Here is a 72,089-nt window from a genome sequence, read left to right as displayed (position 1 = left end):
GGAGGGGGGAGAGAGAGCAAAAGAGAGGGGGAGAGAGAGAGCAAAAGGGAGGGGGGAGAGAGAGAGAGAGAGCAAGGGGTGGGACCACTGTACTGCAAAAAATGGCCCGTGTACAAAGGCTTTAGGACTAGTATATAAATATTTAATTAACTTATATCTGAATATTTGATTGTTACATACGTTTTGAGTCTTTAGATTTGAAATTTGAATGTTAAAATTAAAAGAGGGGGGAGAGCAAAAGATGGGGAGAGAGAGCAAAAGAGGGGGGGAGGGAGAGAGAAAAAGAGGGAGAGAGAGCAAAAGAGGGCGGTTAGCAAAGAGGGGGGGAGAGCAAAAGAGGGGGGAAGAGAGCAAAAGGGGGAGAGAGTAAAAGAGGGGGGAGAGAGAGAAAAAGAGGGGAAGAACAAAATAGGTGGGGAGAGCAAAAGGGGAGAGAGAGAAAAAGAGGGGGAAGAGAGCAAAAGAGAGGGTGGGAGAGAGAGAGAGAGAGAGAGAGAGAGAGAGAGAGAGAGAGAGAGAGAGAGAGAGAGAGAGAGCAAAAGAGAGGGTGGGAGAGAGAGAGCAAGCAAAAGAAAGGGTGGGAGAGAGAGAGCAAAAGTAAGGGTGGGAAAGAGAGCAGAAGAGGGGGCAGAGATAGAGCAAAAGAGAGGGGAGAGAGAGAATGAGCAAATGAGAGGGGGAGAGAGAGAAAGAGAGGTGGGGAGAGAGCAAAAGAGAGGGGAAGAGAGAGAGCAAAAGAGGGAGGAGAGAGAAAGCAAAAGAGGGGGGAGAGAGAACAAAAGAGAGGGAAGAGAGAGAGCAAAAGAGGGAGAAGAGAGACAGCAAAAGAGGGGGGAGGGAGAACAAAAGAGAGGGAAGGGAGAGAGCAAAAGAGAGGGGGAGAGAGCAATAGAGAGGGGGAGAGAGCCAAAGAGAGAGGGGAGAGAGAGCAAAAGAGGCGGGAGAGAGAGCAAAAGATGGGGGATAGAGAGCAAAAGAGAGGGGGGAGAGCAAAAGAGAGGGTTGGAGAGAGGGAGAGCAAAATAATGGGGGAGAGATATAGCAAAATAGAGGGGGAGAGAGAGTAAAAGAGGGGGGAGAGAGAGCAAAAAAGAGGAGGGAGAGAGAGAACAAAGAGAGGAGGGATAGAGAGAGCAAAAGTGAGGGGGAGAGAGAGCAACTGAGAGGGGGAGAGAGGGGGGAGAGAGGGATAAAAAGAGAGGGGGAGAGAGAGAGAACAAAAGAGAGGGGGGAGAAAGAGCAAAGAGAGGGGGGAGAGAGAGAGCAAAAGAGAGGGTATAGAGAGAGAGAGCAAAAGACATGGGGGAGAGATAGCGCACAAAAGAGAGGGGGAAGAGAGAGAACAAGAGAGGGGGAGAGAGAGAGAGCAAAAAGGGAGGGGGGAGAGAGAGAGCAGGAGAGGGGAGAGAAAGAGAGAGCGAGCAAAAGAGAGGGGAGAGAGAGAAAGCAAAAGAGAGCTGGAGAGAGAGCACAAAAGAGAGGGGGGAGAGAGAGAGCAAAAGAGAAGGGGGGGAGAGAGAGCAAGGGGCGGGTCCGCTGTACTGCAAAAAATGGCCCGTGTACACAGGCTTTAGGAATAGTGTATAAAAAATTTTAATTAACTTACAGTGGGGCAAAAAAGTATTTAGTTAGCCACCAATTGTGCAAGTTCTGCCACTTAAGAAGATGAGAGAGGCCTGTAATTTTCATCATAGGTATACCTCAACCATGAGACACAAAATGTGGAAACATATCCAGACAATCACATTGTCTGATTTGGAAAGAATTTATTTGCAATTTATGGTGGAAAATAAGTATTTGGTCAATATCAAAAGTTCATCTCAATACTTTGTTATATATCCTTTGTTGGCAATGATATAGGTCAAACGTTTTCTGTAAGTCTTCACAAGGTTGTCACACACTGTTGCTGGTATGTTGGCCCATTCCTGTATGCAGATCTCCTGTAGAGCAGTGATGTTTTGGGGCTGTCGCTGGGCAACACGGACTTTCAACTCCCTCCAAAGGTTTTCTATGGGGTTGAGATCTGGAGACTGGCTAGGCCACTCCAGGACCTTGAAATGCTTCTTACGAAGCCACTCCTTCATTGCCTGGGCGGTGTGTGTTTGGGATCATTGTCATGCTGAAAGACCCAGCCATGTTTCATCTTCAATGTCCTTGCTGATGGAAGGAGGTTTGCACTCAAAATCTCACAATACATGGCCCCATTCATTCTTTCATGTACACGGATCAGTCGTCCTGTTCCCTTTGCAGAGAAACAGCCCCAACGCATGATGTTGCCACCCCCATACTTCACGGTAGGTATGGTGTTCTTTGGTTGCAACTCAGCATTCTCTCTCCTCCAAACATGACGAGTTGTGTTTTTACCAAACAGTTCTACTTTGGTTTCATCTGACCATATGACATTCTCCCAATCCGCTTCTGGATCATCCAAATGTTCTCTAGCATACTTCAGATGGGCACTGTCTTAAGCAGGGGGGCACGTCTGGCACTGCAGGATCTGAATCCCTGGCGGCGTAGTTTGTTACTGATGGTAGCCTTTGTTACGTTGGTCCCAGCTCTCTGCAGGTCATTCACTAGGTCCCCTGGTGTGGTTCTGGGATGTTTGCTCACCGTTCTTGTGATCATTTTGACCCCACGGGGTGAGATCTTGCGTGGAGCCCCAGATCGAGGGAGATTATCAGTGGCCTTGTATGTCTTCCATTTTCTAATTATTGCTCCAACAGTTGATTTCTTCAAACCAAGCTGCTTGCCTATTGCAGATTCAGTCTTCCCAGCCTGGTGCAGGTCTACAATTTTGTTTCTGGTGTCCGACAGTTCTTTGGTCTTCACCATAGTGGAGTTTGGAGTGTGACTGTTTGAGGTTGTGGACAGGTGTCTTTTATACTGATAACAAGTTCAAATAGGTGCCATTAATACAGCTAATGAGTGGAGGACAGAGGAGCCTCTTAAAGAAGAAGATACAGGTCTATGCGGCCAGAAATCTTGCTTGTTTGTAGGTGACCAAATACTTATTTTCCACCATAATATGCAAATAAATTCTTTCCAAATCAGACAATGTGATTGTCTGTCTGGATTTATTCTGCATTTGTTTCTCATAGTTGAAGTATACCTATGATAAAAATTACAGGCCTCTCTCATCTTCTTAAGTGGGAGAACTTGCACAATTGGTGGCTGACTAAATACTTTTTTGCCCCACTGTATATCTGAATATTTGATTGTTACATATGTTTTGAGCTCTCTTCCCCTCTTTGCTCTCTTTCCCCCTCTCTTGTTCTCTCTCTTCCCCCTCTCTATTGTGCTCTCTCTCTCCCCCCTCTCTTTTGCTCTCTCTCTCCCCCTCTCTTTTGCTCTCTCTCCCCCCCCTCCCTTTTGCTTTTTCTCCCCCCTCTCTTTTGCTCTCTCTCTCTCCCCCCCTCTCTTTTTCTCCCTCTCTCTCTCTCTCTCTCTCTCTCTCGCTCTCTCTCTTTCCCCTCTCTTTTGCTCTCTCTCTCCCCCTCTCTTTTGCTCTCTCTATCCCCCTCTCTTTGTTCTCTCTCTCCCCCAGTCTTCTCTCCCCCTCTCTCCCCTCTCTTTTGCTCTCTCTCCCCCTCTCTTTTGCTATATCTCTCCCCCACTCTTTTGCTCTCTCTATCTCCCACCCTCTCTCTTGCTCTCCCCCTCTCTTTTGCTCTCTCTCCCCCTCTTTTGCTCTTTCCCCCCTATTTTGCTCTGCCCTCAATCTTTTGCTCTCTCTCTCCCCCTCTCTTTTCCTCTCTCTCCCCCTCTCTTTTGCTCTCTCTCTTCCCCTCTCTCCCCCTCTCTTTTGCTCTCTCTCCAACCCTCTCTTTTGCTATCTCCCTCTCTCTCTCTCTCTCTCTCTCTCCCACCCTCTCTTTTGTTCTCTCTCTCTCTCTCTCTCCACCTCTCTTTTGCTCTCTCTCCCCCTATCTTTTGCTCTCCCCCTCTCTTTTGCTCTCTCTCCCCCATCTTTTTCTCTCTCCCCTCTTTTGCTCTATTTCACCCCTCTTTTGCTCTCTCTCTCTCTCTCACCCCTCTCTTTTTCTCTCTCCCCTCTCTTTTTCTCTCTTTCCCCTCTCTTTTGCTCTCTCCCCCTCTTTTGCTCTCTCCCCCTCTTTTGCTCTCTCTCCCCCCACTCTCTTTTGCTCTCTCTCTCCCCTCTCTTTTGCTCTCTCTCCCACTCTCTCTTTTGCTCGCTCCCACCCTCTCTTTTGCTCTCTCTCCCACCCTCTCTTTTGCTCTCTCTCCCACCATCTCTTGTGTTCTCTCTCTCTTCCCCTATCTTTTGATCTCCCACCCCCTCTTTTACTCTCTCTACCCCCTTCTTTTGCTCTCCCCCCCTATTTTGCTCTCCCCCTCTTTTCCTCTCTCCCCTCTTTTGCTCTTTCTCTTCCCCTCTTTTGCTCTCTCCCCCCTCTTTTGCTCTCTCTCTCCCCCTATTTTGCTCTCTCTCCCCCTCTTTTGCTCTCTCTCCCCCCACTCTCTTTTGCTCTCTCTCTTCTCTCTCTTTTGCTCTCTCTCCCACCCCCTCTTTTGCTCACTCCCACCCTATCTTTTGCTCTCTCTCCCAACTCTCTTTTGCTCTCTCTCCCACCATCTCTTTTGTTCTCTTTCTCCCCCCTCTTTTGATCTCTCTCCCTCCTCTTTTCTCTCTTCCCCCTCTTTTGCTCTCTCTCCCCACCTTCTTTTGCTCTCCCCCCTCTTTTGCTCTGCCCCCTCTTTTGCTCTCTCTCCCCTATTTTGCTCTTTCTCTTCCCTTCTTTTGCTCTCTCTCTCTCCCCCCTCTTTTGCCCTCTCCCTCTCTTTTGCTCTCTCCCCCCTCTTTTGCACTCTCTCCCCCCACTCTCTTTTGCTCTCTCTCCCCTCTCTCTTTTGCTTTCTCTCCCACACCCTCTTTTGCTTGTTCACACCCTCTCTTTTGCTCTCTCTCCCATCTCTCTTTTGCTCTCTCTCCCACCATCTCTTTTGTTCTCTCTCTCTCCCCCTCTCTTTTGATCTCTTTCCCCCCTATTTTCTCTCTTCCCCCTCTTTTGCTCCCTCTCCCCACCTTCTTTTGCTCTCCACCCTCTTTTGCTCTCTCCCCTCTTTTGCTCTTTCTCTTCCTCTCTTTTGCTCTCTCTCTCCCCCCTCTTTTTCTCTCTCCCCCCTTTTGGCCTCTCCCCCTCTTTTGCTCTCTCCCCCTTCTTTTGCTCTCTCTCTCTTCCTCTTTTGCTCTCTCCCCCCTCTTTTTTCTCTTCCTCTCCCTTCTTTTGGTCTCTCTCCCCCCTAATTTGCACTCTCTCCCCCTCTTTTGTTCTTTCTCCACCCTCTTTTGCTCTCACCCTCCCTCTCTTTTGCTCTATCCCCCCTCTCTTTTGCTCTATCCCCCCTCTCTTTTGCTCACTCTCCCCACTCTTTTGCTTTCCCCCTCTTTTGCTCTCCATACTCTCTTTTGCTCTCCCCACTCTCTTTTTCTCTCTTGCCCCCTCTTTTGCTCTCCCCCTTCTTTTGCTCTCTCCCCCTCTCTTGCTCATCCCCCCTCTTTTGCTCTTCCCCTTCTTTTGCTCTCTCTCCCCTCTCTTTTGCACTCTCTCTCTCTCATGGCCATGCCCACTCCATCCGGCCATGCCACCACTACTGCCATCCACCCAGCCATGCCCCCTCGCCACAGCAGTTCCACTTGGCCATGCCCCCTTATCATGTTCGCTCCCACCCATCCTCTCTGCAGCTGCTGTCTGATCCTAACGGTCAGGTATGTTTGTCCTTGCGCAGTCTCTACTGCGCATGACAGCTTCGGACAAACATATCTGGCCTTTTATATTATAGGATTGATTTCAGTAGACATTGATCTATTAAAATTGATAATAAAACATCATATTCAATAAAAGAACAAACATTTTTGCAAATAATATTGAATGTTAGTTCAAAAATCAACATTTGTTACATCAAACTTGTACAGTATTAGTTATTTTAAATAATATGTTCTCAAATTTGTCTATGCTTTAAATTCCCCCCACCAAAAAAAAAGGTTAAAAAAATGCAAAACTACTGCAAGCCAATTTCCATTACATGTGTTAGGGGGACAGAGCTCAGTAACCAGTAGTTCCTTTTTGAAAAGTAAGTTAAAACAATGTTTACTGATATGTGCCAAGATTTCAAGTGAAGGGTCCACTATCAATATCATGGGCCCACGCTAAAATTAGAGAGTAATCTGGTATTATAAGTATTACACACACACATATATATGTATTTTTGTATGTGTATGTATGTGTATAAACGTATGTGCACACATACATACATATACAGTGGGGCAAAAAAGTATTTAGTCAGCCACCAAATGTGCAAGTTATCCCACAGAAGATGAGAGAGGCCTGCAATTTTCATCATAGGTATACCTCAACTATGAGGGACAAAATGTGGAAACAAATCCAGACAATCACATTGTCTGATTTGGAAAGAATTTATTTGCAAATTATGGTGGAAAATAAGTATTTGGTCAATATCAAACGTTCATCTCAATACTTTGTTATATATCCTTTGTTGGCAATGACAGAGGTCAAACATTTTCTGTAAGTCTTCACAAGGTTGTCACACACTGTTGCTGGTATGTTGGCCCATTCCTGCATGCAGATCTCCTCTAGAGCAGTGATGTTTTGGGGCTGTCGCTGGGCAACACGGACTTTCAACTCCCTCCAAAGGTTTTCTATGGGGTTGAGATCTGGAGAATGGCTAGGCCACTCCAGGACCTTAAAATGCTTCTTACGAAGCCACTCCTTCGTTGCCTGGGCGGTGTGTTTGGGATCATTGTCATGCTTAAAGACCCAGCCACGTTTCATCTTCAATGCCCTTGCTGATGGAAGGAGGTTTGCACTCAAAATCTCACAATACATGGCCCCATTCATTCTTTCATGTACACGGATCAGTCATCCTGTTCCCTACGCAGAGAAACAGCCCCAAAGCATGATGTTGCCACCCCCATGCTTCACAGTAGGTATGGTGTTCTTTGGTTGCAACTGAGCATTCTCTCTCCTCCAAACACGACGAGTTGTGTTTCTACCAAACAGTTCTACTTTGGTTTCATCTGACCATATGGCATTCTCCAAATCCACTTCTGGATCATCCAAATGCTCTCTATCATACTTCAGATGGGCCCGGACATGTACTGGCTTAAGCAGGGAGACACGTCTGGTACTGCAGGCGTAGTGTGTTACTGAGGGTAGCCTTTGTTACCTTGGTCCTAGCTCTCTGCAGGTCATTCACTAGGTCCCCTTGTGTGGTTCTGGGATGTTTTCTCACCGTTCTTGTGATCATTTTGACCCCACGGGGTGAGATCTTGCGTGGAGCCCCAGATCAAGGGAGATTATCAGTGGTCTTGTATGTCTTCAATTTTCTAATTATTGCTCCCAAAGTTGATTTCTTCACACCAAGCTGCTTGCCTATTGCAGATTCAGTCTTCCCAGTCTGGTGCAGGTCTACAATTTTGTTTCTGGTGTCCTTCGACAGCTCTTTGGTCTTCACCATAGTGGAGTTTGGAGTGTGAATGTTTGAGGTGTTGGACAGGTGTCTTTTATACGAGAACAAGTTGAAACAGGTGCCAATAATACAGGTAATGAGTGGAGGACAGAGGAGCCTCTTAAAGAAGAAGATACAGGTCTGTGAGAGCCAGAAATCTTGCTTGTTTGTAGGTGACTAAATACTTATTATCATAATATGCAAATAAACCGCTAGATTTAGAGTTTTGCGGCCAAAGGGGTGCATTAGCTACGTGTGTTTTTTCCCCCTGCACCTTTTAAACAACGCTGGTATTTAGAGTTCTCTGAAGAGCTGCGTTAGGCTCCAAAAAGGGAGCGTAGAGCATAATTTACCGCCACTTCAACTCTAAATACCAGCGTTGCTTACGGACGCGGCCAGCTTCAAAAACGTGCTCGTGCACGATATCCCCATAGGAAACAATAGAGCAGTTTGAGCTGAAAAAAAACCTAACACCTGCAAAAAAGCAGCATTCAGCTCCTAACGCAGCCCCATTGTTTCCTATGGGGAAACACTTCCTAAGTCTGCACCTAAAACCCTAACATGTACCCCGAGTCTAAACACCCCTAACTTTACACTTATTAACCCCTAATCTGCCGCCCCCGCTATCGCTGACCCCTGCATTATATTATTAACCCCTAATCTGCCGCTCCGGACACTGCCGCAACCTACATTATCCCTATGTACCCCTAATCTGCTGCCTCTAACATCGCCGACACTTACATAATATTTATTAACCCCTAATCTGCCCCCCCCCAACGTAGCCGCTACCTAACTACACTTATTAACCCGTAATCTGCCGACCGGACCTGGCCGCTACTATTAAATGTATTAACCCCTAAAGCTAAGTCTAAACCTAACACTAACACCCCCTAAGTTAAATATAATTTAAATCTAGCGAAATAAAATAAATCTTATTAAATAAATTAATCCTATTTAAAGCTACATACTTACCTGTAAAATAAACCCTAATATAGCTACAATATAACGAATAATAATTACAAAATTACCTGTAAAATAAATCCTAACCTAAGTTACAATTCAACCTAACACTACACTATCAATAAATTAATTAACTAAACTATCTACAATTATCTACAATTAAATCAACTAAACTAAATTACAAAAAAAAACAAACACTAAATTACAAAAAATAAAAAAAGATTACAAGAATTTTAAATTAATTACACCTACTCTAAGCCCCCTAAAAAAATAACAAAGCCCCCCAAAATAAAAAAATGCCCTACCCTATTCTAAAATAAAAAGTTAACAGCTCTTTTACCTTACCAGCCCTTAAAAGGGCCTTTTGCGGGGCATGTCCCAAAGTAAACAGCTCTTTTGCATTTAAAAAAAACATACAATACCCCCCCAACATTACAACCCACCACCCACATACCCCTAATCTAACTCAAACCCCCCTTAAAAAACCTAACACTAAGCCCCTGAAGATCTCCCTACCTTATCTTCACCACGCTGGGTATAACCAATCCATCCAGAAGAGTGTCCGAAGTCTTCATCCTATCCGGCAAGAAGAGGACAGCCGGACCGGTAGACATGTTCATCCAGACGGCGTCTTCTATCTTCATCCATCCGGCGCGGAGCGGGACCAACTTGAAGCAGCCGACGTGGATCCATCCTCTTCTTCCCGCGACTCCCGAGGAATGAAGGTTCCTTTAAGTGATGTCATCCAAGATGGCGTCCCTTGAATTCCGATTGGCTGGTAGGATTCTATCAGCCAATCGGAATTAAGGTAGGAAAAATCTGATTGGCTGATTGAATCAGCCAATCAGATTCAAGTTCAATCCGATTGGCTGATTGGATCAGCCAATCAGATTGAGCTTGCATTCTATTGGCTGTTCCAATCAGCCAATAGAATGCAAGCTCAATATGATTGGCTGATCCAATCAGCCAATATGATTGGCTGATCCAATCAGCCAATTGGATTGAACTTGAATCTGATTGCCTGATTCAATCAGCCAATCAGATTTTTCCTACCTTAATTCCGATTGGCTGATAGAATCCTATCAGTCAATCGGAATTCGAGGGATGCCATCTTGGATGACGTCACTTAAAGGAACCTTCATTCGTCGGGAGTTGCCGGAAGAAGAGGATGGATCCGCGTCGGCTGCTTCAAGATGGTCCCGTTCTGCGCCGGATGGATGAAGATAGAAGACGCCGCCTGGATGAACATGTCTACCGGTCCGGATGTCTTCTTCTTGCAGGATAGGATGAAGACTTCAGACCCTCTTCTGGACCTCTTCTTGCCGGATAGGATGAAGACTTCGGACCCTCTTCTGGACGGATCGGTGATAGTGTAGTGTTAGGTTTAATTGTAACTTAGGTTAGGATTTATTTTACAGGTAATTTTGTAATTATTTTAACTAGGTAGCTATTAAATAGTTATTAACTATTTCATAGCTATTGTACCTAGTTAAAATAAATTAAAAAATGCCTGTAAAATAAATATAAATCCTAAAATAGCTACAATATAATTATTCGTTATATTGTAGCTATATTAGGGTTTATTTTACAGGTAAGTATTTAGCTTTAAATAGGATTAATTTATTTAATAAGATTTATTTTATTTCGTTAGATTTAAATTATATTTAACTTAGGGGGGTGTTAGTGTTAGGGTTAGACTTAGCTTTAGGGGTTAATACATTTATTAGAGTGGCGGCGAGGTATGGTCAGCAGATTAGGGGTTAATAAGTGTAGGTAAGGTAGCGGCGACGTTGGGGGGGCAGATTAGGGGTTAATAAATATTATGTAGGTGTCGGCGATGTTAGGGGCAGCAGATTAGGGGTACATAGGGATAATGTAGGTTGCGGCGGTGTGTGGTCGGCAGATTAGGGGTTAAAAAATTTTATTAGAGTGGCGGTGATGTGGGGGGACCTCGGTTTAGGGGTACATAGGTAGTTTATGGGTGTTAGTGTACTTTAGAGCACAGTAGTTAAGAGATTTATGAACCGGTGTGAGCCCATAAAGCTCTTAACTCCTGACTTTTTTCTGCGGCTGGAGTTTTGTCGTTAGAGTTCTAACGCTCACTTCAGCCAAGACTCTAAATACCGGCGCTAGAAAGATCCCATTGAAAAGATAGGATACGCAATTGACGTAAGGGGATCTGCGTTATGGAAAAGTCGTGGCTGGAAATTGAGAGTTAGACCCTTTCCTGACTGACTCTAAATACCAGCGGGCGGCCAAAACCAGCGTTAGGACCCCTTAACGCTTGTTTGGATGGCTAACGCAAAACTCTAAATCTAGGTGTAATTCTTTCCAAATCAGACAATGTGATTGTCTGTATTTGTTTCCACATTTTGTCTCTCATAGTTGAGGTATACCTATGATGAAAATTACAGGCCTCTCTCATCTTCATAAGTGGGAGAACTTGCACAATTGGTGGCTGACTAAATAATTTTTTGCCCCACTGTAAATAATAGTTGTTATTATAGTTTATAAAATTTGTTTTGTAAATTATCCGTACCTGCGGCCTTATTTAATGATAGATTTTAAACCGTTTCCTCTATCTCTTCCTTTTCAATTGGACGGTTAACCATTCCAATTGCTCTAAATTAACCTGTGGAACTCCCCCCCCCAAAAAAAGCCTTGTTTCTTAACCTGATCTAATCCTTGGGTCTTATATATTTGTGAATAATATTCCGTAAACTTTTTAAGAATTTCTTCTTGTGAAGATATAGTTATGTTTCTTATTTTTATGCTTTCAATGACTGTTTTCTTTTTATAAATCTTATTTAACCTTGCTAGATATTTACCTGCCTTATTACCATATCTTTGGAATCTGCATTTAAATCTTATATCTTCCTGAGTAGTTTTTTGAGGAATGAATGTATTCCTCTGATATTTGACCAATAAATATTCATTCTAATTTGTCATAAATGGGTTTCTTAAATATCTATTGTAAACATTGTTCAGAGTATTAGAAAGTTGTATTTCTCGTGCATTTTTTTTTTTTTTTTTTACCTTTGGGCTATATAAGATACCATTTCTGCTTTCAATACTGTTTTTGCAGATTCCCAAAATATTATTGGTTTCTGCAAATACTCATTATTAAATCTTCAAATTCCCTCCATTTACTTTTTAGAAACTCAAAAAATTATGTATTTGTTAAAAGGTATTTGGGAAAGTAGAAATTATTGCTCTTTTTAAAGTTGCATTCCGTATGTTATTCCTTTGGGAGCATGATCTGATATTACTTTTGGGTATATAATAGTTTCTTTAATTATTGGGGTCATTTTATCTAATATAAGAAACAGATCTATCCTAGAATGTGATTTATGGGCCCTAGAAATACTGTATATGTATAGCCTTTAATTGTGGGGTTTCTATACCTCCATATATTACGTATACCCAGGTTTGCACTAAGACTTTTAAACATCTTATAGTTTCTCTTTTAGAGTATCTAGCTTGTTGTTTTATTACCCATAATTTAAGTCTATCAATCGGCATCTTGGGCACCATATTGAAATCACTTCCTACAATTATTTTAGCATCCATATAGTCTAATAACCTAATCTGTTTTCCCCAAAAAAATTATTAAACTCATTGGCCTCTAGTTATAAACGTGTCTACTTACCTGCCATCGCCGGCCCCAATACACCCGCCTAAGCTCGCCTACCATCGCCGCCGCGGACCTGAATACGCTCTCCAAAGTTATCAATAAATCTGTCAAAAAGCCGTGCACCAAGTATGGGGCGATGAGCAGCGGACTGTGATAGTTATCACTCATCCGATCTTGCTGCTCTTCGGCTTTTTGACAACTATATTTACCAGCTGTCACTAAGCACCCACACTAAACTACACTGTTCTACCCCCTATACTGGCACCCCCGGAGCCTCCTGCAACTGAATAAAGTTATTAACCCCTAAACCGCCACTCCCGGACACCGCCGCAACTATAATAAATGTATTAACCCCTAAACCGCAGCTCCCGGAGCCCACCGCCACCTACATTGCAATAATTGCTGACGTATAAAGTGAAGATAACCACAAATATGGATACAATTAAAGTACCATTTGTTACAGATTACCACATTAACCATAATCTGATTAAAACAATTGTAAAAAAACATTGGCACATAATAAAAGAAGATGACATACTAGGACAAAAAATATCAGAGAATCCTAGCTTTGTATTTAAGAAAGCAGCTAACTTAAAATCATTACTTGCCCCAAGTGAAATGAAAAAACAAAATAAAACAAAAAATCTAATACAAAAAAATCTTCATGGACAAAAAATAGCTGGATTCTTTCCATGTTATTCTTGCAAAGCCTGTGGGCACAGTAAAAAACAAAGCACCATATAGATAGGGAGCACAGAAGAAAATATACAAATAAAAGAACCAATCAGATGTACCCATAAAGGTATAATTTACATTCTAAAATGCACTTGCAATATGTTCTATTTTGGGGAAACAAAAAGGGCAGTAAGAGATCGAATAAGGGAACACCTCTGTAGTATAGAGAATGGAAATGAAGATACATATCTTTACAAACACTTCAAAAATGTTCACAAAGGAAAAAACAAAGATATGTTATATTGGGGGGTATACAAAGTAAAAAATCATTGGAGAGGAGGAGACATCCAGAAAAAACTATTACTTAAAGAGGCAGAATTTATTTTTAAATACAATACCTTATTCCCAAATGGGTTAAACTCAGAACTCGATATATCACCATTCTTACTAGACTAATATAAACACTTTCTAGATAATTTCAAATATATACACTTTAAATTTAGTTCAGCTACAATATATGAACAATAAGCACCTTTAAAAATGCACTTTATATGGTATAAGAAAATTAGTCACCACTAGAATAAATTAACTCAAGAAAACAAACATCTAGAATATATTTTTTAAGACAAAGAATAATCACTAACTGGTTTACAGAGAGACAAGCACTAATATAGGCAATTCATATTTTGCACTAATCTTATATCTATTTAAAATTGTCACAAAAAACAGAATAAGGTACACAAATGCACTTAATATTATTTTATTTTATTTTCATTATTTATTCTCATTTTTATTTTTATTTTTTCCTATATCAACCCAGAATGGTTATGATAAAATGGAGTGAGTTGTAAAAAAAGCATAAAAAGCATTTTATATGTTATAAGAATAAATGTTGTAACTGATATAATAAAATCATTTATAAGCTGTTAGGTCCTATGAATATCACAGTACCAAAGCAGGGATCTAAAGAAAATTGTAACAATAAAGTGGATGAAGAAAGAACAATAACAAATAATTCCACCTAAAAAGGTGAAGAGACTGACATGGAATACAATGACTTAAAAGGTGTGGGAAGGGGAAATAGGACAAGAAGGGGTTTTGTAGTACTCATTCCCTATAAGTATGGTTTATAGTGTTGAAAACCATTCAACTACTGTATCTTTAAATCAGTTAAAAATTTAACTTTATTAATCACTATTTAAACCTAAATAAATAATACAAAAAGGCCCCTGACAAATCGCTTGTGAAAGATAGACTGCAACAACCAGAGATAGAATACAGCTCAAACCACCCCCCCTGTATTCCTGGCCGGTAACAGGATACGCCGGCTTCAGGTGACAGGGATGTCTGAGTGATCCTGTTAAATCTCGTGCAGTCTAAGTATAAGCGTAGGAGCGGTATACTATTCTATATTAAAAGCAAAGAGCCAAACTTGTAGCAGTTAAGCTAATATTTGCACACAAATTAGCACACAAACGCGTTTTGGCCGAGTAGCGGCCTTTTTCAATGTGTATTCTTAGAAATGACAAGCCGAGTGTGGAACTAAACACGCTTTAAATATCCCAGTTCTGTGTCTCTGTGGCCAATAGGAACGCGGTTATTGCGCACGCCCATCTTCAGGCCAATCACCAGTGCTGTACTGCTCAGGCCCATTATGTTGGTAGGTTATTCCGGATTGGCTGTGAATACGTTATCCATATCCAATCTGGATTTACCTATGTTACATATGTTGTTCTACGTTACACTGTACTTCAGAATAAACTGGTAATATTGTGATTTGCTTACATCACTCATCTATATCCACTATACTTGCGTGCACCTTTAAAGAAATGATCTACTTATACCGGTATCGAGTACAAAACGGCAGCAATTATATGAGACGGGCTCTGTTAACCCGTTCTACTCTCTGTCCATTCTACTCAACACCCTCTTATAATCCCTGTTAGTAAATTGCATTATGGAGATGTATTAAAAGATCGTTGTTGTGGATCAAACATAATATTACAAAATGTGATTCAGGGTATTATTTACATAGACTAAATGTGTACTATGACTTCTGCTATGTACATAAATCACGGGGCTAGATTTTTAATATACTGCTCGTGTTGGACAAGATTCAAATTATGGATTTCCATCGTTCAAACTGAAAACATGATGTTAATCAAAAAATGTTAGTATTGTCTTATGATTAAGAAACGCCACCTAAATACACATTGTGTGTTTGCTATAGTGTACATACACTATGTGTTTGCCACAGCGCATATACACAGTATTTTGAAACCATCTTAAATGTACTAGGGTCAATTCTTTTAAGACTTAAACCTATCTCGCATATATTCATGTTTTATGGTTAATTTAAAATTTGAAACTAAAACATGTCATAGTGCGTGTTGTACTAGTTAGTATGTAGTTCTTATCTCACAAATTTTCAACATATGCTAATGTGATCCAAAAAATTGCATTTACTTAGGAATTCTGTGTGCACGTCTGGATAGGGATAGTTTACTGAAACTCTTACACTTGTACACTACTATTTACAATATTTTTTACAGTTTCTGTTGAATTTCACAGGAAGACCCAAAAATTATTATTCTCATTCATGCCCTGTGGCATCACACAATTCAAATTAAATATCCATTTTGCTTCCTTTTGGAGCAAGACTTTTTCTATATCTCCTCCACGAATGCCTAAGCGTAGGCTTTCTAATCCCCAGCATCTGAATGTATTAGTTTTACCCTTATGATGGTATAGAAAATGTCTCGCAACACTTGTTATTTGTTTTCAATTTTCAATATCTTTGGCAGCATTTCGAATATTACTAAGATGTTCAGTCATCCTCTTTCCCATAGGTCTTGTGGTCATTCCTACTTATAGTAAATTACAGCTGCAGGTTAAACAGTATATGACATTATCAGTCTTACAAGTTATATGGCTCTGTATGATCCACTGTTTATTGAATCTATCCATCATTACTTTCTTTTTTACCATGTGTGTACATATTTTACAATTTCCACATGCTATAGAATCTTTATAAAGAGGGGGCTTTTTAGCATTTCTATCAAAATGGCTTTGGGTTAGCTGATCATTCAGGTTGCCTGCTCTTCTGTACGTGAATTGGGGTTTTGTAGGGATTATAGAATTTAACTGGTCATCAGATTGTAAAATATGCCAGTGTTTGAGTAGTATATTGGATACTTGATTGCTTTGACTGGAATATGTAGAGATAAATCTCAAGGAATTGAGATTATCCTCTGGCTTTTTAGGTTCTAATAGCTCCTGTCTATTCTTGTTCATTGCTCGCTGATAGGCTCTCTTTAAGGATTTCCTTGAATACCCTCGTTGTAGCAATCTATCTCTGAGTTCATTAGCTGCTTTCTGGAATGATTCAATGGATGAACTATTCCTACGAATCCTTAGGTATTCACCTATTGGCAGGCTTTTTATTGTGTTCGGATGTTGCAGTAGGTTTCCTAAAGGAATCTGTTTCTAAGTGGTCATTCACTTTCTTAATGACTAAATCCAGGAACTCCACCTTGTGGTCATCCTGTGTCATAGTTAGAAATAGACCAAAAGAATTATTGTTAAGGAGCAAAATGAACTCATTGAGTGTTTCTGTTGATCCCTCCCACACAAAGAAAATATCGTCTATATACCTGGACCAGTGGGTGATGTATTTGGTATACTGTTGAAAATTGCTGTTAAATACTACAGTTTCCTCCCACCAGCCCAGGTATATATTTGCGTAAGTGGGGGCACAAGAGGTCCCCATTGCTGTTCCACACAACTGCAAATAAAATCTCCCATCAAAAGCAAAGTAATTATGATCCAAAGTGAATTCTAGTAAATCCATAATGAATTGTTTGGATTCATTGGATAAAGCTTGATTCTTTGTTAAAAAGTGGGAAACAGCTCTACATCCCCATTGTTTATCAATGCTTGTATACAGTGACTCCACGTCACAAGTGACGAGAATCGATTGAGGGGTTATAGTCAGTGTGTTCATTTTATTGAGAATGTGCATCGTATCCTTCGTGTAGGAGGGAAATGAGTCTACAATGTACCTGAGTCTTGCGTCCACATATTTAGAGGCCTTCTCCGTTAAAGACCCAATGCCAGAGACAATGGGTCTCCCTGGGGGACATTTCTGATTTTTGTGGATTTTAGGTAATAGATAGAGTGTTGCTACGTTGGGGTTTTTTACATCTAAGTATTGAAATTCCTTTTTATCAATTATGCCTTCAGCTGTATGTATACTGTTTAAGAAAATCTTCTGTTGGATTCCCAAAGAGATTTTTGTAGTTTTTAGGATTATGTTTCTTGACCTCAGCTATATACATTTCGGTAGGCCATAAAACAATATTCCCACCCTTGTCACTCTGTTTGATTTGGACATCAGTCCATTGGTTTATTGATTTTAGTGCAAGTTTTTCTTGTTCAGATAGATTATTTAGTGATTTGTCAATATCTGAAGAAATAGCTAATATATCCTTGCATACTAAATCTAGGAATGTAATGGTATTGTGAGAGGTACTTGTTGGTGGTATAAAGCTAGATTAAGTCTTTAAAATTTCACGCCATTTATTATCCTTTTCTGTTATCTCATTTGGATTGGTTTCTGAATCCTCTAATAAAGAGATTAGGTTTGTGATAGCCGTAGCATCATCAGGGTTTAAACCTTCTATTTCTCTATTAGGTGCAAAGAATTTCTTGAGCAGTAATTTACGTGTAAAAAGTTGTACGTCTTTTATGGTTTCAAACTTGTCAAGTGTGGCTGTTGGAACAAATGACATGCCTTTTTTTAATACTGAAATTTGTGTTTCAGTTAAAACTTTGTCTGAAAGATTAATAATATTCAGTTCTTGTTGGTGTGTTTCTTTTTGGTGAATGATTTTTGGTGGAACTGGACTTGTTTTCTTGTTCTGGGTTTGTTTCCCCCTACCTCTGCGGATGCTCCGCCTAAAGGGATGTCTCCATTAATGTTATGTGGTGTGATTCTTCTCTTAAGGATTGGTTTAGGTCTCAACTCGTCTTCTGAGTTATCACCATCTGTAATATCACAATCCTTATCAGAGTAATCAGACTCTATATTAGTGGATTTGTTCGTATTCCACATATACACAGATTTATTTGCATAGTCTGTCAAGTCCCTTTCTATTTTCTTTTCTTTTTTATTAGCAATGTATTTTGCAAACCTGTCAACTTCTTCTTTAGTTTTTGTATAAGACTTTTGGAACTCCTCTTTTAATTCATACTGTTTTAATTCTGCACCAATTTTAGTTATTTCCTCATTTAATTAATTTAACTTATCTTTCTCATGCTCTATGAGATAGCCTATAAGTTTCAATGAGCATTCAGTCAATGCCTCTTCCCACTTAGATTTTAATGTGGGTTTTAGATCTTGAAATGCTGGAAATAATTTGAGTCTCAGACCCCTAGGTATTACTTGGTTATCATTGTAAAAATTGAACATTCCTATGTTCCATTGTCTTTTAATCTGACGTTTGCGAATACGTTTTAGATTTTTTAGAGATAATAACCATTCCCCCAAATTTACATTATCTATAGTGTTTTTACTTTGTAAATCAACTGTCAATTTTTTGATATCTTCAGACCACTGGAGCATTTCTGCCCCCAAATTAAAGGCTGCCATTGTATGGAATGTATAGTGATTACAATTAGTGGTCACGTGCACAATAATAGGAAGAGGTGGTTTACCCACCAGGCGTACAATGTGGAAAAGAGAATTAATTGGCACTGTGACTGTAATAATAGGGAAAAAGGAATATAAGAATCCTTGGTGCTAACCCTTAAATAATTACTTAAAAGGTGTGGGAAGGGGAAATGGGACAAGAAGGGGTTTTGTAGCACTCATTCCCTATAAGTATGGTTTATAGTGTTGAAAACCATTCAACTACTGTATGTTTAAATCAGTTAAAAATTTAACTTTATTAATCACTATTTAAACCTAAATAAATAATACAAAAAGGCCCCTGACAAATCGCTTGTGAAAGATAGACTGCAACAACCAGAGATAGAATATAGCTCAAACCAGCCCCCTGTATTCCTGGCCGGTAACTGGTGATTGGCCTGAAGATGGGCGTGCGCAATAACCATGTTCCTATTGGCCACAGAGACACAGAACTGGGATAATTAAAGCGTGTTTAGCTCCACACTCGGCTTGTCATTTCTAAGAATACACATTGAAAAAGGCCGCTACTCGGCCGAAACGCGTTTGTGTGCTAATTTGTGTGCAAATATTAGCTTAACTGCTACAAGTTTGGCTCTTTGCTTTTAATATAGAATAGTATACCGCTCCTACGCTTATACTTAGACTGCACGAGATTTAACAGGATGACTCAGCCATCCCTGTCACCTGAAGCCGGTGTATCCTGTTACCGGCCAGGAATACAGGGGGGTGGTTTGAGCTGTATTCTATCTCTGGTTGTTGCAGTCTATCTTTCACAAGCGATTTGTCAGGGGCCTTTTTGTATTATTTATTTAGGTTTAAATAGTGATTAATAAAGTTACATTTTTAACTGATTTAAAGATACAGTAGTTGAATGGTTTTCAACACTATAAGCCATACTTATAGGGAATGAGTGCTATAAAACCCCTTCTTGTCCCATTTCCCCTTCCCACACCTTTTAAGTAATTAGGTAGGGGGAAACAAACCCAGAACAAGAAAACAAGTCCAGTTCCACCAAAAATCATTCACCAAAAAGAAACACACCAACAAGAACTGAATATTATTAATCTTTCAGACAAAGTTCTAACTGAAACACAAATTTCAGTATTAAAAAAAGGCATGTCATTTGTTCCAACAGCCACACTTGACAAGTTTGAAACCATAAAAGACGTACACCTTTTTACACGTAAATTACTGCTCAAGAAATTCTTTGCACCTAATAGCGAAATAGAAGGTTTAAACCCTGATGATGCTACGGCTATCACAAACCTAATCTCTTTATTAGAGGATTCAGAAACCAATCCAAATGAGATAACAGAAAAGGATAATAAATGGCGTGAAATTTTAAAGACTAAATCTAGCTTTATACCACCAACAAGTACCTCTCACAATACCATTACATTCCTAGATTTAGTATGCAAGGATATATTAGCTATTTCTTCAGATATTGACAAATCACTAAATAATCTATCTGAACAAGAAAAACTTGCACTAAAATCAATAAACCAATGGACTGATGTCCAAATCAAACAGAGTGACAAGGGTGGGAATATTGTTTTATGGCCTACCGAAATGTATATAGCTGAGGTAAAGAAACAACTCCATAATCCTAAAAACTACAAAAATCTCTTTGGGAATCCAACAGAAGATTTTCTTAAACAGTATAATAGACTAATTAAACAGGCAGCAGCTGAAGGCATAATTGATAAAAAGGAATTTCAATACTTAGATGTAAAAAACCCCAACGTAGCAACACTCTATCTATTACCTAAAATCCACAAAAATCAGAAATGTCCCCCAGGGAGACCCATTGTCTCTGGCATTGGGTCTTTAACGGAGAAGGCCTCTAAATATGTGGACGCAAGACTCAGGTACATTGTAGACTCATTGCCCTCCTACACGAAGGATACGATGCACATTCTCAATAAAATGAACACACTGACTATAACCCCTCAATCGATTCTCGTCACTTGTGACGTTGAGTCACTGTATACAAGCATTGATAAACAATGGGGATGTAGAGCTGTTTCCCACTTTTTAACAAAGAATCAAGCTTTATCCAATGAATCCAAACAATTCATTATGGATTTACTAGAATTCACTTTGGATCATAATTACTTTGTTTTTGATGGGAGATTTTAATTGCAGTTGTGTGGACCTCTTGTGCCCCCACTTACGCGAATATATACCTGGGCTGGTGGGAGGAAACTGTAGTATTTAACATCAATTTTCAACAGTATACCAAATACATCACCCACTGGTCCAGGTATATAGACGATATTTTCTTTGTGTGGGAGGGATCAACAGAAACACTCAATGAGTTCATTTTGCTCCTTAACAATAATTCTTTTGGTCTATTTCTAACTATGACACAGGATGACCACAAGGTGGAGTTCCTGGATTTAGTCATTAAGAAAGTGAATGACCACTTAGAAACAGATTCCTTTAAGAAACCTACTGCAACAAATAATATTTTGCATGAGCAGATCTTTCACCATCCGAACACAATAAAAAGCCTGCCAATAGGTGAATACCTAAGGATTCGTAGGAATAGTTCATCCATTGAATCATTCCAGAAAGCAGCTAATGAACTCAGAGATAGATTGCTACAACGTGGGTATTCAAGGAAATCCTTAAAGAGAGCCTATCAGCGAGCAATGAACAAGAATAGACAGGAACTATTAGAACCTAAAAAGCCAGAGGATAATCTCAATTCCTTGAGATTTATCTCTACATATTCCAGTCAAAGCAATCAAGTATCCAATATACTACTCAAACACTGGCATATTTTACAATCTGATGACCAGTTAAATTCTATAATCCCTACAAAACCCCAATTCACGTACAGAAGAGCAGGCAACCTGAATGATCAGCTAACCCAAAGCCATTTTGATAGAAATGCTAAAAAGCCCCCTCTTTATAAAGGTTCGAAAGCATGTGGAAATTGTAAAATATGTACACACATGGTAAAAAAGAAAGTAATGATGGATAGATTCAATAAACAGTGGATCATACAGAGCCATATAACTTGTAAGACTGCTAATGTCATATACTGTTTAACCTGCAGCTGTAATTTACTATATGTAGGAATGACCACAAGACCTATGGGAAAGAGGATGACTGAACATCTTAGTAATATTCAAAATGCTGCCAAAGATATTGAAAATGGAAAACAAATAACAAGTGTTGCGAGACATTTTCTATACCATCATAAGGGTAAAACTAGTACATTCAGATGCTGGGAATTAGAAAGCCTACGCTTAGGCATTCGTGGAGGAGATATAGAAAAAGTCTTGCTCCAAAAGGAAGCAAAATGGATATTTAATTTGAATTGTGTGATGCCACAGGGCATGAATGAGAATAATAATTTTTGGGTCTTCCTGTGAAATTCAACAGAAACTGTAAATAATATTGTAAATAGTAGTGTACAAGTGTAAGAGTTTCAGTAAACTATCCCTATCCAGACGTGCACACAGAATTCCTAAGTAAATGCAATTTTTTGGATCACATTAGCATATGTTGAAAATTTGTGAGATAAGAACTACATACTAACTAGTACAACACGCACTATGACATGTTTTAGTTTCAAATTTTAAATTAACCATAAAACATGAATATATGCGAGATAGGTTTAAGTCTTAAAAGAATTGACCCTAGTACATTTAAGATGGTTTCAAAATACTGTGTATATGCGCTGTGGCAAACACATAGTGTATGTACACTATAGCAAACACACAATGTGCATTTAGGTGGCGTTTCTTAATCATAAGACAATACTAACATTTTTTGATTAACATCAAAATACTATTTGGTAAATCATGTTTTCTGTTTGAACGATGGAAATCCATAATTTGAATCTTGTCCAACACAAGCAGTATATTAAAAATCTAGCCCCGTGATTTATGTACATAGCAGAAGTCATAGTACACATTTAGTCTATGTAAATAATACTCTGAATCACATTTTGTAATATTATGTTTGATCCACAACAACGATCTTTTAATACATGGTCTCCATAATGCAATTTACTAACAGGGATTATAAGAGGGTGTTGAGTAGAACGGACAGAGAGTAGAACGGGTTAACAGAGCCCGTCTCATATAATTGCTGCCGTTTTGTACTCAATACCGGTATAAGTAGATAATGTCTTTAAAGGTGCACGCAAGTATATTGGATATAGATGAGTGATGTAAGCAAATCGCAATATTACCAGTTTATTCTGAAGTACAGTGCAACGTAGAACAACATATGTAACATAGGTAAATCCAGATTGGATATGGATAACGTATTCACAGCCAATCCGGAATAACCTACCAACATAATGGGCCTGAGCAGTACAGCACTGGTGATTGGCCTGAAGATGGGCGTGCGCAATAACCACGTTCCTATTGGCCACAGAGACACAGAACTGGGATATTTAAAGCGTGTTTAGCTCCACACTCGGCTTGTCATTTCTAAGAATACACATTGAAAAAGGCCGCTACTCAGCCGAAACGTGTTTGTGTGCTAATTTGTGTGCAAATATTAGCTTAAACAGGATCACTCAGCCATCCCTGTCACCTGAAGCCGGTGTATCCTGTTACCGGCCAGGAATACAGGGGGGTGGTTTGAGCTGTATTCTATCTCTGGTTGTTGCAGTCTATCTTTCACAAGCGATTTGTCAGGGGCCTTTTTGTATTATTTATTTAGGTTTAAATAGTGATTAATAAAGTTAAATTTTTAACTGATTTAAACATACAGTAGTTGAATGGTTTTCAACACTATAAACCATACTTATAGGGAATGAGTGCTACAAAACCCCTTCTTGTCCCATTTCCCCTTCCCACACCTTTTAAGTAATTATTTAAGGGTTAGCACCAGGGATTCTTATATTCCTTTTTCCCTATTATTACAGTCACAGTGCCAATTAATTCTCTTTTCCACATGGAATACAATGAACCACCTTAATTATAACACCTGAAAACTAGCCAATAAGGAGAGAAGTATCCCTTTAAAAGAAAGGTGCATAATGGTCTTAGGTCATTCTTGATAAAGCTCCATAACGGAGTGAAACGCGTTGAAATAAGAGGACCCTGCACCAGAATTATACCAAGACTTTACCAGAACCTATCAGGATTTGCCAACCCGGGTTGCTTTCGTCTAATATAAAATCTAAAGACCGCACTGGATGGAGATAAACCTGCGTGCCTAGCACTAAGGGCAGGTTGATACAATCTAAAGGACTCATTTAACAGAATACATAACATCTCCTATATCAGATAATTCCTTATTGAAGTATAAGGTGGTAACTACCTGAAAGATAATTGTGTTATATAATTTATACAGCAACGCTCCAATAACATAAAAAGCTACATTAATACTTATACAGCTGAAAAAACTTTCTGCTATATGAAGAGTTTCTGCATTATTTTTTATCTTTATTTTTTATGATTATTTTATTATTGTGAGAATTGTCACAAACTGCTATAGGATTGAAATACTATATTGGTTTTAACTTTTAGATAGTATCTGTTTAACATTAGTCAAGTGGTGGGATCCCCATTTTTAAAGAGAGACGTCTCTATTTTATATATGAAAATTAGCGGAATAAGAAATTGCTATTTGTACCTAATAAATACTATTTTATATAATCACATGTGTTTGTGTTAGTATTAGCATACACAACAAGATCTTCATTAATAAGATACCGACACTTTAACATTTAAATAGACAATCCTTAGATCTTTAGCTTTGAGCGCCCTTACTACCCTCTCCATATTACTCAAGTTATTAACCCCTAAACCGCCGCTCCCGGACACCGCCGCAACTATAATAAATGTATTAACCCCTAAACCGCAGCTTCCGGAGCCCACCGCCACCTACATTATACCTAGTAACCCCTATCCTGCCCCCCCTATACCGCCGCCACCTATAATAAATGTATTAACCCCTATCCTGCCCCCCCTACACTGCCGCCACCTATAATAAATGTATTAACTCATATCCTGCCAATCCCGGACCCTGCTGCAATTAAATAAATTGTTTAACCCCTAAACCGCCGCTCCCGGACCCCGCCGCCACCTATATTAAACTTATTAACCCCTAATCTGCCCCCCATACACCGTTGCCACCTATAATAAATTTATTAACCCCTATCCTGCCCCCCTACACCGTTGCCACCTATAATAAATGTATTAACCCCTATCCTGCCCCCCCATACCACCACGACTATAATAAAATTATTAACCCCTAAACCTAAGTCTAACCCTAACACCCCCTAACTTAAATATTAATTAAATGCATCTAAATATTATAACTCTTATTAACTAAATGAATCCTATTTAAAACTAAATACTTACCTTTAAAATAAACCCTAATATAGCTACAATATAAATAATAATTATATTGTAGCTATCTTAGGATTTATTTTTATTTTACAGGCAACTATTAACTATTTAATAGCTACCTAGTTAAAATAAAGAGAAATTTACCTGTAAAATAAAAACTAACCTAAGTTACAATTACACCTAACACTACACTATACTTAAATAAATTATTCCTATTTAAAACTAAATACTTACCTGTAAAATAAACCCTAAGATAGTTACAATGTAATTAATAATTACATTGTAGCTATTTTAGGATTTATATTTATTTTACAGGTAACTTTGTATTTATTTAATAACTACCTAGCTAAAATAAATACAAAATTACCTGTAAAATAAATCCTAACCTAAGTTACAATTAAACATAACACTACACTATCATTAAATTAATTAAATAAATTAGCTACAAATAACTACAATTAAATACAATTAAATAAACTAACTAAAGTACAAAAAATAAAAAACTAAGTTACAAAAAATAAGTTACAAACATTTAAAAAATATTACAACAATTTTAAGCTACTTACACCTAATCTAAGCCCCCTAATAAAATAACAAAGCACCCCAAAATAAAAAATGCCCTACCCTATTCTACATTAAAAAGTTAACAGCTCTATTACCTTACCAGCCCTTAAAAGGGCCTTTTGCGGGGCATGCCCCAAAGAAAACAGCTCTTTTGCCTGTAAAATAAAAATACAACCCCCCCAACATTAAAACCCACACACCCCTACTCTAACCCAAACCCCCCTTAAATAAACCTAACACTACCCCCCTGAAGATCATCCTACCTTTAGCTGTCTTCAGCCAGCCGACCACCGATGGAACAGAAGAGGACATCCACAGCGGCTGAAGTCTTCATCCAAGGGGCGCTGAAGAAGTCTTCCATCCGATTGAAGTCATCATCAAAGGGGCGCTGAAGAAGTCTTCCATCCGATTGAAGTCATCATCCAGGCGGCGTCTTCAATCTTCATCCATCCGGAGCGGAGCCATCTTCAGACGAGCCGACGCAGAGCCATCCTCTTCTACCAACGGACTAACGACGAATGACGGTTCCTTTAAGTGACGTCATCCAAGATGGCGTCCCTCGAATTCCGATTGGCTGATAGGATTCTATCAGCCAATCGGAATTAAGGTAGGAAAAATCTGATTGGCTGTTCCGATCAGCCAATAGAATGCAAGCTCAATCTGATTGGTTGATTGGATCAGCCAATCGGATTGAACTTCAATGTGATTAAATCAGCCAATCAGATTTTTCCTACCTTAATTCCGATTGGCTGATAGAATTCTATCAGCCAATCGGAATTCAAGGGATGCCATCTTGGATGACGTCACTTAAAGGAAGCGTCATTCGTCGTTAGTCCGTCGGTAGAAGAGGATGGCTCCGCATCGGCTCGTCTGAAGATGGCTCCGCTCCGGATGGATGAAGATTGAAGACGCTGCCTGGATGACGACTTCAATCGGATGGAAGACTTCTTCAGCGCCCCTTGGATGATGACTTCAATCGGATGGAAGACTTCTTCAGCGCCCCTTGGATGATGACTTCAATCGGATGGAAAACTTCTTCAGTGCCCCTTGGATGAAGACTTCGACCGCTGCGGATGTCCTCTTCTGTTCCATCGGTGGTCGGCTGGCTGAAGACGGCTAAAGGTAGGATGATCTTCAGGAGGGTAGTGTTAGGTTTATTTAAGGGGGGTTTGGGTTAGAGTAGGGGTGTGTGGGTGGTGAGTTTTAATGTTGGGGGGGTTGTATTTTTATTTTACAGGCAAAAGAGCTGTTTTTTTGGGGCATGCCCCACAAAAGGCCCTTTTAAGGGCTGGTAAGGTAATAGAGCTGTTAACTTTTTAATGTAGAATAGGGTAGGGCATTTTTTTATTTTGGGGGGCTTTGTTATTTTATTAGGGAGCTTAGATTAGGTGTAAGTAGCTTAAAATTGTAATATTTTTGAAATGTTTGTAACTTAGTTTTTTTATTTTTTGTAACTTAGTTTTTTTTTTGTACTTTAGTTAGTTTATTTAATTGTATTTAATTGTAGTTATTTGTAGCTAATTTATTTAATTAATTTAATGATATTGTAGTGTTAGGTTTAATTGTAACTTAGGTTAGGATTTATTTTACAGGTAATTTTGTATTTCTTTTAGCTAGGTAGTTATTAAATAGTTAATAACTATTTAATAACTATTCTAACTAGCTAAAATAAATACAAAGTTACCTGTAAAATAAATATAAATCCTAAAATAGCTATAATGTAATTATTAATTACATTGTAGCTATCTTAGGGTTTATTTTACAGGTAAGTATTTAGTTTTAAATAGGAATAATTTATTTAAGTATAGTGTATATTGTAGTGTTAGGTGTAATTGTAACTTAGGTTAGTTTTTATTTTACAGGTAAATTTCTCTGTATTTTAACTAGGTAGCTATTAAATAGTTAATAACTATTTAATAGCTATTGTACCCAGTTAAAATAAATTGAAAGTTGCCTGTAAAATAAAAATAAATCCTAAGATAGCTACAATTTAATTATTATTTATATTGTAGCTATATTAGGGTTTATTTTAAAGGTATTTAGTTTTAAATATGGCGGCGGATTGAAAACCAGGTACGCTGGGCCGGAAAAGTGCCGAGCGTACCTGCTAGTTTTTTGATAACTAGCAAAAATAGTGTCGGACTGATGCCGGAGGATCGAAGCTTACGTCACTAAATTCTACTTTTGCCGGTGTGTAGGGCTTGATAACTAAGGCTAATCAGACTCGCCACAAATACGCTGCGGAATTCCAGCGTATTTGAGGTTGATGGCTTGATAATTAGAGGCCATTGGGTCCATACACATTGCAAATTGTAAAAATTTCTGATCAAATACTAATTTTAATAATTATTATTCTTTCATTGAGATCAATCATTTTTTCTAAAATTTTAGTTTATTAGAATAGCTACCCTTTTCTTCCTAGCCGAGCACTCAGAAGCTATTACCTCTCCAACCCAGCCAATATTAAGTTTAATATTCTCTATTGAATTTAAATGGATCTCTTGTATTAAAGCTATGTCTGTGCCCAGTTTTTTAAGATGTTTTAATAAGGCTTTCCTTTTAATGGGAGATGTAAGTAAATCCACCAATGTTCCACGATACTAGCTTGAGACTAGGGATGGGCAAAAATGTTTGTATTTGAATTTGAGTGTTTGAACGAATTGTATTGTAGAAATTCGATTTACATAATAGAAAGTTGATAAGAATGAATATTTCTCAAAATTCTATTATCGAATGTTATTTACAGTTTTCGAATGTCATTTATGAATTCGAATGTCACTTTTGTTGTAGACTAGAAATAATATTTTGAATTAAAATGATACATTTGAATTCAAATTTAACATTCAAATTCGAATATTACATTTATACAACACAGTTGTAGACTAGAAGTACTATTTCAAATTCGAATTCGAATATTTCATTTATAAAACGTATTAGACTAGAAATACTATTTCAAATTCGAATGTTACATTCAAATTCAAATGTAGCAATCAAATTCGAATATTACATTTATTAAACACAGTTGTAGACTAGAAATACTATTTCGAATTTGAATGTGACATTCAAATTCGAATGTGACATTTGAATACAAATATTACATTTAAAAAACACAGTATTAGACTAGAAATACTATTTCGAATTCAAATGTGACATTCAAATTCGAATGTAGCATTCAAATTCTAATATTACATTTATTAAACCCAGTTGTAGACTAAAAATACTATTTCGAATTCGAATGTGACATTCGAATGTCACATTCGAATTGGAATATTACATTTCGAAATAGAATGAATACATAGCTAAACATTCTATTATTCGAACAAATATTTTCGAATTTTATTGAAAAATAAGAAAATGAAAATTCGAATATAGAGTGTTAGAATGTTATATAAACATTCGAAATTCAATTCGAATGAATGAATGTATCAAAATTGGTTTTAAATTTCGAATTTTTAGAAACATTCTCCCATCCCTACTTGAGACTATCCAATACCATATTTCTCTACAATCAGAGTATTATAAAATCTAAACACAAGAAGTAAAAGGTCCCCAGTAAACTTACAAATGAAGGGAAGAGGGAGGGGAGAGAAGGGAGGAGGGGAAGACAAAAAAAAAATACATAACCCAGTTTTCTAAGCTCAATATATTAATCACATTGAGTTCATTTTGAATATTATTAAACAGATATAACAATGCCCTATGATTACTCATCCAATTGATTAAAATAACTTTTGACCTCTTCTGGATCGTTAAAGACTTTTATACCTTCTGGACCAGTACATTTCAACTTAGGTGGATATATTACTACTGCTTTGTGTCCTGCTGATATTAATTTTGTACAGTGGTGAGTGGTGTCATTTTCCTTCTCTTATTAGTCTCAAAAGAATAATCACTGAAAATTAAAATCTTTTTTTCCATCTATCTCTAGATTTACTTTTTGTCTAGCAAGGTTTGTAAACTTAATTTTATCTTGAAAATCTTAAAACGTGGCTATCATTGGTCTGCATCTTCGAACATTAGAGTATTCTTTCAGGATACCAATTCTATGAACCCTTTCAATTTTTAAAGGAAAATCTTTTTCTTCAAATCCTAATATTTTAGATAACTGATATGACATGAATTCCTGCAGGTCTTTATACTTATTGCCCTCCTCAAGACCTATAATTCTTATATTGTTTCTACGGGCTCTGTTCTATAAGTCCTCAATTTTTTAGGTCATCTCCAAACTTTCTGTCATGTATTTATTCTGCGTCAGTTCTAGCCTATTTGGTCTATCTTCTATTTCAGAAATACGTTCTTCTGCTTCATGCATTCTACCTGATAAGTGTTTTAAATCCTTTTCAGTTTTTTAATAGTATCCAATCGTGGAATAAACATTTCTGAGAATTTCCTGACTATTATGTCACCTTCCCCTGATATAAGAGGCTCTTCTGCACTACCATCCAGAGAGATTTCACCCTGCGATTTTCTTCTAGAGGATTGTTTTTTTCTTGTGTTTTTTGTTTCCTAGACATTGTAAGAGTGTGAGGGTTTGTGACAAATGTGTATATATATATATATATATATATATATACATATACACATATATATCAGAAAGTCAAATAGCTTGTAGCCCAGCACTCCAACCAGGTGGAGCAGTCACGACCTGGGTGCAATCCTTATAAGGAATAATTATAGAAATCAGCACAGAAGAAGGGCACTCTCAGGATTTGTAGAAAGCAGAATATTTTCTTTATTCTTAGAACATTAATACATGGTCGACGTTTCGGCCCTCAGTCGGGCCTTCATCAGGACAAGTACAATCTTAGGACTGCCAAGCGGCAATGATCATAGATCCATAACGTCGGACATAAGTTTTTTACCCATAGACTAACATATAAAAGACGCGCAATTTGGTATCCAATATCCAGCGCAAGGTCTTACGTGGCAAAAATGGAGAAATCTTACTCCATTTTCACCTCGCCATAAAATGCAGCCATAGCAGGCCTTGCGCTGAGTATGGGAGCACCGTAACTCCCTAAAATGGCTGCAAAAAAACCCCTAAGACCTAACGCATGCGCAATGTCTATCTACCTGTCAACCGCAATCCCCCACCGCAATACCTAATAAAGTGTATTAACCCCTAAACTGCCACTCCCGGACCCCGCCGCACCTAAATAAAGTGTTTAACCCCTAAACCGCCGCTCCCGGACCCCGCCGCCACCTACATTAAATGTATTACCCCCTAATCTGACCCCCCTACACCGCTGCTACCTACATTAAATGTATTACCCCCTAATCTGACCCCCCTACACCGCCACCACCTACATTAAATGTATTACCCCCTAATCTGACCCCCCCTACACCGCCGCCACCTACATTAAATGTATTACCCCTTAAACCTAAGTCTAACCCTAACACCCCCCTAACTTAATTATTATTTAAATAAATCTAAATAATATAACTATCATTAACTAAATTATTCCTATTTAAAACTAAAAACTTACCTATAAAATAAACCCTAAGATAGCTACAATATAATTAATAATTACATTGTAGCTATTTTAGGATTTATTTTTATTTTACAGGCAATTTTGTATTTATTTTAACTAGGTACAATAGCTATTAAATAGTTAATAACTATTTAATAGCTACCTAGTTAAAATAATTACAAAATTACCTGTAAAATACATCCTAACCTAAGTTACAAATACACCTAACACTACACTATCAATAAATTAATTAAATAAATTAACTACAATTATCTAAAATAAAATACAATAAAATAAACTACACTATAGTACAAAAAACAAACAAACACTAAATTATAAAAAATAAAAAAATATTACAAGAAGTTTAAACTAATTACACCAGATCTAAGCCCCCTAATAAAATAAAAAAGCCCACCAAAATAATAAACTGCCCTACCCGATACTAAATTACAAATAGCCCTTAAAAGGGCCTTTTGCGGGGCATTGCCCCAAAGTAATCAGCTCTTTTACCTGTAAAAAAAAGAACAATCCACCCCAACATTACAACCCACCACCCACAAACCCCTAGTCTAAAACCCACCCGATCCCCCATTAAAAAACCTAAAACTACCCCATTGAAGATCACCCTACCTTGAGCCGTCTTCACCCAGCCGGGCCGAAGTCTTCATCTGATCCGGGCACAAGTGGTCCTCCAGCCAGGCAGAAGTCTTCATCTGATCGGGGCAGAAGAGGTCCTCCAGCTGGGCAAAAGTCTTCATCCGATCGGGGCAGAAGAGGTCCTCCATCCGGCAGAAATCTTCATCCAAGCGGCATCTTCTATCTTCATCCTTCCAGCGAGGAGCGGCTCCATCTTAAAGACATCCAACGCGGAGCATCCTTCCTGCACGACGACTACCCGACGAATGGCTGGTCCTTTAAATGACGTCATCCAAGATGGCGTCCCTCGAATTCCAATAGAATTGACCTTGCATTCTATTGGCTGATCCAATCAGCCAATCGGATTGAACTTCAATCCGATTGGCTGATTAAATCAACCAATCGGATTTTCCTACCTTAATTCCGATTGGCTGATAGAATCCTATCAGCCAATCGGAATTCGAGGGACGCCATCTTGGATGACATCATTTAAAGGACCAGCCATTCGTCGGGTAGTCATCATGCAGGAAGGATGCTCCGTGTCGGATGTCTTCAAGATGGAGCCGAACCTCGCCGTAAAGGTTGAAGATAGAAGATGCCGCTTGGATGAAGATTTCTGCCGGATGGAGGACCTCTTCTGCCCTGATCGGATGAAGACTTCTGCCTGGCTGGAGGACCACTTGTGCCCGGATCGGATGAAGACTTCGGCCCGGCTGGGTGAAGACGGCTCAAGGTAGGGTGATCTTCAATGGGGTAGTGTTAGGTTTTTTTAAGGGGGGATCGGGTGGGTTTTAGTAGGGGTGTGTGGGTGGTGGGTTGTAATGTTGGGGGGGGATTGTTCTTTTTTTTACAGGTAAAAGAGCTGATTACTTTGGGGCAATGCCCCGCAAAAGGCCCTTTTAAGGGCTATTTGTAATTTAGTATAGGGTAGGGCATTTTATTATTTTGGGGGGCTTTTTTATTTTATTAGGGGGCTTAGATTAGGTGTAATTAGTTTAAACTTCTTGTAATATTTTTTTATTTTTTGTAATTTAGTGTTTGTTTGTTTTTTGTACTATAGCTTAGTTTATTTAATTGTATTTTATTTTAGATAATTGTAGTTCATTTATTTAATTAATTTATTGATAGTGTAGTGTTAGGTGTATTTGTAACTTAGGTTAGGATTTATTTTACAGGTAATTTTGTAATTATTTTAACTAGGTAGCTATTAAATAGTTATTAACTATTTAATAGCTATTGTACCTAGTTAAAATAAATACAAAGTTGCCTGTAAAATAAAAATAAATCCTAAAATAGCTACAATATAATTATTAATTATATTGTAGCTATCTTTAATTATTAATTATATTGTAGCTATCTTAGGGTTTATTTTATAAGTAAGTATTTAGTTTTAAATAGGAATAATTTAGTTAATAATAGTTATATTATTTAGATTTATTTAAATAATAATTAAGTTAGGGGGGTGTTAGGGTTAGACTTAGGTTTAGGGAGTAATACATTAAATGTATGTGGCGGCGGTGTAGGGGGGTCAGATTAGGGGGTAATACATTTAATGTAGTTGGTGGCGGGGTCCGGGAGCGGCGGTTTATGGGGTTAAACACTTTATTTAGGTGTGGCAGGGTCCGGGAGCGGCGGTTTAGGGGTTAATACTAGGAAAGGTTTATTGCAGTGTGGGCTATGGCGGTATAGGGGTTAATAATTAGGTTTATTGTGTTGTGGGGGTTGTCGGTCTAGAGGTCAATACATTTATTATTAGGAGTGAGAGGGGGGATTGCGGATATAGGGGTATATGTATCGGGGTGATTTTTGGGAGGCGTGTTAGACAGTTACGGGAGATTTAATATTTTAGTTAGTTTTTTTAGGCGCAGGCAGTTTCTAAAGTGTCGTAAGTCACTGGCGGCTCCAGAAATTTGTAGTTACGCACATTTCTGGATATCGCTAGTTTATCCGATTTACTGCACTTTAGCAACTGCCGGCGAAGTATATGTAATACCCCGATGTGCGAGGTGAAACTACTGGCGGCACGGGTTCCCTCGCTTGCGCCGAAAACTACGCCGTATATCAGATCGCGCCCCTAGATGGCGTTAGTTCATTTGTGTCATGTGCGTTATTTATGAGTCAGCACTGATTGGCTAAAATGCAAGTCTGTCAAAAGAACTGAGATAAGGGGGCTGTCTGCAGAGACTTAGATACAAGATAATAACAGAGGTAAAAAGTGTATTAATATAAAAGTGTTAGTTATGTAAAACTGGGGAATGGATAATAAAGGGATTATCTATCTTTTTTAAACAATAACATTTTGGTGTGTACTGTCCCTTTAAGGTACGTTTAAGATATGAGAGAGGTGTTAGCAATATATTAACTTACAATACATTTAAAAATATATATCTGTTGGGGCGTGTCCAAGCAGTGCCGGGAGAGGAAGCAAATCCAGAGACCTCCTGTGTGAGATCTATATTTCTTGAATTATATGAGGAATCAAATAGCACATTATCTTGAAAACTGCATATCTATCTGCATAAGTGTGTGCTGAATAAGAACATACCAAACTTTGAAACATCTACCCGGTTCATACCCGATAAACAGCATAGAGGCCTACAGACGCAGAATCTTCATCACCCTCTCCCGGCGCGCCACACTCAGCAACTATTACTGAACAATTCTACTACTCATAACAAATGGAGTCACAAGTTATAGCAGCACTCGCTGCAATTGGACGCACCATGGATAGGCAATTCGACGACATGAGGCAACAGATCTTTCTTCTCCAAAAGAGAGAACCTGATCCACTCACTTCTGATCCCAGCCAGCCGATAACTCACCCCAGACCGAAAGCGGATGGATCCGATAAATGGTTGTTACACCCGGCAGAGCTGCCTGAGACCCTCTTGCCTTATGCACCTAGCGACTGCCTAGCCAAACACACTAAACAGACTAATGAGGCCCAAACTCCAGTGATTCTCCTCACACCTTTAATTGGGCACAGCTTAGGAGATGCGGCTACACTCCTGAACTCGGTGGCGAGGCGGCCGATCGTCACCGAGACAGAGAATACAGATAAGCCCGACAATATGCCTGAGTCTAAGTCACTTTGCATGCGAGCACAGCTAGTCTCCCTGTTAGCACTTATTGACCAGAATTCCGATTACAGAAAAGACCTCTCTCCTACATGCTATAACTTAGCCGTGGGCAGGCTACATCAGGAAGCACCGCACCTCCTAGACCAACGCAAGTGCCTGAGGACTGGAGTGGGGTAATTTTGCCTCGCAATACCTGATAAAGTTCTTTATGTCACCTTTCTCATAAGGGTCTATACTGCCTGCTACGTATACATAAGGATGCCTGAGGGGGAGGTCTGACTTCTTCATAACTGTATGACTGCTTACATGGCCTGCACGATAAGAGACTTTGGCTGAGGCCAGACCCCCAGAAGTTATAACTCCTTTCTACTTCACAAGTTTCTCAATAGTCATAGGGAGACAGTTGCATCCCACGATGTTTACTTATACTCCTTTCTATCTGTTACCTATTGTGGGTTTATATTTGAGTCTAAGCTTATTGGCTATACTGTTCCTGACTACTCTAGTTTATCTATAATTTACTTTTGATAATTAATATGTTTGAAATACTATAAGGCTATAGATATTAGTATATCTAATTTAGGTAGCAACGCCATTTCAAAGGGAAATAAGTGTACTTGATGCTCTTAGTATTCTGACAGTTAGAACCTGTGTCTGAATCAGACAACACAATGCAGATTAGTCATATGAGTAGCACAATATTGTTTAGCGTAGACACTCTGCAGGTATGCATGGTTAGTATCAACGCAGAAATTACACAGAGATTGATTCCCATGTATCAAGCTAAGATGTTCCTTATTCTTTTCCTACAATGTTATACTAGCACATTATTACGGTCTGCATATTTATGTCTTTATTACTGGGCTTGTAATGTCATGTGAGATTCTTAAGGCACTCTATATATATATATATATATATATATATACTATATATATTCATCGAAATATATACTCAGTATGGAAACAGCCCTCCTCATACATATAAGTACACAAACTATATAATATGTCTTCACTACCTTACCCTGGCGTGGAGATCCACCACCTGTTTTTTTTTTTTTTGCCGTTGGTGTGCAGACGGTTTTAGTGTTACATCATTTTATATTGAACTAATCAGAGTCAATTTATCTTATGCTCTAGCTGATATAGAACATTTGGCATACCCGACACTACTGGCAGAAACTTTGCTGACCGCTAAATAGGTTAGTCCTCATTTATAGAATACCACGCTTTCCTTCCCCCTCTTCCCACATACCAAACAGCTACCCGCTCCTCCAGACAAATCTTGCTCACAGACAGACTTTTAGAATGATCTCTTTTTAAGAGCCTATAATAACATCCATCTACCTATTTCCCTGACTTTTACTTGATTGCCCTGAGAAGATAGTTGCAATACTAGGTAACTTGATCCAGACTTCACAATGACCACAAGGGAACCCCTCCTGCCCACAAGCCTCACTGTTATATTCGCATTAATTAAATCCCATCACGCCCCCCACACCCGCACCCTTTCTTTTTCCCTTCTCTCACCTTACCCCCCCCCTCCCTCTCATCTCTTTAAAGCAGCTTTAACCTGCTGACCTTCCCCATCTTACTATCTCAGATACTTGGTCCAAAAGTGGCCACTTCAAACGCCAATTTCCTCTACCAGTGTACATAAGTTTTTTGGGGTTCAAAAGTAACTCCCCTATTTCATAGAGGAACACATCACAGAAAATAAAATAACATAAAATGGAGGTTCATGAAGGCTGCCTACATAGATTTAGTGTAATATCTCTGATTTATCCATAACCTATTTGTATGTTAAATATTCTGTTATTCTTATTACATGGCATTTTATTTACGCTGTATTATCTCTAAAACCTCAATAAAAAATATTAAAAAAAAAAAATGCATCTGTTAATATTAAAAATTTAGCCCACTTTTTACTTGGCTTTTTGCATTAGCATTCTATAGAATTTTTATTCCTAGCTAATATCATTCTTGTTTTTTTACACTGAGCTATTTTGATTATTTTTTTTTTTATAAAAAGCAAATCAATTTAGTAACCTTGAATACTTTTTGCTATTTGTACAAAAGTATATTTACCCTCCATGCATTTAATGGATTGAATTAGGAATGAATATTTGAACTTTGCTTTTTTTGTAAAAAAAATTACATGTATTTTACTGAAATGATTTGCAAAATCATTTTCACAAAATGTACAAAAATAAATCACTATTATTTCTTAGTAGAATGTTCATTGTTTGAATTTAATCAGTTCATTTGTTTTTCAATATCAAAAATGTTAATGTATTTGATGGTTTTTGCTTTGACATTTAAAAAATTTCAAGTTAAAATACGTTTAAAAAAAAAAAAAAAAAAAAAAAGACTAAAAACATATCCTTCTATATGCTTCTTCTTTTATTTGATTATATTTTCTTCATCATTGCCATCCCGTTCTTTGGGGCCGAATCATCAAGCTGCAAATGTTTCCACGTGAGCTTTCAGGCTCGCCGGAAACAGCAGTTATGAAGCAGCGGTCTGGTCTGCCTGCTGTGAGGCTGCGGACATCAATCCGCCCGATCCTATACACTCTGGCTGATTGCCACTCCCTGCTAGCAGCCGATTGGCAGCAAATCTGCAGGGGGCGGCATTGCACAAGCAGTTCACAAGAACTGCTTGTGCAATGATAAATGCCGACAGCATATGCTGTCGGCATTTATCGATATCTGTCGGACATGATCCGCTGAGTGGATCATGTCGGACAGACCGATGATAAATCGGCCCCTATGTCTCATTATTTTTCATTCTCAACCCTTTTTTTCATTATGTTTTCTACCTGTCTTATCCTTTTTCACATTATTTTTCTACTGCATCTAGACAATGATTATCCTAGCATGTTGTATTTTACTGATTAACTGAGAAAGAGAACAATATGGAGGATGAGGCAAGAGAAGGGTAATCCTGTTCCTTTTCCATTTTCAATCTATTCAAATTTTCTGACATTTCTCTACATACAATTCTCACCTATCTTCCTTTCCATAAAATTCCCTTATTCCCTTGGATTATGTCATCCCCAGGATGCTGTTTCCATATCTCCTTGTTCATGATGGGAAGTTTGAGGTCTTGACAACTATCTCTAAAAGAGCCAACAAGCAAAATAACTTTAAAGCTTTATTAAACATGTATGTTTTATTCCACAGATATTTATATGTGAAGAACAAAGAAGAATCAGGACAGTAATCAGGTGTAGCAAGTAACTAAGTATGATATGGGCCAGTAGGTACTAAAGTCATTTAAAGGGAGGCAGATACTATTATCAGGAAACAGACTAACAGTAATATTTTGGAGGCAGTGTGCCAGTAGGTAAAATATGCTGATAACTGTCTAACAAGAACAATAAATATTTAGCACAATACCAATTGCAATAGGCAGGTAGCTGACTGCCATGTGCAGTCAGTAAATAATTGGCGATCAGGTACAATAGGTTGGGATGAGAATGATGAATAAACAAGAAAGATTGAAGGAATATTGAAGTTTCCCATTAGAGTGTCCAAAAAAGGCAAGCTGTCATCTGTGACTGAGTAGACTTGTTTATGTGCTTTTTTATAGGAGGTTTGTGCAGTGCTCTTAAAATGCTACCTCTGGGTTTTCCCAGTTTTATCAAAACAGATACAGTTTTATCAACATAGCAAACATTTTGAGCAAGGACACATGAAATAGGGATGAAGGGACAGAGAAGTAAGATGACAGAGGTCTAAAGTAACTTGACTAGGCTGAGAGATAAAAGGGGCAATGCATGTGTTAAACCTTTTTTAAAGGGCACAAAATATGGTAAGGTGCTTTGTGGATACAACAATATCTTTAACTTTGAAGTTGGGTACAGAAGAACAGAACTGGCTGAATGTCATGAGAAAATAAAGACTTTCTGAGTAACATTCTCAGAATGGGTATAAATGAAGTGATAGTCATGATCTTATTTCTGTGTTCTAGAAATAATGAGTCAAGTAGGCAAATACAGGTGGCCCTCGGTTTACAACGGTTCAATTTGCACCGTTTCAGAATAACAACCTTTTTTTCCAGTCATGTGACTGCTATTAAAAAGCATTGAGAAGTAGCGCATTGATTAAAATAGCCAGTAGGTGGAGCTGTCCGCTTGTGTTGCAGCAAAGCCAAGCAAGCTGAAATTAATCAGTTTAACCAGACCTGAGCTATCGAGCAGATTTCAAAGGAACAAGATCTTTCTGTCTATAAATCAGTCCAGACTGTAATGCATAGAAGTGAAGTCTGTGTTGTGTGTTTATTTTATTAGGTTTATAATGCTGTTTAGCAAATCTTTTTGTTCAATTAACTTAGTTTAATTATATATTCTGTGTTGTGTGATTATTTTATTAGGTTTATAATGATGTTTAGCATTTAAAGTCTTCATTTCAAAGCTTTAAAAATAATGTATTAGGTGTTACTTATGACAATTTTGAGAGGGGCCGGGAACCTAACTCCCTTACTTCCCATTGACTTACATTATAAACTGGGTTTCAATTTACAACGTTTTCAATTTACAACCATTCCTTCTGGAACCTAACCTCGGCGTAAACTGAGGGCTACCTGTATATTCTTCAGAAAACAATGCTCTATGAAAGAATTTAACCTGCATAAATTAAAGGAAAATTGTACTGCAAATGGTTTATTTTACCTACTGGTGTATGTTTAATTGCTTGCAAATAACTAATTGTCCTTTATTTTGATATTTTAAATAGCTGATTTTTCTTGTAGAAACTACAACTTTTATTGAAAATGTGAATAACAAATATATTCTCTATACAAAAGCAATGTAAAAAGTAGACATTTACACTAATTAATCTGCCAGTGGGGATATCAGAGAGATTTTTGAAACAGAAATAGCTGGTTGTGTTAATCAAATCATCTGCCATAATTAGTATTTTGAAACATAACTATATAGGTTGTGTGTTTAGATAGAGATCACATTAGCTGGTCTGCTTTACCTGCAGGCTCAGCTCATTTTTATGGGCAGGTCCTTGAGAACAACAGGTGATAATTTTAATGAATAAAACATTCAAATACAAAAATAAACATGCAGGAACAATTTCCTATACATTGCATACCCTGCAGTAGATATAACAATTCATTTGGAACACATAAAGGTAAAAACGCCTGATGGACATATCTCTGATGAAAACTTCTACTAGATAGTGGGTTGTTCTCTTTAGTTGGATAGTATTTCAACTCTTGATATGGCAAATTCTCAGAGAGCCTCAATTTTTTTTTATTATTCCAACGTGCCAGGTCTTTACATTGAAAGGAATTCTACATGATAGTGCTTTACATGGATAGCTTTCATGCTGACACCTTTTTAAATAAAATTCTATAATACTGGATAATCTAACAAAATGCTCGAAGCACCATAGTATATTTGAAGTTCTGTCATTATCCAAGTGATAGACCTAGATCTATGTTTCACCCTTTATTAGTGAGAACTGTATACTTTTTGATTCATAATGATGTGCATGGTTCCACTAAATAGTTATTACAAGCCAGGAAATCTTTCTACTGAGCAGTTTTCCTAAAATTGCTCTGACAGAAAACATAATTTTTTAGGGTCAAAATCAGTCAGAGAAACTCCAGCAGTTTCTCTTGTGTTAGATAAAGAACCAAGACTTAATACTGCAGTACAGAGTTAATCTACAACCCCATTTCCCGAAAAAGTTGGGACAGTATAGAAAATGCAAAAAAACTAACATAAAGAGTAATTTGAAAATTCAATTCACCCTGTACTATATTGAAAACACATTATTATCACATTATTTGATGTTTTTGTGAATTGAATGTATTTTTTTAAATATACACTCATTTCAAATCTGATGGCGGCAACACACTCCAAAAAGTTAGAACAGTCGACTCTTTACCAATGTGTAACATCACCTTTTTTTTAATAACACTTATTAAGTATTTGGTCACCGAAGACACCAGTTGGTTATGTTTAGCAAGCAGAATTTCTACCATTCATCCATTATGCATGTCTTCAGCTGCGTAACTGCACAGAGGGTATTAATTGCCTTAATTTGCACTTCAAAATGTGCCACACATTCTCAATCGGAGACATGTCATGACTGCAGTTAGGCCATGCTAGCACCTGAACTCTCTGCTTATGCAACCATGCACTTGTAATCCAGGCAAAATGTGGTTTGGCGTTGTCCTGCCGGAAATAGCAGGGACGTTCCTTTAAAAATACGACATCTGGGGGTCGATCCGATATAAAGCGCCGCCCGCAAAAGCCGGCGACGCCAATATTTGCGCGGATTTGGTATCACATATACGGCGTAACCTAGAAGTTACGCGCGTATATTTCTGCCGTCGCCCGCAGTTTTTTGGGCCATAGGCAGGTATACCAAACCCGCGCAGTTTGGTATCCAATATGCAGCGTAAGGACTTACGTGTCGAAAATGGAGAAAACTTACTCCATTTTCACCTCGCCACAAAAAGCAGCCGTAAGAAGCCTTACGCTGACTATTGGAGCCCCGTAACTCCCTAAACTAACTAGAAAATAAACCTAACACCTAACGCATGCGCAATGTCTATCTCCCTGTCAACCGCGATCTGCTAAAATAAACCTAACACCTAACGCATGCGCAATGTCTATCTACCTGTCAACCGCGATCCCCCCCCCCCGAAATCCCTAATAAAGTTATTACCCCCTAAACCGCCGCTCCCGGACCCCGCCGCCATCTACATAAACTAACCCCCTACTGTGAGCCTCTAAAACCGCCGCCATCTACCTTATCTATCCCCTAATCTGACCCCTTACACCGCCGCCACCTATATAAAAATGATTAACCCCTAATGTAAGCCCCTTACACCGCCGCCATCTCTATTAAAATGATTAACCCCTAATTTAATCTACCTACCCCGCCGCCAGCTATATTATCTATATTAACCCTAAGTATATTATAGTTAATATAGGTATTACATTATATATATTAACTATATTAACCCTAATTATATTAGGGTTAATATAGTTAATATAGCTACTATAGTATTTATATTAACTATATTAACTCTATCTAACCCTAACTAAATTTATATTAAATTAATCTAATTCATTTATAAACTAAAATATTCCTATTTAAATCTAAATACTTACCTATAAAATAAACCATAAGATAGCTACAATATAATTAATAATTACATTGTAGCTATGTTAGGGTTAATATTTATTTTACAGGTAAATTGTTAATTATTTTAACTAGGTATAATAGATATTAAATAGTTATTAACTATTTAATATCTACCTAGTTAAAATAATTACCCAATTACCTGTAAAATAAATCCTAACCTAAGTTACAAATACACCTACACTATCAATAAATTTAATAAACTACTAACATCTATCTAAAAATACAATTAAATTAACTAAACTAAATTACAAAAAAAAACAAACACTAAATTACAAAAAATAAAAAAAAGATTACAAGATATTTAAGCTAATTACACCTATTCTAAGCCCCCTAATAAAATAATAAAGCCCCCCAAAATAAAAAAAATTCCCTGCCCTATTCTAAATTCAACAAATTTCAAAGCTCTTTACCTTACCAGCCCTTAAAAGGGCCTTTTGTGGGGCATGCCCCAAAGAATTCAGCTCTTTTGCATACAAGAAATACAATACCCCCCCCCATTACAACCCACCACCCACATACCCCTATTCTAAACCCACCCAAACCCCCCTTAAAAAAGCCTAACACTACCCCCCTGAAGATCTCCCTACCTTGTCTTCACCACACCGGGCCGAACTCCTGATCCGATCCGGGCGATGTCTTCCTCCAAGCGGCAAAGAAGAATTCTTCCTCCGGCGATGTCTTCCTCCAAGCGGCAAAGAAGAATTCTTCCTCCGGCGATGTCTTCCTCCAAGCGGCAAAGAAGAATTCTTCCTCCGGCGACGTCTTCCTCCAAGCGGCAGCAAAGTCTTCATTCTTCCGGCGGCATCTTCAATCTTCTTTCTTCGCTCCGCCGCCGCGGAGCATCCATCCCGGCCGACTGCTGAACTTGGAATGATGTACCTTTAAATGACGTCATCCAAGATGGCGTCCGCCGAATTCCGATTGGCTGATAGGATTCTATCAGCCAATCGGAATTAAGTTAAAAAAATCTGATTGGCTGATTGAATCAGCCAATCAGATTCAAGTTCAATCCGATTGGCTGATCCAATCAGCCAATCAGATTGAGCTCGCATTCTATTGGCTGTTCCGATCAGCCAATAGAATGCGAGCTCAATCTGATTGGCTGATTGGATCAGCCAATCGGATTGAACTTGAATCTGATTGGCTGATTCAATCAGCCAATCAGATTTTTTTAACTTAATTCCGATTGGCTGATAGAATCCTATCAGCCAATCGGAATTCGGCGGACGCCATCTTGGATGACGTCATTTAAAGGTACATCATTCCAAGTTCAGCAGTCAGCCGGGATGGATGCTCCGCGGCGGCGGAGCGAAGAAAGAAGATTGAAGATGCCGCCGGAAGAATGAAGACTTTGCTGCCGCTTGGAGGAAGACGTCGCCGGAGGAAGAATTCTTCTTTGCCGCTTGGAGGAAGACATCGCCGGAGGAAGAATTCTTCTTTGCCGCTTGGAGGAAGACATCGCCCGGATCGGATCAGGAGTTCGGCCCGGTGTGGTGAAGACAAGGTAGGGAGATCTTCAGGGGGGTAGTGTTAGGCTTTTTTAAGGGGGATTTGGGTGGGTTTAGAATAGGGGTATGTGGGTGGTGGGTTGTAATGGGGGGGGGGGTATTGTATTTCTTGTATGCAAAAGAGCTGAATTCTTTGGGGCATGCCCCACAAAAGGCCCTTTTAAGGGCTTGTAAGGTAAAGAGCTTTGAAATTTGTTGAATTTAGAATAGGGCAGGGAATTTTTTTTATTTTGGGGGTTTATTATTTTATTAGGGGGCTTAGAATAGGTGTAATTAGCTTAAATATCTTGTAATCTTTTTTTTATTTTTTGTAATTTAGTGTTTGTTTTTTTTTGTAATTTAGTTTAGTTAATTTAATTGTATTTTTAGATAGATGTTAGTAGTTTATTAAATTTATTGATAGTGTAGGTGTATTTGTAACTTAGGTTAGGATTTATTTTACAGGTAATTGGGTAATTATTTTAACTAGGTAGATATTAAATAGTTAATAACTATTTAATATCTATTATACCTAGTTAAAATAATTAACAATTTACCTGTAAAATAAATATTAACACTAACATAGCTACAATGTAATTATTAATTATATTGTAGCTATCTTATGGTTTATTTTATAGGTAAGTATTTAGATTTAAATAGGAATATTTTAGTTTATAAATGAATTAGATTAATTTAATATAAATTTAGTTAGGGTTAGATAGAGTTAATATAGTTAATATAAATACTATAGTAACTATATTAACTATATTAACCCTAATATAATTAGGGTTAATATAGTTAATATATATAATGTAATACCTATATTAACTATAATATACTTAGGGTTAATATAGATAATATAGCTGGCGGCAGGGTAGGTAGATTAAATTAGGGGTTAATCATTTTAATAGAGATGGCGGCGGTGTAAGGGGCTTAGATTAGGGGTTAATAATATTAATATAGATGGCGGCGGTGTTAAGGGCTCACTTTAGGGGGTTATAGATATAATATAGCTGGCGGCGGGGTACGGGAGCGGCGGTTTAGGGGTTAATAACTTTATTAGGTTGCGGCGGGGTAAAGGAGCGGCGGTTTAGGGGTTAATAACTTTTTTATTGTTAGGCTAGTGAGGGGGGATAGCGGATAGAGGGTTAGACAGTGCGGGCTATGTTAGGGAGGCGTGTTAGACAGTGCGGGCTATGTTAGGGAGGCGTGTTAGACAGTGCGGGCTATGTTAGGGAGGCGTGTTAGACAGTGCGGGCTATGTTAGGGAGGCGTGTTAGACAGTGCGGGTGTTTTAGACTTTAGTCAGGTTTTATAGGCGCCGGCAGATTCTAACGTGGCGCAAGTCACTGGCGACGCCAGAAATTTGTACTTACGCAGATTTCTGGACATCGCTGGTTTGTGAGACTTACGGCACGTTAGCATCTGACGGCGACCTATATGGGATGGCTCGAGTTGCGAGCTGAAACTGCGGGCGACGCCGGTTCCCTCGCTTGCGCCGCAAACTGCGATCGATATCGGATCGCGCCCCTGAATGGCAGCATATGTGGCTCCAAAATGTATACATATCTTTCTGCATTAATGGTTCCCTCACAGATGTGCAAGTTACCCATGCCATGGGCACTGACAAACCCCCATATCATGAAAGGGGCTGGTTTTTGGACCTGACGCTGATAACAACTTGACTGGTCCTTTTAATCTTTGGCCCAGAGAACAAAACAGCTGTTTTTTCCAAAATCTATTTGAGATGTTGACTCGTTGGACCACAAAACCTGATTCCACTGTACTACTGTCTATCTCAGTTGAGACTGAGCCCAGAGAAGTCGGCGGCGACAGTGTTGATGTATGGCTTCTGCTTTGCATAATAAAGCCTTAACTTGCATTTGTGAATGCAGGTGTGAAAGGTGTTGACTAACAAAGGTTTACCAAAGTATTCCCAAGCCCACGTCAGGATATCCATTGCAGAAAGTCTCATGACGGTTTTTGAGACAGTGATGTCTGAGGGATCGGAGATCACGTGCATTTAGAAGTGTTTTCACCGGATTCCTTTAATCTTTTAATTATATTGTCCACTGTAGAAGGTGAAATGTCCAAAATTCTACAAGTTTGTCTTTGGGGAATGTTGTTCTCAAAGTGTTGGATTATTCACTGACGCATCTGTTGGCAAATTGGCGAACCTCGACCCATCCTTGCTCTTGAAGTACTAGGCCTTTTTGGACTATATACTATGATTACATGATCGCCTCACCTGTTTCACATCACCTTCTTATTTCAAGTTGTCACATAACTATTAGTCCTATATTGTCACTGTCCCAACTTTTTTGGACCGTGTTGCGTCATCAGATCTGAAATGAGGGTCTATTTTCAAAAATGCATTAAAGGGATATTAAAGTCCAAATTAAACTTTCATGATTTAGATAGGGCATGTAATTTTAAACAAATTTATAGTTTACTTTTATCATCAAATTTGTTTTGTTCTCTTATTATTAGTTAAAAGCTAAACCTAGGTAGGCTCATATACTAATTTCTAAGCCCTTGAAGGCTGCCTCTCATCAAAATGTATTTGACAGTTTGTCACAGCTAGAAGGTGTTAGTTCATGTGTTTCATATAGATAACACTGTGCTCATGCATGTGAAGTTATTTAAGAGTCAGCACTAATTGCCTGAAATGCAAGTTTTTTAAAAGATCTGAGCTAAGGAGGCAGTCAGCAGAAGCTTAGTTTCAAGGTAATTACAGAGGTAAAAAATATTTCTATAACAGTGTTGGTTATGCAATACTTCGGGAATCTATATTATAATCGCGTTTGCAACACGTCCGTCGCCGTCGGCAGTTGCACACGCATCCTCAAAGGAATATTGGCAGGTGTATTCTTTCACCACCCTGCAATTTTTGGAATCCACCGGGATGCAGCGAAGGCAAACGGAGCATTACAAAAAAAATAATCGTCCGCAATAAGGAATAAAAAAATAAATAACCACCAGCAAAAAAAAAAAAAAAATTAAATTATTAACCCCTAAATCCGCCAACCACAACATCGCAAACTACCTAATACATCAATTAACCCCTAATCTGCAAACCCCCCACAACGCATTTAACCTAATTTACCTATTAACTCCTAAACGGCCAACCCCCACAACGCAAAAAACTAATTTAAAGACTAAGCTCCCTAACCTAACGCCCCCTAAATTAATCCCTTAATTACATTAAAAAATACTACGTTACAATTAAAATAAAAAAATACATTACATTAATCTAAAATTACAGAAAATAAACAAGGCTTACATTACAGAAAATAATTAACAACACTATCCAAAATAAAAAACAAATTAAACCTAATCCTTATAAATATAAAATAGCCCCCCAAAATAAAAAGACCCCCTAATCTAAGAATAAACTACCAATAGCCCTTAAAAGGGCTATTTGTAGGGCATTGCCCTAAAGAAACCCGCTCTTTCACATTAAAAATAAACAATAACAATAAGTCCCCCCCTAACAGTAAAAACCCCCACCCACCAAACCCCCCAAAATAATATAAACTTAACACTAATAAACCTAAACTAGCCATTGCCCTTAAAGGGGCATTTGTATGGGCATTGCCCTTAAAAAGGCATTCAGCTCTTTTTCACTTCCCTTAAAAGGGCATTCAGCTCTTGTGCAAATTGCCCAATAAACCCTAATCTAAAAAAACAAACAAAAAAAAAAATAAATAAATAAATAAAAACTTACACTAAAGCCCCAAATAGGCACTCATGGTTTCAGAAGTCCAGCAGAGAAGGTCTTCTTCCAGGCGGGTCCATCATTTTCCTCCACAGCGAAGGCAGCACAGAGCAGAGGTCCGGAGCGGTCTTCCCAGATGTGGCGGTCTTCCCAGATGTGTGCAGAGCAAAGGCAGAGCGGAGGGGAGGTCCGGAGTGGTCTATCCAGATGTCATCGGCGGTGGTGCTCCTCGGCAGTGGCAGTCCTCGGCGCAGGCGTGTAGGTTCCTCTTCATGCAATCGTCCACCGCACACTGAAGATTGAATTTAAGGTACCCCATATTTATTGGGGTACCTTATATTCCTATTGGCTGAAATCTTCAAAATCAGCCAATAGGATGAGAGCTACTAAAATCTTATTGGCTGATTTGATCAGCCAATAGGATTTCAGTAGCTCTAATCCTATTGGCTGTTTTAAAAAAAGTCAGCCAATAAGAATGAAAGGTACCCCAAATTGATTGCGGTACCTTGCATTCAATATTTAGTATAAGACGGACATCGGATGAAGAGGAGCCTCCGTGCCACCGAGGACCACCACTGCCTTGAGGACCGCCACCACTGAGGACTGGTATCACCGAGGCACACCGACGCCGCCACAGATGACCACCGCCGAGGATCGCCACATCTGGGAAGACTGCTCCGGACCTCTGTGCCACCTTTGCTGTGGATGAACATAATGGACTCGTGTGGAAGAAGACCTTCTCCGCCGGACTTCTTAAACTGTAAATACCTATTTGGGGATTTAGTGTTAGGTTTTTTTTTTTATGTTCCTTTCGATTAGGGTTCATTAAGCAATTTAAAAAAGAGCTGAATGCCCTTTTAAGGGCAATGCCCATACAAATGTCCCTTTAGGGGCAAGGGGTAGTTTAGGTTTATTAGTGTTATTGTTTTTATTTTGGGGGTTTTAGTGGGTGGGGGTTTTACTGTTAGGGGGGATTTTTTATTTTTATAGGGGTATTAGTTTAGGTTTAATTTTTTTTTTTTGGATTGCTTTGTTTATCTTTTTCTGTATTTTTACTTTTTTATTTTTTGTAGCTTGGGGGGTTACATTTTTAACACATAGACTGCCCTCTGGGAAGGCTTATCAACTAGTGGTAAATAAAGGGATTATCTATCTTTTAAAACAATAATATTTTTGGTGTTAACTATCCCTTTACATTCACAAAGTAAAACATCAAATAATGTATTAATAATCGGCCAGATTACAAGTTTTGCATTAGGAGCTATGCAGTGCTAACAAGCAGTCTTTTCTCACCGCTCACTTACCTGCTGCGCTGGTTTTACGGGTTTTTACAAACCCGGTGTTAAAATTTTGCTCCTTACCACACTCCAATACCAGCGCTGCTTAAGTCAGCGGTGAGCTGGTTGTACGTGCTTGTGTGTGATTTCCCCATAGACATCAATGGGGAGAGCCGGCTGAGAAAAAGTCTAACCCCTTCCAAAAAGCAGCGTAAAACTCAGTAACGCAGCTCCATTGATTCCTATTGGGAAACACATTTTATGTTTTATATTTTATGTTTACACCTAACACCCTAACATGAACCCCAAGTCTAAACACCCCTTATCTTACACTTATTAACCCTTAATCTGCCACCCCTGACATCGCCGACACCTGCATTATACTTATTAACCCTTAATCTTCCAACCCTGTCATCGTCGACACCTACATTATACTTATTAACCCCTAATCTGCTGCCCCAACATCGCCCCACTTACATTATATTTATTAACCCCTAATCTGTCGCCCCCAATGTCACCGCAACCTACCTACACTTATTAACCCCTAATCTGCCGCCCCCAACGTCGCCGCCACTATATTAAATGTATTAACCCCTAAAAATAAGTCTAATCCTAACACAGCCAATAGAATGCCAGCTCTATCCCATTGGCTGATTGCAGCCAATCAGAATCTAAGGGATGCCATCTTGGATGACGTCACTTAAGGAGATATTCATAACGAAGAAGCTGTCGTTTGATGAGGATGCTCCGCATCGGATATCTTGAAGATGGACCCGCTCGGCGCTGGAAGGATGAAGATAGAAGATGCCGTCTGGATGAAGACTTCTGCCCGTCTGGAGGACCACTTCTGCCCGTCTGGAGGACCACTTCTGCCGACTTCTTTGAAGACATCTTGCCACTTGGATGAAGACTTCTCCCAGTAAGTGAATATTCGGGGGTTAGTGTTAGGATTTTTTTAAGGATGTATTGGGTGGGTTTATTTTTTAGGTTAGGGCTTTGGGCCTGCAAAAAGAGTTAAAGGCCCTTTTAAGGGCAATGCCCATCCAATTACCCTTTTCAGGGCTATGGGGAGCTTAGGTTTTTTTAGTTAGTATTTTTTTTTGGGGGGGGGTTGGTTGTATGGGTGGTGGATTTTACTGTTGGGGGGGTTGTTTGTATTTTTTTTTACAGGTAAAAGAGCTGATTACTTTGGGGCAATGCCCGCAAAAGGCCCTTTTAAGGGCTATTGATAGTTTAGTTTAGGCTAGGGTTTTTTTTTATTTTTTTATTTTTTTTATTTTGATAGGGCTATTAGATTAGGTGTAATTAGTTTAAAGATCTGTAATTTGTTTTTTATTTTCTGAAATGTTGTGTTTTTTTGTGATTTAGCTAATTTAATTTATTTAATTGTATTTAATTTAGTTAATGTATTTAATTGTATTTAATTGAATTAATTTATTTAATTGTAGTGTAGTGTTAGGTGTTATTGTAACTTAGGTTAGGTTTTATTTTACAGGTCAATTTGTATTTATTTTGGCTAGGTAGTTATTAAATAGTTAATAACTATTTAGTAACTATTCTACCTAGTTAAAATAAATACAAACTTGCCTGTAAAATAAAAATAAACCCAAAGCTAGATACAATGTAACTGTTAGTTATATTGTAGCTAGCTTAGGGTTTATTTTATAGGTACCGTAAGTATTTAGTTTTAGTTAATTATAGTAATTTTCTTTAGATTTATTTAAATTATATTTAAGTTAGGGGGTGTTAGGGTTAGGGTTAGACTTAGATTTAGGGGTTAATACATTTACTATAGTGGCTGCGACGTTGGGGATGGCAGATTAGGGGTTAATAAATATAATGTAGGTGTTGGCGATGTTGGGGGCAGCAGATTAGGGGTTAATAAATATAATGTAGGTTGCGGCGATGTCCGGAGCGGAAGATTAGGGGTTAATAAGTATAATGTAGGTGGCGGCGATGTTAGGGGCGGCAGATTAGGGGTTAATATTATTTAACTAGTGTCTGCGAGGCAGGAGTGCGGCAGTTCAGGGGTTAATATGTTTATGCTAGTGGCCGCGATGTCCAGAGCGGCAGATTAGGGGTTAATAATTTTATTTTAGTGTTTGCGATGCGGGAGGGCCTCGGTTTAGGGGTTAATAGGTTGTTTATGGGTGTTAGTGTACTTTTTAGCACTTTAGTTATGAGTTTTATGCTACTGCGTTGTAGTGTAAAACCCATAACTACTGACTTTAGAATGCGTTACGGATCTTGGAGTTAGAGGGTGTACCGCTCACTTTTTGTCCTCCCAGGACAGACTCGTAATACCAGCGCTATGGAAGTCCCATATAAAAAAGGGTTTACGTAAGTCAGTTTGTGGTAAGGCCAAATAAGTGTGCGGTACACCTATACCTGCAAGACTCGTAATAGCAGCAGGCGTAAAAAAGCAGGACCTATTAACGCTGCTTTTTTACCTTAATGCACAACTCGTAATCTAGCCGATTGTGTTTTCAATATCGTACAGAGTGAATTGAATTTTTAAAATGACTTTTTGTTTGTTTCTTTGCATTTTACATACTGTCCCAATTTTTTTTGGAGTTGGGGTTGTATATAAAGTTTTAAATGCGCAAACCTATCTCATATAATTGTGTATTATCACTGTCATCTGAAATAGTGCCTTTCTTATTACATCAAGGCAAGACACAAAGTTGCGAATTACACCAACAGGTCAAAATAACCTTAAATAACTATTAAAACAAGAAACTACAGATACAACTTTGTGGAACAAGCCAGTTGTTATATATAGCAAATAACTGGGCCAGCAATAAAGAAAGACATGTAATGGGTCATTGGGTTTTGTTGGCAAGTAATGGATCAAATGTGTCAGTAGGAACAATAGTAGATATGTGGTTGGTACAATAGGTAAGTACTATAGCCAGCAGTAAGTAACTCAATGTCATAGTCTAAGCAGTTTACATTAAAACATTTTCTGTACTAGGGAATATTAAAAACAACAGGATAACAGGTTTCATTACAGAGAGTGGGGCACCTGAAACACATATATGTTTATAAGCTTAAGTGTAAACCATTTATGTTATTGACATTGTAATGTTTTATAATAATATCCTGTCTAGTAATGTCCACTAGGGGTTAGTAATAATGATGTAATTAAATAAATGTCAGTGTGTATGAGGTGTTAAATGAACTGGTTGTTAAAAGTGTAATTGGTCAGCGGGTCAGAGCTCCTCCTTCTAGTTTATCAGAATTCTCATGTGAAGCGTCTCTCCAAGTTTTTCATGAGGTTACAAATCAAACCCAATACAGTATATTTGAAAACCCAAGAAATATCATGTATACCTTACATACTGTATATAAAATCTGAGAAATTTAAATCAATAATAAAATATCTTTATAGCACATTTTTACTTGGACTTTTCAAATTCAACACATTGTAAGTGTTGAAAAACCATTTTTTCCCTGTATTGACGGAGTTATTCTGGAAGCGCAACATTTGCTTCTTCTTGTATCAATATTAAAGAGTGCATGCTCAGTTAATTAACATGTTTTTTTGTTTAATATGCGTGTGTATATATATATATATATCTATATATATATATACATACATATATATATATATATACTGTATATATATATATATACATATTTATATATTTACAGGCCTCGATCCGATATAAATCGTCGCCCGCAAAAGCCGGCGACGCCAAATTTTGCGCTGGTTTGGTATCATATATACGGCGTAACATAGAAGTTATGCTCGTATATTTCTGCCTTCGGCCGTTGTTTTTTAGACAGGTATAGACAGGTATACAAAACCAGCGCAGTTTGGTATCCAATATACAACGTAAGGACTTACGTGGCAAAAATAGAGAAATCTTACTCCATTTTAACCTCGCCACAAATTGCAGGCGTAGTAAGCCTTACGCTGTGTATTGGAGCCCCGTAACTCCCTAAACTACCTGCAAAATAAAACCTAACACCTAACGCATGCGCAATGTCTATCTACCTGTCAACCGCAATCCCCCGCCGCAATCCCTAATAAAGTATTTAACCCCTAAACCGCCGCTCCCGGACCCAGCTGCAACCTACATTAACTAGCCCCTAATGTGATCTCCTTACACCGCCGCCACATACATTACCTACCCCCTAATGTGAGCCCCTTACTCCGCCGCCACCTACATTACCTACCCCCTAATGTGAGCTCCTACCCCACCGCCAGCTATATTACCTACCCCCTAATGTGAGCTCCTACCCCGCCGCCAGCTATATTACCTATCCCCTAATGTGAGCTCCTACCCCGCCGCCAGCTATATTACCTACCCCCTAATGTGAGCTCCTACCCCGCCGCCAGCTATATTACCTACCCCCTAATGTGAGCTCCTACCCCGCCGCCAGCTATATTACCTACCCCTAATGTGAGCTCCTACCCCACCACCAGCTATATTACCTACCCCCTAATGTGAGCTCCTACCCCGCTGCCAGCTATATTACCTACCCCCTAATGTGAGCTCCTTACACCGCTGCCACCTACATTACCTACCCCCTAATGTGAGCTCCTACCCCGCCGCCAGCTATATTACCTACCCCCTAATGTGAGCTCCTTACACCGTCGCCACCTACATTACCTACCCCCTAATGTGAGCTCCTACCCCACCGCCAGCTATATTAAAATTATTAACCCCTAATTTAATCCCCCTACACCGCCGCCAGCTATATTAAATACATAACCCCTAATCTAATCCCCCTACACCGCTTCCAGCTATATTAAATACATTAACCCCTCCAGCTATATTAAATACATTAACCCCTAATCTAATCCCCCTACACCGCCACCACCTATGTTAACTATATTAACCATAATTATCTTAGGGTTAATATAGTTAGTATAGTTATTATATTATATATATTAACTATATTAACCCTAATTATATTAGGGTTAATATAGTTAATATAGTTATTATATTATATTATATATATATATATATATATATATATATATATATATATATATATATATATTAACTATATTAACCCTATCTAACTCTAACACCCCTAACTTAATTATTATTAAAATAAATCTAAATAATATTAATAATATTAACTAAATTATTCCTATTTAAATCTAAATACTTACCTATAAAATAATTAATAATTACATTGTAGCTATTTTACGGTTTATGCTTATTTTACAGGTAACTTGGTATTTTTTTTAACTAGGTACAATAGCTATTAAATAGTTAATAACTATTTAATAGCTACCTAGTTAAAATAATTACCAATTTACCTGTAAAATAAATCCTAACCTAAGTTACAAATACACCTACACTATCAATAAATTAAATAAACTACAAATATCTAAACTAAAATACAATTAAATAAACTAAACTAAATTACAAAAAAAACCACTAAATTACAAAAAATAAAAAAAGATTACAAGAATTTTAAGCTACTAAGCCCCCTAATAAAATAATAAAGCCCCCCAAAATAAAAAAAATGCCCTTCCCTATTCTAAATTAAAAAGTAACCAGCTCTTTTACCAGCCCTTAAAAGGGCTTTTTGCCTGGGCATTTCCCCAAAGTAATCAGCTCTTTTGCCTGTAAAAAAAACACAATACCACCCCCCAACATTACAACCCACCACCCACATACCCCTACTCTAAACCCACCCAACCCCCCCTTAAAAAAACTAACACTAACCCCCAGAAGATCTCCCTACCTTGAGTCATCTTCACCCAGCAGGGCCGAACTCTTCATCAAGATGTGGTCCTCCATCCCGGCGATCTTCATCCAAGCGGCAAAGAAGAGGTCTTCCATCCCGGCGATGTCTTCATTCAAGCGGCAAAGAAGAGGTCTTCCATCCCGTTGATATCTTCATCCAAGCGGCAAAGAAGAGGTCCTCCATCGGGGCAAAGTTTTCCTCCAAGCGGCATCTTCAATCTTCTTTCTTCCGGCTTCTTCCGACCTCCGACGCGGAACATCCAGCTGGCCCGATGACTGAATGAAGAATGAAGTTTCCTTTAAATGACGTCATCCAAGATGGCGTCCCTCGAATTCCGATTGGCTGATAGGATTCTATCAGCCAATCGGAATTAAGGTAAGAAAGTCTGTTTGGCTGATTCAATCAGCCAATCAGATTCAAGTTCAATCCGATTGGCTGATCCAATCAGCCAATCAGATTGAGCTTGCATTCTATTGACTGATCAGTGTAGGTGGTGGCGGAGTAAGTGGCTCACTTTAGGGGGTAGGTAATGTAGGTGGCGGTGGAGTAAGGGGCTCACATTAGAGGGTAGGTAATGTAGGTGGCGGCGGAGTAAGGGGCTCACATTAGGGGGTAGTTAATGTAGGTGTCGGCGGGGGTCCGGGAGTGGCAGTTTAGGGGTTAATAACTTTATTAGATGCGGCGGGGTCCGGGAGCGGCGGTTTAGGGGTTAATACATTTATTATTTGGAGTGAGAGGGGGATAGCCGATAGAGGGGTATACGTGTCGGGCTATGTTTGGGAGGCGTGTTAGACAGTACGGGAGATTTAATACTTTAGTCAGTTTTTGTAGGCACCGGCAGTTTCTAAAGTGCCGTAAGTCACTAGCGACTCCAGAAATTTGTACTTACGCAGATTTCTGGACATCGCTAGTTTATCCGACTTACGGCACTTTAGCAATTGCCGGCGGGGTATATAGGATCGCGCCCACAGTATATATATACATATATATAGTCAGGAGAGAAGCCAATCACAAGAGATCAGGAAATTTAAAATTGATTGATTGCTTAAAGGGACAGTCTAGTCCAAAATAAAATGTCATGATTCAGATAGAGAATGTAATTTTAAACAATCTTTCAATTTACTTTTATCACCAATTTTGCTTTGTTCTCTTGGTATTCTTAGTTGAAAGTTAAACCTAGGAGGTTCATGCACTAATTTCTATGCCCTTGAAGCCCACCTCTTCTGTCGGAGCATTTTGACAGTTTTTAACCACTAGAGGGTGTTAGTTCATGTGTGTCATATAGATAACACTGTGCTCACGCATGTGGAGTTCCAAGGAGCCAACTCTGATTGGCTAAAATGGATGTCTATCAAAAGAACTGAAATAAGGTGGCAGTTTGCAAAGGCTTAGATACAAAGTAATCACAGAGGTAAAAAGTGTATTTATATAACTTTCGGCTAGATTCCGAGTTTTGCGTTATGGGTAAAAAAGCAGTGTTAAGGCTCTTTTTCACTACCGCTGGTATTACGAGTCTTGTAGGTTTAGCTGCACTGCACACTTTTTTGGCCGTAACGCAACGTAATTCCCGCAGCTTTGAAAAAGTCCTTTTTTCAATGGGACTTCCATAGCGACGGTATTACGAGTCTGCCTGGGAGGCCAAAAAGTGAACGGTACAGCCATTACTGTCAAGATCCATACCATAAACTGAAAGTCAGTAGTTATGAGTTTTACGCTAGAAAGCCGTAGCATAAAACTCATAACTAAAGTGCTAAAAAGTACACTAACACCCATAAACTACCTATTAACTCCTAAACCGAGGCCCTCCCGCATTGCAAACAGTAAAATAAAATTATAAACCCCTAATCTGCTGCTCCAGACATCGCCGCCACTATAATAAAGATATTAACCCCTAAACAGCCGCACTCCCGCATCGTAAACACTAGTTAAATATTATTAACCCCTAATTTGCTGCCCCTAACATCGCTGCCACCTACCTACATTTATTAAACCCTAATCTTCCGCCCTCAGCGTCGCCGCCACTATACTAAATTTGTTAACCCCTAAACCTAAGTCTAACCCTAACCCTAACACCCCCTAACTTAAATATAATTAAAATAAATCTAAATAAACATTACTATCATTACCTAAATAATTGCTATTTAAAAATTATTACTTACCTGTAAAATAAACCCTAAGCTAGCTACAATATAACTAATAGTTACATTGTAGCTAGCTTAGGTTTTATTTTTATTTCACAGGTAAGTTTGTATTTATTTTAACTAGATAGAATAGTTACTAAATAGTTATTAACTATTTACTAACTACCTAGCTAAAATAACTACAAATTTACCTGTAAAATAAAACCTAACCTGTCTTACACTAACACCTAACCTTTCACTACAATTAAATAAATTACATAAATGAAATACAATTACCTAAATTACAAAAAAACAAACACTATATTACACAAAATAAAAAAAGAAAATATCAGATATTTAAACTAATTACACCTAATCTCATAGCCCTATCAAAATAAAAAAGCCCCCCCAAAGAGATAAAGAGATAAAGAGATAACCTATTCAGCCATTTAATAGAAAGGTACAGTTGTGCCCAGTTTTAGTCACCTAATACTTTGGTAGAAGTACATAGGTGTGGACAGCACAAATACTCATATACAGTGGGGTAAAAAAGTATTTAGTCAACCACCAATTGTGCAAGTTCTCACACTTAAGAAGATGAGAGAGGCCTGTAATTTTCATCATAGGTATACCTCAACTATGAGAGACAAAATGTGGAAACAAATCCAGACAATCACATTGTCTGATTTGGAAAGAATTTATTTGCAAATTATGGTGGAAAATAAGTATTTGGTCAATATCAAAAGTTCATCTCAATACTTTGTTATATATCCTTTATTGGCAATGACAGAGGTCAAACGTTTTCTGTAAGTCTTCACAAGGTTGTCACACACTGTTGCTGGTATGTTGGCCCATTTCTGTATGCAGATCTTCTCTAGAGCAGTGATGTTTTGGGGCTGTCGCTGGGCAACACAGACTTTCAACTCCCTCCAAAGGTTTTCTATGGGATTGAGATCTGGAGACTGGCTAGGCCACTCCAGGACCTTGAAATGCTTCTTACGAAGCCACTCCTTCGTTGCCCGGACGGTGTGTTTGGGATCATTGTCATGCTGAAAGACCCAGCCACGTTTCATCTTCAATGCCCTTGCTGATGGAAGGAGGTTTGCACTCAAAATCTCACAATACATGGCCCCATTCATTCTTTCATGTACATGGATCAGTCGTCCTGTTCCCTTTGCAGAGAAACAGACCCAAAGCATGATGTTGCCACCCCCATGCTTAACAGTAGGTATGGTGTTCTTTGATTGCAACTCAGCATTCTCTCTCCTCCAAACATGACGAGTTGGGTTTCTACCAAACAGTTCTACTTTGGTTTCATCTGACCATATGACATTCTCTTCTGGATCATCCAAATGCTCTCTAGCATACTTCAGACGGGCCTGAACATGTACTGGCTTAAGCAGGGGGACACGTCTGGCACTGCAGGATCTGAGTCTCTGGTGGTGTAGTGTGTTACTGATGGTAGCCTTTGTTACGTTGGTCCCAGCTCTCTGCAGGTCATTCACTAGGTCCCCCCGTGTGGTTCTGGGATGTTTGCTCACCATTCTTGTGATCATTTTGACCCCACTGGGTGAGATCTTTCGTGGAGCCCCAGATCGAGGGAGATTATCAGTGGTCTCGTATGTCTTCCATTTTCTAATTATTGCTCCAACAGTTGATTTCTTCAAACCAAGCTGCTTGCCTATTGCAGATTCAGTCTTCCTAGCATGGTGCAGGTCTACAATTTTGTTTCTGGTGTCCTTCGACAGCTATTTATTCTTCACCATAGTGGAGTTTGGAGTGTGACTGTTTGAGGTTGTTGACAGGTGTCTTTTATACTGATAAGTTCAAACAGGTGCCATTAATACAGGTAATGAGTGGAGGACAGAGGAGCCTCTTAAAGAAGAAGATACAGGTCTGTGAGAGCCAGAAGTCTTGCTTGTTTGCAGGTGACCAAATACTTATTTTCCACCATAATATGCAAATAATTTCTTTCCAAATCAGACAATGTTATTGTCTGGATTTGTTTCCACATTTTATCTCTCATAGTTGAGGTATACCAATGATGAAAATTACAGGCCTCTCTCATCTTCTTAAGTGGGAGAACTTGCACAATTGGTGGTTGACTAAATACTTTTTTGCCCCACTGTATATTATTCATACACTTGACAAATTTTCCGAAACAGCTAATAATCGAAGATACTGATTCCTGCTGCACTATCAAAGTGTTTATTAGCAAACTACAGCTACTCAGTAGGCTAAATCATTTCTCTTCATCTATGTTGGTAGCTGACATATATTGGTAGTGTGTGTAACAAGTGTTACAGAGTCCTGGTATATGCAGGTATGCACCGGGTTTTTCCCTTTATATACAACCCAGTATCAGTGTAAACTTATACCTTATTTGAATATCTGATTCCATACACTCCTTTATACAACGTTATGTCACAGACACACAACTTTATTTAATCCATACTACGAATAAAAATAAGCCCTTTAATCAGCACCAGCAGTGTAGTGTTTTTAATATTTCTGTGCTGGGCAGTAAACAGTGTATCTGTTTTTCACTGTGTGCTGTCATTTTTACTAGCAATAATAAAAGCTACATTTTAACCACTGTGTTCATCTAATTTTTCTTACCTAACAATTTTTTGTGCTCAGAGGCATCCTATGCTAGGGTGTACTTATATATGTAATTGCCCTCTTCATGAGGTCACCCGCAGCACACTCAATTTTGAATGTGAGGTACCTACTTCATTTAGAGGTACCCTTGCATTCCTATTGGCTGATGTTCATTTTCAAATTCAAATCAGCCAAGAAAATAAAAGGTTTTTCTATTGGCTGACTTGAATTTGAAATTGAAAATCAGCCAATAGGAATGCAAAAGTACACCTATATAAGGGGGTACCTCACATTCAAAATTCAGTGTGCCACAAGTTACTGCACAACAAAGTGGTCAGGGATTGAAGATATGAAGGTAAGAAGATGGATGAAGATAGAGCTAAATCAATTTAAAGCAATACCCTATGAAAAGCCCTTCTAAGGGCTATTCCTATATAGTTTAGCTTAGTGTTAGTATAGGGTTTTATATTTTGGCTTTTTTTTTTTTTGTGGGGCTTTAGTTTTAGAATAGGCATAAATGTTACAATTTCATCACTGTAATACCTTTTTTAAGCATCCAATGCAAAGAGAGCCACAGCAATGGTGCCGATCGTTGGTGAGTGGGAGCTGTAGCAGAGAGGCGGGTGGGCGGCCCATCGCTGATCCACTTCCTTCCAGGTGCCGGGAGCGGAGGGAGTGTGCTCGCGCAAGTGGGCGGGAACGAGCAGGAGCACACGGGAGCGGGTGGGACTGTGACCGCTACACTACAGAAAATTCTAAGGGATGGAAGGAGAGGGGGCACATAAAAGTTTGGTAAGGGATCTGTATTACGAGTCTGCCTGGGAGGCCAAAAAGTGAACGGTACAGCCATTACCGTCAAGATCCATACCATAAACTGAAAGTCAGTAGTTATGAGTTTTACGCTACAAAGCCATAGCATAAAACTCATAACTCAAGTGCTAAAAAGTACACTAACACCCATAAACTACCTATTAACTCCTAAACCGAGGCCCTCCCGCATTGCAAACAGTAAAATAAAATTATAAACCCCTTATCTGCCGCTCCGGACATCGCCACCACTATAATAAAGATATTAACCCCTAAACGGCCGCACTCCCGCATCGTAAACACTAATTAAATATTATTAACCCCTAATCTGCCGCCCCTAACATCGCTGCCACCTACCTACATTTATTAAACCCTAATCTTCCGCCCCCAGCGTCGCCGCCACTATACTAAATTTATTAACCCCTAAATCTAAGTCTAACCCTAACCCTAACACCCCCCTAACTTAAATATAATTAAAATAAATCTAAATAAACGTTACTATCATTACCTAAATAATTGCTATTTAAAAATTAGTACTTACCTGTAAAATAAACCCTAAGCTAGCTACAATATAACTAATAGTTACATTGTAGCTAGCTTAGGTTTTATTTTTATTTCACAGGTAAGTTTGTATTTATTTTAACTAGATAGAATAGTTACTAAATAGTTATTAACTATTTACTAACTACCTAGCTAAAATAACTACAAATTTACCTGTAAAATAAAACCTAACCTGTCTTACACTAACACCTAACTTTTCACTACAATTAAATAAATTACATAAATGAAATACAATTACCTAAATTACAAAAAAAAAAACCCACTAAATTACACAAAATAAAAAAGAAAATATCAGATATTTAAACTAATTACACCTAATCTCATAGCCCTATCAAAATAAAAAAGCACCCCCAAAGAGATAAAGAGATAGCCTATTCAGCCATTTAATAGAAAGGCACAATTGTGCCCAGTTTTAGTCACCTAATACTTTGGTAGAAGTACATAGGTGTGGACAGCACAAATACTCATATACAGTGGGGTAAAAAAGTATTTAGTCAGCCACCAATTGTGCAAGTTCTCCCACTTAAGAAGATGAGAGAGACCTGTAATTTTCATCATAGGTATACCTCAACTATGAGAGACAAAATGTGGAAACAAATCCAGACAATCACATTGTCTGATTTGGAAAGAATTTATTTGCAAATTATGGTGGAAAATAAGTATTTGGTCAATATCAAAAGTTCATCTCAATACTTTGTTATATATCCTTTATTGGCAATGACAGAGGTCAAACGTTTTCTGTAAGTCTTCACAAGGTTGTCACACACTGTTGCTGGTATGTTGGCCCATTCCTGCATGCAGATCTTCTCTAGAGCAGTGATGTTTTGGGGCTGTCGCTGGGCAGCACAGACTTTCAACTCCCTCCAAAGGTTTTCTATGGGATTGAGATCTGGAGACTGGCTAGGCCACTCCAGGACCTTGAAATGCTTCTTACGAAGCCACTCCTTTGTTGCCCGGATGGTGTGTTTGGGATCATTGTCATGCTCAAAGACCCAGCCACGTTTCATCTTCAATGCCCTTGCTGATGGAAGGAGGTTTGCACTCAAAATCTCACGATACATGGCCCCATTCATTCTTTCATTGACACGGATCAGTCGTCCTGTTTCCTTTGCAGAGAAACAGCCCCAAAGCATGATGTTGCCACCCCCATGCTTAACAGTAGGTATGGTGTTCTTTGGTTGCAACTCAGCATTCTCTCTCCTCCAAACATGACGAGTTGTGTTTCTACCAAACAGTTCTACTTTGGTTTCATCTGACCATATGACATTCTCCCAATCCGCTTCTGGATCATCCAAATGCTCTCTAGCATACTTCAGAAGGGCCCGGACATGTACTGGCTTAAGCAAGGGGACACGTCTGGCACTGCAGGATCTGAGTCCCTGGCGGTGTAGTGTGTTACTGATGGTAGCCTTTGTTACGTTGGTCCCAGCTCTCTGCAGGTCATTCACTAGGTCCCCCCGTGTGGTTCTGGGATGTTTGCTCACCGTTCTTGTGATCATTTTCACCCCACGGGGTGAGATTTTGCGGGGAGCCCCAGATTGAGGGAGATTATCAGTGGTCTCGTATGTCTTCCATTTTCTAATTATTGCTCCAACAGTTGATTTCTTCAAACCAAGCTGCTTGCCTATTGCAGATTCAGTCTTCCTAGCCTGGTGCAGGTCTACAATTTTGTTTCTGGTGTCCTTCGACAGCTATTTAGTCTTCACTATAGTGGAGTTTGGAGTGTGACTGTTTGAGACTGTGGACAGGTGTCTTTTATACTGATAACAAGTTCAAACAGGTGCCATTAATACAGGTAATGAGTGGAGGACAGAGGAGCCTCTTAAAGAAGAAGATACAGGTCTGTGAGAGCCAGAAATCTTGCTTGTTTGTAGGTGACCAAATACTTATTTTCCACCATAATATGCAAATAATTTCTTTCCAAATCAGACAATGTGATTGTCTGGATTTGTTTCCACATTTTATCTCTCATAGTTGAGGTATACCAATGATGAAAATTACAGGCCTCTCTCATCTTCTTAAGTGGTAGAACTTGCACAATTGGTGGCTGACTAAATACTTTTTTGCCCCACTGTATATTATTCATACACTTGACAAATTTTCCAAAACGGCTAATAATCGAAGATACTGATTCCTGCTGCACTATCAAAGTGTTTATTAGCAAACTACAGCTACTCAGTAGGCTAAATCATTTCTCTTCATCTATGTTGGTAGCTGACATATATTGGTAGTGTGTGTAACAAGTGTTACAGAGTCCTGGTATATGCAGGTGTGCACCGGGTTTTTCCCTTTATATATAACCCAGTATCAGTGTAAACTTATACCTTATTTGAATGTCTGATTCCCTACACTCCTTTATACAACGTTATGTCACAGACACACAACTTTATTTAATCCATACTACGACTAAAAATAAGCCCTTTAATCAGCACCAGCAGTGTAGTGTTTTTAATATTTCTGTGCTGGGCAGTAAACAGTGTATCTGTTTTTCACTGTGTGCTGTCATTTTTACTAGCAATAATAAAAGCTACATTTTAAACACTGTGTTCATCTAATTTTTCTTACCTAACAATTTTTTGTGCTCAGAGGCATCCTATGCTAGGATGTACTTATATATGTAATTGCCCTCTTCATGAGGTCGCCCGCAGCACACTCAATTTTGAATGTGAGGTACCTACTTCATTTAGAGGTACCCTTGCATTCCTATTGGCTGATGTTCATTTTCAAATTCAAATCAGCCAAGAAAATAAAAGGTTTTTCTATTGGCTGACTTGAATTTGAAATTGAAAATCAGCCAATAGGAATGCAAAAGTACACCTATATAAGGGGGTACCTCACATTCAAAATTCAGTGTGCCACAAGTTACTGCACAACAAAGTGGTCAGGGATTGAAGATATGAAGGTAAGAAGATGGATGAAGATAGAGCTAAATCAATTTAAAGCAATACCCTATGAAAAGCTCTTCTAAGGGCTATTCCTATATAGTTTAGCTTAGTGTTAGTATAGGGTTTTATATTTTGGCATTTTTTTTTTTTTGTGGGGCTTTAGTTTTAGAATAGGCATAACTGTTACAATTTCATCACTGTAATACCTTTTTTAAGCATCCAATGCAAAGAGAGCCACAGCAATGGTGCCGATCGTTGGTGAGTGGGAGCTGTAGCAGAGAGGCAGGTGGGCGGCCCATCGCTGGTCCACTTCCTTCCAGGTGCCGGGAGCGGAGGGAGTGTGCGCGCGCAGGTGGGCGGGAACGTGCAGGAGCACACGGGAGCGGGTGGGACTGTGACCGCTATACTACAGAAAAGTCTAAGGCCTAGATTTGGAGTTCGGCGGTAGAAGGGCTGTTAACGCTCCGCGGGCTTTTTTCTGGCCGCACCATAAATTTAACTCTGGTATCGAGAGTTCAAACAAATGCTGCGTTAGGCTACAAAAAAGGAGCGTAGATCATTTTTACCGCAAATGCAACTCTCGATACCAGAGTTGCTTACGGACGCGGCCAGCCTCAAAAACGTGCTCGTGCACGATATCCCCATAGGAAACAATGGGGCTGTTTGAGCTGAAAAAAAACCTAACACCTGCAAAAAAGCAGCGTTCAGCTCCTAACGCAGCCCCATTGTTTCCTATGGGGAAACACTTCCTACGTCTGCACCTAACACTCTAACATGTACCCCGAGTCTAAACACCCCTAACCTTACAGTTATTAACCCCTAATCTGCCGCCCCCGCTATCGCTGACCCCTGCATATTATTTTTAACCCCTAATCTGCCGCTCCGTAAACCGCCGCAACCTACGTTATCCCTATGTACCCCTAATCTGCTGCCCTAACATCGCCGACCCCTATATTATATTTATTAACCCCTAATCTGCCCCCCACAACGTCGCCGACACCTGCCTACACTTATTAACCCCTAATCTGCCGAGCGGACCTGAGCGCTACTATAATAAAGTTATTAACCCCTAATCCGCCTCACTAACCCTATCATAAATAGTATTAACCCCTAATCTGCCCTCCCTAACATCGCCGACACCTAACTTCAATTATTAACCCCTAATCTGACGAGCGGAGCTCACCGCTACCATAATAAATGGATTAACCCCTAAAGCTAAGTCTAACCCTAACACTAACACCCCCCTAAGTTAAATATAATTTAAATCTAACGAAATAAATTAACTCTTATTAAATAAATTATTCCTATTTAAAGCTAAATACTTACCTGTAAAATACATCCTAATATAGCTACAATATAAATTATAATTATATTATAGCTATTTTAGGATTTATATTTATTTTACAGGCAACTTGGTAATTATTTTAAACAGGTACAATAGCTATTTAATAGTTACCTAGTTAAAATAATAACAAATTTACCTGTAAAATAAATCCTAACCTAAGATATAATTAAACCTAACACTACCCTATCAATAAATTAATTAAATAAACTACCTACAATTACCTACAATTAACCTAACACTACACTATCAATAAATTAATTAAACACAATTGCTACAAATAAATACAATTACATAAACTAGCTAAAGTACAAAAAATAAAAAAGAACTAAGTTACAAAAAATAAAAGAATATTTACAAACATAAGAAAAATATTACAACAATTTTAAACTAATTACACCTACTCTAAGCCCCCTAATAAAATAACAAAGCCCCCCAAAATAAAAAATTCTCTACCCTATTCTAAATTAAAAAAGGTAAAAGCTCTTTTACCTTACCAACCCTGAACAGGGCCCTTTGCGGGGCATGCCCCAAGAATTTCAGCTCTTTTGCCTGTAAAAAAAAACATACAATACCCCCCCCCAACATTACAACCCACCACCCACATACCCCTAATCTAACCCAAACCCCCCTTAAATAAACCTAACACTAAGCCCCTGAAGATCTTCCTACCTTGTCTTCACCATCCAGGTTCACCGATCCGTCCTGAAGAGCTCCTCCGATGTCCTGATCCAAGCCCAAGCGGGGGGCTGAAGAGGTCCATGATCCGGTCAAAGTCTTCATCCAAGCGGGGCAGAAGAGGATCTTCCATCCGATTGAAGTCTTCATCCAAGCAGCATCCATCCGGAGCGAAGCGGCAGGATCCTGAAGACCTCCAGTGCGGAACATCCATCCGGCCCGACTACTGAACGACGAATGACTGTTCCTTTAAGGGACGTCATCCAAGATGGCGTCCCTCGAATTCCGATTGGCTGATAGGATTCTATCAGCCAATCGGAATTAAGGTAGGAATTTTCTGATTGGCTGATGGAATCAGCCAATCAGAATCAAGTTCAATCCGATTGGCTGATCCAATCAGCCAATCAGATTGAGCTTGCATTCTATTGGCTGTTCCGATCAGCCAATAGAATGCGGTGAGCTCCGCTCGTCAGATTAGGGGTTAATAATTGAAGTTAGGTGTCGGCGATGTTAGGGAGGGCAGATTAGGGGTTAATACTATTTATGATAGGGTTAGTGAGGCGGATTAGGGGTTAATAACTTTATTATAGTAGCGCTCAGGTCCGCTCGGCAGATTAGGGGTTAATAAGTGTAGGCAGGTGTCGGCGACGTTGAGGGGGGCAGATTAGGGGTTAATAAATATAATATAGGGGTCGGCGGTGTTAGGGGCAGCAGATTAGGGGTACATAGGGATAACGTAGGTGGCGGCGCTTTGCGGTCGGAAGATTAGGGGTTAATTATTTTAAGTAGCTGGCGGCGACGTTGTGGGGGGCAGGTTAGGGGTTAATAAATGTAATACAGGGGTCGGCGGTGTTAGGGGCAGCAGATTAGGGGTACATAAGTATAACGTAGGTGGCGGTCGGCAGATTAGGGGTTAAAAAATTTTAATCGAGTGGCGGCGATGTGGGGGGAGCTCGGTTTTGGGGTACATAGGTAGTTTATGGGTGTTAGTGTACTTTAGGGTACAGTAGTTAAGAGCTTTATGAACCGGCGTTAGCCCAGAAAGCTCTTAACTCCTGCTATTTTCCTGCGGCTGGAGTTTTGTCGTTAGAGCTCTAACGCTCACTTCAAAAACGACTCTAAATACCGGCGTTAGGAAGATCCCATTGAAAAGATAGGATACGCAATTGACGTAAGGGGATCTGCGGTATGGAAAAGTCGCGGCTGAAAAGTGAGCGTTAGACCCTTTAATCACTGACTCCAAATACCAGCGGGCGGCCAAAACCAGCGTTAGGAGCCTCTAACGCTGGTTTTCACGGCTAACGCCGAACTCCAAATCTAGGCCTAAGGGATGAAGGGAGAGGGGGCACAAAAATGTTTGGTAAGGGATCTGGGAGGGGGATGGGGGAGGGATATGAGGAGGGGCAGCTACACTACAGAAAATTAAGTTTTTATTTATTAATTTATAAATAAGTTTTTTTTGTTTTTTAACAAACTGGGTACTGGCAGACAGCTGCCAGTACCCAAGATGACGGCAATTATGTAGTGGGGGGAGGGTTAGAGAGTTTTGGGGGGGTCATGGAGGTTGAGGCTAAGAGGGGATCCAACACTGCAGAATAGCTAGGGGAAAAATGGCTTTTATTTTAGTAATGACAGACTTTCTGCCAGTATTTAAGATGGCGGTGACAATTGTGAGGTGGGGCAGGGAAGAGAGCTGTTTGAGGGGGGTCAGGGAGGGATCAGGGGTTGGGATGTGTCAGGTGGGAGGCTGATCACAAGCTACCTAATTAACCCTTTAACTACTTGACATAATACAAGTGTGGTGCTCAGTGGCATTTAGCGGCCTTCTAATTACCAAAAAGCAATGCCAAAGCTATATATGTCTGTTATTTCGGAACAAAGAGGATCCCAGAGAAGGATTTACAACCATTTATGCCATGATTGCACTAACTGTTTGTAAATAATCTCTGTGAGAAAGCTATAATTGTGAAACAGTTATCTATTTGTTTTTATTTGATCGCATTTGGCGGTGAAATGGTGGCATGAAATATACCAAAATCGGCCTAGATCAATACTTTTGGTTGTATACTACACTACACTAAAGCTAAAATCAACCCTGCAAGCTCACTACAAGCTACCTAATTAACCCCTTCACTACTGGGCATAATACAAGTGTGGTGCTCAGCGGCATTTAGTGGCCTTCTAATTACCATAAAGCAATACTAAAGCCATATATGTCTGCTATTTCTGAACAAAGGGGATCCCAGAGAAGCATTTACATTTACAACCATGTGTGCAATAATTGCACAAGCTTTTGTAAATAATTTCAGTGAGAAACCTAAAGTTTATGAAAAGTTTGTGAAAAAGTAATTTTTTTTATTTGATCGTATTTGGCAGTGAAATGGTGGCATGAAATATACCAAAATGGGCCTAGATCAATACTTTGGGTTGTCCACTAAAAAATATATATATATATATATATATATATATATATATATATATATATATATATATATATATATATACATGTGAAGTGTTATTCAGAAATTCCTGACTGATATCACTGTTCCAATGTAACAAAAACATGTGCAAAAAAAGCAAAGAACATGTAAACATTGGGTATTTCAAAACTCAGGAAATTTTAGAAACTATTTAGCATGGTTGTTTTTTGGTGGTTGTAGATGTGTAACAGATTTTGGGGGCATATTTTATAAAACATGTTATAGTAAATTATAAGATATGATGAAAATAATGGCATCTTTAGAAAGTCCATTTAATGTCGAGAAAAACGATATATAATACAGTATGTGTGGGTACAGTAAATGAGTAAGAGGATAATTACTGCTAAACACAAACACCGCAGAAATGTAAAAATAGCCCTGGTCCCAAACGGTCAGCAAATGGAAAAGTGGTCTGGTCACTAACGGGTTAAGCAGATGAAAACTTTTAAAATCATATTTATGCAATATTCATATTTAAGAAAGTGTTATACTGTGATTTTACTGTAAATATTTCACATTCCAATTTTCACACATTGGAGAATATGTTCTATGTGTTTTTGAATATATATATTCCTATCTGTATATACCTATATATAACCTTGTGTATATATATATATATATATATATATATATATATATATATATATATATATAGATATAGATATAGAGATAGATAGATAGATAGATAGATAGATAGATAGATAGATAGATAGATAGATAGATGATACTGAACCAAATACCATCAGATATATGTAGAAATATGTTTTAAGAATAAATAGAACATATTATACAAAATGAAGAACATTGTAATGTAAAATATTAATATTTTTATGTCGGATTAGCGCACTTGACAATATGTGATTGGGTTTGCTCGTGAGTAAGGTGCGAGGCTTTTCCCACTTTTTTTTGCTCCATTGACTTCTATGTTCTAATATGTCCTAAGTTTGCCTTTTGGCGTACATCGGGTTACTTTCAGCTTGTAATACTAGCGCTACCTGACGCGTGCAAAAAGTTTACTTCTAGTGCAGTTAGCGCACGAGCAGGACAAAAAAAATAAATCTCCACTTGTAATCTGACCCTGAATATGCAGCCAGTGAATAACTCCTGTATAGGCATTATGAGTAAGTTACCTAAAGCCTGTCTAGAATTGATATGAAGCTACTTGACGCACATTTGAAGGGCAAGGAAAGTGCTATTCTAAAGAAGCATCAAACATTGTATTGGGAGGTATGTATATATTTTTTATTTATATCGTTAGGCTATTTCAGAACTCACTGCAGATGAATGTTATTTCTGTTGTATTCATCTAATTCATGCTGCTTTTTGTAGTTTTGTTCTATTTTTTCCCAGTACTGTGTCATCAGAGAATGAATAGTTAAGAAGAATTAGTGTAATTTAAATTCCCTATTTGTTTGAGTTCATTGATGCAACCATTCGAAATTTCTATTTTTGAACATACAGTGATTAAAAAAACAGACCTTTGCAGATTTATTTTTTTATATACTATCCTTGAAATAATGACATGGGAAAGAGTACCCTCTAGTGGCAGATAAGGAATATGTTATTTAGGTGGATAGAAAGGAGATGCATTTAGTGTAAATGTTTGTACACAAAGCACAATGCATAAAATTGCTATTCGAAAACATATTTAACCACTTTTTTTTAAGTACTTTCAGTCTTTTAGGGATGCTGTCCTTGAATTAGTGAAATAAATCAGAAGTTAAAGTAAAACATGACTGCTAATTAAATCTGTATTACAGGGACAGTAAAGTCATAATTAGACATTCATGATTTAGACAGAGCATACAATTCTAAACAATTTTTCAATTTACTTCTATTATTTAACGGGACAGTTAACACCAGAATTTTTGTTGTTTAAAAAGGTAGATAATCCCTTTATTACCCATTCCCCAATTTTACATAACCAACACAGTTATAATAATATACTTTTTACCTCTATGATTACCTTGTATCTATGCCTCTGCAAACTGCCCCCTTATTTCAGTTCTTTTGACAGACTTGCATTTTTAGCCAATCAGTGCTGACTCCTAGGAGCTTCACGTGCCTGAGCTCAATATTATCTATATGAAACACATGAACTAACACCCTCGAGTGGTGAAAAACTGTCAAAATGCTTTCAAATTAGAGGCAGTCTTCAAGGTCTAAGAAATTAGCATATGAGCCTCCTAGATTTAGCTTTCAACTAAGAATACCAAGAGAACAAAGCAAAATTGGTAATAAAATAAATTGGAAAGTTGTTTAAAATTACATGCCCTATTTAACTCATGAAAGATTTTTTTTTTACTTTACTGTACCTTTAATTTGCTCCCTTCTCTTGTTATCCTTTTCTGAAAGGTTTATCTAGGTAAGCTCAAGAGCAGCAAAGAACCTAGGTTCTAGCTACTAATTGGTGGCTGCATATATATATACAATGATTGTCATTCGCTTACCCATGTGTTCCGTTAGAAACCAGTAGCACATTGCTGGAAAGTTGTTTAAAATTGTATGTTCTACCCAACTCATAAAAGAAAAATGTTGGGTTCCCTGTCCTTTTAATGATAACTGCCTAAAAATTTGCTTTTTTGGTGCTCGTATTCACAGTTTAAGAGTGTGATTTAAACAATATGCTTTGCTTTTGCTACTATTTGGTTGCATTAATAGCTTCACAAATATGCAGTAAAACTACATTTCTTTTGATAATTTAGGATTAGATTACGAGTGGCATGCTTACTGTTGTGCACAAGCAAAAGGTGGTATATTGTAGGCCTTTGCACACATTGAAAGTAGCTCTTGTATTTTGAGTTAAAATAAAAGACTACACTTGAACGCAATTGAATTTAATGTGCGTCGAGACAGCGCAGCTTCAGAGCATTGGTTAGCTGTTACGCTCAACTAAAAAATGGAAAATAAAGCATCAAAAATACATTTAAAAGTACAATTACACTCATAATAACACTGTCTGATAAAAACTATTTAAAAAATATTGCATAAAAAAGTTTTAAGAGCTCAAAAATATGAGGTATCAAGCAAAGGGCTTCAACATAGAGATACACACATATACATGTCTAAATATGTATGTCTATGTGTATATATATATATATATATATATATATATATATATATATATATATATATATATATATATTGTATGTTTACATGTGTGTACCTATGTATTTATATATTTATATGTGTATATATTTATTTACAAGCATATATACACTATAAACACATAAATACATATGTATACATAGACATATACATAAGTGCGATGGAGCCCTTTGTAGCCATCTAGTTAAAAATAGGGAAAAATCATATTTATGCAATATTCCTATTTAATAAAGTGTTTAACTGCTTTTAATGTAAATATTTCACATTCCACTGTTCTTCACATAGGGGAAAATGTTCTAAGTATTTTAAAATAGATATTCCTATATATATACTGTATATAAATCAATACAAAAATATTAGCACATTTAGGCAAGTCCTCCGCTTGCTTTTCCAGAGTAAAACTCCACATACATTGTTACCAATAATAATTTTAATATATATATATATATATATATATATATATATTCATATATGTATGTATACAGTATATATATATATATATATATATAAAACTATAGATAGACAGACAGATAGATAGATAGATAGATAGATAGATAGATAGATAGATATTGTACCAAAAAACATCTGACATTTATAGAAATATGTATTTATGAATAAATAGAATATATTCTGCTATGTGAAGAACATTGGAATGTGAAATATTAATGTTGGGTTAGCGCACTTGAGAAAATGTAATCAATCTAGCACACGAGTAAGGGTCTAAGTTTTTTTCCACTTTTCGTGTTCCATTGAAGTCTATGGGGGAATACGTTAACATGGACACAATATTCAAAGTTAAGCTTTTTAGGCCTGTGGGGTTAGCACTCGTGCTAAAACTTTTTACTTTCAACTTGTAATAACTACAAGTTAATGCACAAGCAGGAGCCATACATAGCATGCCACTCGTAATCTAGCCTCAAATAAGAAATGTTAGTCCAATAAAAAGGCATCCCTGTATACTGCTGCTGAAATTATTCTCTCCCATATTCAGGAACAAAGAGAATACTTTTTTAATTTGATAGACTATTTTAATGTGGGGTCACAGAGATATAATTTTTTTTTAGCAAGTTAGAGGACTACTAAATGCAGTAGATTTACATAATTAATAAGTGCATAATAAAAAGAGAATGAGGGATATTTATCAAGCCGTCAACCACAAATACGCTGGAATTCCGCAGCGTAATTGTGGCAAGCTTCATTTGACCCATTTATCAAAGCCTACAGACCGGCAAAAGTTGAAATTTGTGACGTAACATACGATCCGCCAGTCTCAATCCGACACAGATCGATGCTTACGTCATTACAGATGGTCCAAAAACAAATTTGGCACTATCTGACAACTAACAGGTACGCTCACCACTATTCCAGTCCAGCGTACCTGGTTTTCAATCCGCCACCCTGGAGGCCGCGGATGCCATTGGAATCAATGGGAGTCTGAAAGCAGCAAAAGCTTATGTTTGATGCTGCCAGATAGCCCCTGGCCTAAACACCCCTAATCCGCCGCCCCTGACATCGCCGCAACCTACATAATGTTATTAACCCCTATTCAGCCGCTCCTGGACTCCGCCGCAACTAAATAAATATATTAACCCCTATCCCCCCGCTCCCGAAACCCACCGCAA

Source organism: Bombina bombina, chromosome 3 (assembly GCF_027579735.1).
Source record: "Bombina bombina isolate aBomBom1 chromosome 3, aBomBom1.pri, whole genome shotgun sequence".
In the NCBI taxonomy this organism is placed as follows: domain Eukaryota; kingdom Metazoa; phylum Chordata; class Amphibia; order Anura; family Bombinatoridae; genus Bombina; species Bombina bombina.
This window is presented reverse-complemented; position numbering follows the sequence as displayed.